Here is a 72089-nt window from a genome sequence, read left to right as displayed (position 1 = left end):
AATTATCATCATCATCCTTTGGCTGTAACAACAGAGATTAAACAGAAGCACTGCAGTAGCAGTAGTCCTTGTAAATGGAACTGAACGAAAATGGGGATGTAAGAAGTGGGTTTTCAGCAAAAAAAAATAAAAATGTTAGCGATGAACATACACTTGTGGTCTTTTGGCTGTAAAACGTAACAGGATTATCGGCAGTCAAGTAACAGTTTATATGGGGGTGGTTTGTGAGGTTTTCGAATAAAACAGGAATTAGAAATATAAATGTGTGATGAAGGTGATATAATGATTGTCTTGGTGATTCTCGGACAAGAGAGAGAGAGAGATAGAAAGAGAAAGAAGGAAGAGAGGGGTGGAGATGGGATTGTGGTGGCGGTGGCCGGCTGTTGAGATGATGGATGGTGGTGGCTCACGGTTTTGGTGATGGTGATGGAGTGAGTTGTTATCAATTGTATGTATATGTATATATCTATGCATATATATATATATATATATATATATATATATATATATATATATATATATATATATATATATATATATATATATATATATATATATATATATATATATATATATATATATATAAGGAATAATATAAATGGGTTTAGCGGTGGTTCTCCGGCTAAAGGTGATGGTGTTCGTGGTTCACTCTAATAGAAACGGAAAACATAAGAAGGTATTCACATACCATGAAACATAAAATACAAGTAGTGTAGAGGGAGGATTAAGGAGAAATGGGTTTAGGTTGTGTTGCACTAAAAGGGATTTTGGTGGATGTTGGTTCCTATTATTCTATATCTATATCTATGTGCATATGTAGTAGGTATAAATATATGCAATTAGATAGATGGAAAGGGAACGTGCACTAGCACTAATCAATCAATTTCACAGTAAAAACAAATAATAAATCTCAAATTTCAATTAGGTACAATACACACTTTAATAATTAGATTCATGGATCAAAATTCAACCAATTAAGAATAGAAACCTTATAATATAAATATATAATATTAGCCGTCGTTTACTATTTCATTTACGGACTAAAATACATGATCCGTTTGATAATTAGCGTCGGATAAAAGTCACCGGAAAAATCCCAAATTTTTATATTAATTATCTTTATTTATTTTAGTTATTATGGAATAAAATTCGATCATAAATTATTAAACAAAAATTAACTCACTGTCCACACCCGATCTTGGGTAAAATATAAAAAGTGTTAAAATTTAATAACTAGGTCCTAAATACATTTTTTTTAGTAAGCCTAAAATTTATAGAACTCATTTTTGGATCACCATTTATTTTAAGATCATATAAGTTTGAATTAAACTTCTCAAAATAATAATCTAAACGTCCAACGAGTATTACAATCATTAAATAATTATATTTAATATACTCTATACATATATTTATTTTTATATGTATACACATTTATTTGTAAATAATGGTTCGTGAATCGTCGAGTATGGTCGAAGGTCAATTGAATGTATGAAACAGTTCAAAATTTTTGAGACTCAACCTAACAGACTTTGCTTATAGTGTCAAAATCATATAAAGATTAAGTTTAAATTTTGTCGAAAATCTCCGGGTCGTCACAGTACCTACCCGTTAAAGAAATTTCGTCCCGAAATTTGATTGGGATGGTCATGGCTGACAATAAGTATGTTTTCATGGCGCATACGAGCTAGAATTTAGAGTTTTTATCATCAGTGAATAACATAGATCAAACAATTCATTTATGGGGAGAGTACGAGTGAAGTTATCACAAAAGTGTGAAAATGAGTAAATAAAGATTTGTCATATCTTTTGACGTAGATAGGATTTGATTTCCAGAGTCCAAGAGATTTGGAGAAAATCTTCGTAAAAAGATTTGATTCTTCGGTAATTAAGGAAATAGGATCTTCTTTGTTTAAATGCATTAATCTATTTTGATTTCTCTGTTGGATATTTTCACTATAAATTCACCTCTTCCGTTTGCTTTATTTTCACCACTCTTAAAACTTTCTTCCACAATTCCTACTTTTGTTTCCTCTTTTTGACTTTAAGTAGCAAATAATGGTCCAGAATTCGTAGATATGAACATAGTTAATATTATAAGAAAGAAATGGAAATAGCACGATTTGATTTGTCAAATTACCAGAATCACTGAGAATAGAACTATCAAGAATATATTTTCTTGATATGTTCAGAAGTTAATCAGAATGAAAGAGTTATGTAACATGACACATGTTGACGTTATAATCTATGAATCATCATGTTCCATTTAGAAACTCAGCATGACTTACTGTAATATAATCACGTTGATCAAGTGTCATTATATTATACTAACTCATGCATCAGTTCCCAACATTACTTCAATCACATTCATATTTTAAGCTCGAAAGTTTACAGAATATAGAAATTAACAGTTTCTATATGATGTAACACTGATAGCACGAAGAGATTAATGATTTAAGATAAGAATAGATATGAAAATATCTTCAGAAATATGGAGGATATTTATAATGAAAGATACGATGATATCTTGGAATTTCTAATATCGAAGGATGGTGAAGAAAATTTGTCCGCAAGAGTTTGGAGTCAGAAGCAAGGTATTCGCTAAAGATTTCATCAAAAATAGAATCATCAGGATTCTTAATGTACAAGTTTAGTCCTTGTGATTTGTTCAAAGACTCCTTCGTAGTTTGCTCAATCAGTTTTTCAGTTTCAAACTTTTTCTGAGCTTTACCAACATACTATTTTTTATCATCAAACTTCTGACGGTTAAGGTCGTTTACAGTTTTTGCTGCTTCATTCAGCTTTTTCAACATTACAAGTATTGATTCGCAGACTGAGTGCTTTTCAGAATGGAAGATCATAATTCTAAAAGATAAGGATTATATGTATACATATAACTGTTGATGTAGTAACGCTGCGAGATTCAAAATAGTGATTTCTAATTCTCATTAATTGATGTGGTAATTCTCGTTACAAGATACAGATTAGTATATGATAGGTTTTAACGAACAAATATAATGATTCTTCGGAGAGACTTAAGCCAATGAGTAAAGAAGTTGCTGGTAAATTTACTGCTAATGTGATGAGATATAAACGGTTCTCCGGTAACGATGACGAAAGGTAGACTTATATAACAAAGTTATAGTAAGACTTATTCGAATGAAAGGTCGATGTTAATTTGCTGAAGCTGTGACAAAATTGACTACTTTGGAAAGAGATTGCAATGTTAATTTCGGTAATAACAACATCCAAAGGAATTAGTGAAATGTCCCGTTCTTATTGATTAAAAACGTTCCATATTAATTGATTTCGTTGCGAGGTTTTGACCTCTATATGAGACGTTTTTCAAAGACTGCATTCATTTTTAAAACAAACCATAACCTTTATTTCATAGATAAAGGTTTTAAAAAGCTTTACGTAGATTATCAAATAATGATAATCTAAAATATCCTGTTTACACACGACCATTACATAATGGTTTACAATACAAATATGTTACAACAAAATAAGTTTCTTGAATGCAGTTTTTACACAATATCATACAAGCATGGACTCCAAATCTCGTCCTTATTTAAGTATGCTACAGCGGAAGCTCTTAATAATCACCTGAGAATAATCATGCTTAAAACGTCAACAAAAATGTTGGTGAGTTATAGGTTTAATCTATATATATCAAATCATAATAATAGACCACAAGATTTCATATTTCAATACACATCCCATACATAGAGATAAAAATCATTCATATGGTGAACACCTGGTAACCAACATTAACAAGATGCATATATAAGAATATCCCCATCATTCCGGGACACCCTTCGGATATGATATAAATTTCGAAGTACTAAAGCATCCGGTACTTTGGATGGGGCTTGTTGGGCCCGATAGATCTATCTTTAGGATTCGCGTCAATTAGGGTGTCTGTTCCCTAATTCTTAGATTACCAGACTTAATAAAAAGGGGCATATTCGATTTCGATAATTCAACCATAGAATGTAGTTTCACGTACTTGTGTCTATTTTGTAAATCATTTATAAAACCTGCATGTATTCTCATCCCAAAAATATTAGATTTTAAAAGTGGGACTATAACTCACTTTCACAGATTTTTACTTCGTCGGGAAGTAAGACTTGGCCACTGGTTGATTCACGAACCTATAACAATATATACATATATATCAAAGTATGTTCAAAATATATTTACAACACTTTTAATATATTTTGATGTTTTAAGTTTATTAAGTCAGCTGTCCTCGTTAGTAACCTACAACTAGTTGTCCACAGTTAGATGTACAGAAATAAATTGATAAATATTATCTTGAATCAATCCACGACCCAGTGTATACGTATCTCAGTATTGATCACAACTCAAACTATATATATTTTGGAATCAACCTCAACCCTGTATAGCTAACTCCAACATTCACATATAGAGTGTCTATGGTTGTTCCGAAATATATATAGATGTGTCGACATGATAGGTCGAAACATTGTATACGTGTCTATGGTATCTCAAGATTACATAATATACAATACAAGTTGATTAAGTTATGGTTGGAATAGATTTGTTACCAATTTTCACGTAGCTAAAATGAGAAAAATTATCCAATCTTGTTTTACCCATAACTTCTTCATTTTAAATCCGTTTTGAGTGAATCAAATTGCTATGGTTTCATATTGAACTCTATTTTATGAATCTAAACAGAAAAAGTATAGGTTTATAGTCGGAAAAATAAGTTACAAGTCATTTTTGTAAAGGTAGTCATTTCAGTCGAAAGAACGACGTCTAGATGACCATTTTAGAAAACATACTTCCACTTTGAGTTTAACCATAATTTTTGGATATAGTTTCATGTTCATAATAAAAATCATTTTCTCAGAATAATAACTTTTAAATCAAAGTTTATCATAGTTTTTAATTAACTAACCCAAAACAGCCCGCGGTGTTACTACGACGGCGTAAATCCGGTTTTACGGTGTTTTTCGTGTTTCCAGGTTTTAAATCATTAAGTTAGCATATCATATAGATATAGAACATGTGTTTATTTGATTTTAAAATTCAAGTTAGAAGGATTAACTTTTGTTTGCGAACAAGTTTAGAATTAACTAAACTATGTTCTAGTGATTACAAGTTTAAACCTTCGAATAAGATAGCTTTATATGTATGAATCGAATGATGTTATGAACATCATTACTACCTTAAGTTCCTTGGATAAACCTACTGGAAAAGAGAAAAATGGATCTAGCTTCAACGGATCCTTGGATGGCTCGAAGTTCTTGAAGAAGAATCATGACACGAAAACAAGTTCAAGTAAGATCATCACTTGAAATAAGATTGTTATAGTTATAGAAATTGAACCAAAGTTTGAATATGATTATTACCTTGTATTAGAATGATAACCTACTGTAAGAAACAAAGATTTCTTGAGGTTGGATGATCACCTTACAAGATTGGAAGTGAGCTAGCAAACTTGAAAGTATTCTTGATTTTATGAAACTAGAACTTTTGGAATTTATGAAGAACACTTAGAACTTGAAGATAGAACTTGAGAGAGATCAATTAGATGAAGAAAATTGAAGAATGAAAGTGTTTGTAGGTGTTTTTGGTCGTTGGTGTATGGATTAGATATAAAGGATATGTAATTTTGTTTTCATGTAAATAAGTCATGAATGATTACTCATATTTTTGTAATTTTATGAGATATTTCATGCTAGTTTCCAAATGATGGTTCCCACATGTGTTAGGTGACTCACATGGGCTTCTAAGAGCTGATCATTGGAGTGTATATACCAATAGTACATACATCTAAAAGCTGTGTATTGTACGAGTACGAATACGGGTGCATACGAGTAGAATTGTTGATGAAACTGAACGAGGATGTAATTGTAAGCATTTTTGTTAAGTAGAAGTATTTTGATAAGTGTATTGAAGTCTTTCAAAAGTGTATAAATACATATTAAAACACTACATGTATATACATTTTAACTGAGTCGTTAAGTCATCGTTAGTCGTTACATGTAAGTGTTGTTTTGAAACCTTTAGGTTAACGATCTTGTTAAATGTTGTTAAACCAATGTTTATAATATCAAATGAGATTTTAAATTATTATATTATTATGATATTATCATGTATGAATATCTCTTAATATGATATATATACATTAAATGTCTTTACAACGATAATCGTTACATATATGTCTCGTTTAAAAATCATTAAGTTAGTAGTCTTGTTTTTACATATGTAGTTCATTGTTAATATACTTAATGATATGTTTACTTATCATAGTATCATGTTAACTATATATATATCCATATATATGTCATCATATAGTTTTTACAAGTTTTAACGTTCGTGAATCACCGGTCAACTTGGGTGGTCAATTGTCTATATGAAACCTATTTCAATTAATCAAGTCTTAACAAGTTTGATTGCTTAACATGTTGGAAACATTTAATCATGTAAATATAAATCTCAATTAATATATATAAACATGGAAAAGTTCGGGTCACTACAGTACCTACCCGTTAAATAAATTTCGTCCCGAAATTTTAAGCTGTTGAAGGTGTTGACGAATCTTCTGGAAATAGATGCGGGTATTTCTTCTTCATCTGATCTTCACGCTCCCAGGTGAACTCGGGTCCTCTACGAGCATTCCATCGAACCTTAACAATTGGTATCTTGTTTTGCTTAAGTCTTTTAACCTCACGATCCATTATTTCGACGGGTTCTTCGATGAATTGAAGTTTTTCGTTGATTTGGATTTCATCTAACGGAATAGTGAGATCTTCTTTAGCAAAACATTTCTTCAAATTCGAGACGTGGAAAGTGTTATGTACAGCCGCGAGTTGTTGAGGTAACTCAAGTCGGTAAGCTACTGGTCCGACACGATCAATAATCTTGAATGGTCCAATATACCTTGGATTTAATTTCCCTCGTTTACCAAATCGAACAATGCCTTTCCAAGGTGCAACTTTAAGCATGACCATCTCTCCAATTTCAAATTCTATATCTTTTCTTTTAATGTCAGCGTAGCTCTTTTGTCGACTTTGGGCGGTTTTCAACCGTTGTTGAATTTGGATGATCTTCTCGGTAGTTTCTTGTATAATCTCCGGACCCGTAATCTGTCTATCCCCCACTTCACTCCAACAAATCGGAGACCTGCACTTTCTACCATAAAGTGCTTCAAACGGCGCCATCTCAATGCTTGAATGGTAGCTGTTGTTGTAGGAAAATTCTGCTAACGGTAGATGTCGATCCCAACTGTTTTCGAAATCAATAACACATGCTCGTAGCATGTCTTCAAGCGTTTGTATCGTCCTTTCGCTCTGCCCATCAGTTTGTGGATGATAGGCAGTACTCATGTCTAGACGAGTTCCTAATGCTTGCTGTAATGTCTGCCAGAATCTTGAAATAAATCTGCCATCCCTATCAGAGATAATAGAGATTGGTATTCCATGTCTGGAGATGACTTCCTTCAAATACAGTCGTGCTAACTTCTCCATCTTATCATCTTCTCTTATTGGCAGGAAGTGTGCTGATTTGGTGAGACGATCAACTATTACCCAAATAGTATCAAAACCACTTGCAGTCCTTGGCAATTTAGTGATGAAATCCATAGTAATGTTTTCCCATTTCCATTCCGGGATTTCGGGTTGTTGAAGTAGACCTGATGGTTTCTGATGCTCAGCTTTGACCTTAGAACACGTCAAACATTCTCCTACGTATTTAGCAACATCGGCTTTCATACCCGGCCACCAAAAATGTTTCTTGAGATCCTTGTACATCTTCCCCGTTCCAGGATGTATTGAGTATCTGGTTTTATGAGCTTCTCTAAGTACCATTTCTCTCATATCTCCAAATTTTGGTACCCAAATCCTTTCAGCCCTATACCGGGTTCCGTCTTCCCGAATATTAAGATGCTTCTCCAATCCTTTGGGTATTTCATCCTTTAAATTTCCCTCTTTTAAAACTCCTTGTTGCGCCTCCTTTATTTGAGTAGTAATGTTATTATGAATCATTATATTCATAGATTTTACTCGAATGGGTTCTCTGTCCTTCCTGCTCAAGGCATCGGCTACCACATTTGCCTTCCCCGGGTGGTAACGAATCTCAAAGTCATAATCATTCAATAATTCAATCCACATACGCTGCCTCATATTCAGTTGTTTCTGATTAAATATGTGTTGAAGACTTTTGTGGTCGGTATATATAATACTTTTGACCCCATATAAGTAGTGCCTCCAAGTCTTTAATGCAAAAACAACCGCGCCTAATTCCAAATCATGCGTCGTATAATTTTGTTCGTGAATCTTCAATTGTCTAGACGCATAAGCAATCACCTTCGTTCGTTGCATTAATACACAACCGAGACCTTGCTTTGATGCATCACAATAAATCACAAAATCATTATTCCCTTCAGGCAATGACAATATAGGTGCCGTAGTTAGCTTTTTCTTCAATAACTGAAACGCTTTCTCTTGTTCATCATTCCATTCAAATTTCTTCCATTTATGCGTTAATGCAGTCAAGGGTTTTGCTATTCTGGAAAAGTCTTGGATGAACCTTCTGTAGTAACCAGCTAGTCCTAAAAACTGTCGTATGTGTTTCGGAGTTTTCGGGGTTTCCCACTTTTCAACAGTTTCTATCTTTGCCGGATCCACCTTAATACCTTCTTTGTTCACTATGTGACCGAGGAATTGAACTTCTTCCAACCAAAATGCACACTTTGAAAACTTAGCGTACAATTCTTCCTTCCTCAATACTTCTAACACCTTTCTCAAATGTTCACCGTGTTCTTGGTCATTCTTTGAGTAAATAAGTATGTCATCAATGAAAACAATGACAAACTTGTCAAGGTATGGTCCACACACTCGGTTCATAAGGTCCATGAACACAGCTGGTGCATTAGTTAAACCAAACGGCATGACCATAAACTCGTAATGACCGTAACGTGTTCTGAAAGCAGTCTTTGGAATATCATCTTCTTTCACCCGCATTTGATGATACCCGGAACGTAAGTCAATCTTTGAATAAACAGACGAGCCTTGTAGTTGATCAAATAAGTCATCGATTCTCGGTAGTGGGTAGCGGTTCTTGATGGTAAGTTTGTTCAACTCTCGGTAGTCGATACACAACCTGAATGTACCATCTTTCTTCTTGACAAACAAAACAGGAGCTCCCCACGGTGATGTGCTTGGTCGAATGAAACCACGCTCTAAAAGTTCTTGTAATTGGCTTTGTAGTTCTTTCATCTCGCTGGGTGCGAGTCTGTAAGGAGCACGAGCTATTGGTGCAGCTCCTGGTACAAGATCTATTTGAAATTCAACGGATCGATGTGGGGGTAATCCCGATAATTCTTTCGGAAATACATCAGGAAATTCTTTTGCGACGGGAACATCATTGATGCTCTTTTCTTCAGTTTGTACTTTCTCAACGTGTGCTAGAACAGCATAGCAACCTTTTCTTATTAGTTTTTGTGCCTTCAAATTACTAATAAGATGTAGCTTCGTGTTGCCCTTTTCTCCGTACACCATTAAGGGTTTTCCTTTTTCTCGTATAATGCGAATTGCATTTTTGTAACAAACGATCTCCGCTTTCACTTCTTTCAACCAGTCCATACCGATTATCACATCAAAACTCCCTAACTCTACTGGTATCAAATCAATCTTAAATGTTTCGCTAACCAGTTTAATTTCTCGATTCCGACATATATTATCTGCTGAAATTAATTTACCATTTGCTAATTCGAGTAAAAATTTACTATCCAAAGGCGTCAATGGACAACTTAATTTAGCACAAAAATCCCTACTCATATAGCTTCTATCCGCACCCGAATCAAATAAAACGTAAGCAGATTTATTGTCAATAAGAAACGTACCCGTAACAAGCTCCGGGTCTTCCTGTGCCTCTGCCGCATTAATATTGAAAACTCTTCCGCGGCCTTGTCCATTCGTGTTCTCCTGGTTCGGGCAATTTCTAATAATGTGGCCCGGTTTTCCACATTTATAACAAACTACATTTGCATAACTTGCTCCGACACTACTTGCTCCGCCATTACTCGTTCCTACACCATTTGTTCCTTTCGTTCTATTAACCCCTGGTCCGTAAACCTCACACTTCGACGCGCTATGACCATTTCTTTTACACTTGTTGCAAAATTTGGTGCAGAACCCCGAGTGATTCTTTTCACACCTTTGGCATAGCTGCTTCTGATTGTTGTTGTTGTTGCGGTTATTATTATTGTTGGGATGATTGTTGTAGTTGCTATTGTTGTTGTTGTTGTTGTTGGGCCGTTTGTTGTAGTTGCGATTGATGTTGCGATTGTTGGGATAATTGTTGCGATTATTGTTGTAATTGATGTTGTTGTTGTATTGGTGATTCTTATCACCGTTTTCCTCCCACTTTCTTTTGACTTGCTTCACATTGGCCTCTTCAGCAGTCTGTTCTTTAATTCTTTCTTCAATCTGGTTCACTAGTTTGTGAGCCATTCTACATGCCTGTTGTATGGAGGCGGGATCGTGTGAACTTATATCTTCTTGGATTCTTTCCGGTAATCCTTTCACAAACGCGTCGATCTTCTCATCCTCATCTTCGAATGCTCCCGGACACAATAGGCACAATTCTGTGAATCGTCTTTCGTACGTGGTAATATCAAATCCTTGGGTTCGTAACCCTCTAAGTTCTGTCTTGAGCTTATTGACCTCGGTTCTGGGACGGTACTTCTCGTTCATCAAGTGCATGAATGCTGACCACGGTAGTGCGTACGCATCGTCTTGTCCCACTTGCTCTAGATAGGTATTCCACCATGTTAACGCAGAACCTGTGAAGGTATGCGTAGCGTACTTTACTTTGTCCTCTTCAGTACACTTACTTATGGCAAACACCGATTCGACCTTCTCGGTCCACCGTTTCAATACGATCGGTCCTTCGGTTCCATCAAATTCCAAAGGTTTGCAGGCAGTGAATTCTTTGTAGGTGCATCCTACACGATTTCCTGTACTGCTAGATCCAAGGTTATTGTTGGTATGTAGCGCAGCCTGTACTGCGGCTATGTTTGAAGCTAGAAAAGTACGGAATTCCTCTTCATTCATATTCACGGTGTGTCGAGTGGTCGGTGCCATTTCCTTCAAAATAGTCAAATGGAACAAGTTAATCATACAGAATATTAAGAGTAGTTAATAGTATTTCGTAGCATAATATGAACTCATTTATAAAAGCTTTTTCTTCATATTAGCGTTTTATAAGTTTAAATTCGGGTAGTACCTACCCGTTAAGTTCATACTTAGTAGCTAATATACAATTCAACTACTACAATTCTATATGAAAAAACTGATTATAATAATATTTCGCGTTCAAACTTTTACACAATATTTTACAAACTTACAATACCGCTTATTTTACATATAGCATGAAATATAGCACACAATAAATTTGATACAAGATGGTTGTGAAGATAATTCTAGCTAGTACACAAGTCGTTCAGCAAAGGCAATAAAGACACGTAATTCATACGTCCAGAAACAAGTCATGCATTCTGGTTTTACTAGAATTACTTCCCATCCTTGGTCTTGTGGAACATAACCGTTATGGCCGTTGATAAGATAGCGTGTTGTAATGTCGTCAAAGGGACGAGGGTTACGTAATGTCCAACAGTCCCGTAACAATCTAAAAACCTCATTTCTTACCCCAATTACCGACTCCGTCACTTGTGGGAATGTTTTGTTTAATAGTTGTAGCCCGATGTTCTTGTTCTCACTTTGGTGAGAAGCGAACATTACTAATCCGTAAGCATAACATGCTTCTTTATGTTGCATGTTAGCCGCTTTTTCTAAATCACGAAGTCCAATATTCGGATATATTGAGTCAAAATAATTTCTTAACCCATTGCGTAAAATAGCATTTGGGTTCCCCGCAATATATGCGTCAAAGTAAACACATCGTAACTTATGGATTTTCCAATGTGATATCCCCCATCTTCCGAACGAAAGCCTTTTATAAACCAAGGCATTCTTGGAACGTTCTTCGAATGTCTTACAAACTGATCTCGCCTTAAATAGTTGTACCGAAGAATTCTGACCGACTCTAGACAAGATTTCATCAATCATGTCTCCGGGTAGGTCTCTTAAAATATTGGGTTGTCTATCCATTTTGTGTTTTTATACTGTAAAATAGACAAGAGTTAGATTCATAAAAAAAATACTTATTAATACAAGCAATTTTTACATATATCATAAAGCATAAGCACACTATATTACATATATTACACCACACGAATACAACTATCTTATTCCGACTCACTTGTTTCTTCTTCTTCGGTTTTGGTTCGTTTTGCCAAGTTTCTAGGGATATATGATGTTCCCCTAATACGAGCCGTCGTGATCCACATTGGTTTAGAAAAACCTGGTGGTTTAGAGGTTCCCGGTTCATTGTTACAACTTAAGGACTTCGGGGGTTGACGATACATATAAAGTTCATCGGGGTTGGAATTAGATTTCTCTATTTTTATGCCCTTTCCCTTATTATTTTCTTTTGCCTTTTTAAATTCAGTTGGGGTAATTTCTATAACATCATCGGAATTCTCGTCGGAATCCGATTCATCGGAGAATTGGTAATCCTCCCAATATTTTGCTTCCTTGGCGGAAACACCATTGACCATGATTAACCTTGGTCGGTTGGTTGAGGATTTTCTTTTACTTAACCGTTTTATTATTTCCCCCACCGGTTCTACTTCTTCATCCGGTTCCGATTCTTCTTCCGGTTCCGATTCTTCTTCCGGTTCCGACTCTTCTTCCGGTTCCTCTTCAGGAACTTGTGAATCAGTCCATGAATCATTCCAATTTACATTTGACTCTTCATTATTATTAGTGAGTCAATGGGACTTGTTCTAGAGGTAGACATCTATCACATAATATCAAACGCGTTAAGAGATTAATATATAACATAATATTCACATGTTAAAAATATATAGTTTCCAACAAAATTTGTTAAGCAATCATTTTTCAAGTAAACACGGTCGAAGTCCAGACTCACTAATGCATCCTAACAAACTCGATAAGACACACTAATACAAAATTCTGGTTCTCTAAGACCAACGCTCGGATACCAACTGAAATGTCCCGTTCTTATTGATTAAAAACGTTCCATATTAATTGATTTCGTTGCGAGGTTTTGACCTCTATATGAGACGTTTTTCAAAGACTGCATTCATTTTTAAAACAAACCATAACCTTTATTTCATAGATAAAGGTTTTAAAAAGCTTTACGTAGATTATCAAATAATGATAATCTAAAATATCCTGTTTACACACGACCATTACATAATGGTTTACAATACAAATATGTTACAACAAAATAAGTTTCTTGAATGCAGTTTTTACACAATATCATACAAGCATGGACTCCAAATCTCGTCCTTATTTAAGTATGCTACAGCGGAAGCTCTTAATAATCACCTGATAATAAACATGCTTAAAACGTCAACAAAAATGTTGGTGAGTTATAGGTTTAATCTATATATATCAAATCATAATAATAGACCACAAGATTTCATATTTCAATACACATCCCATACATAGAGATAAAAATCATTCATATGGTGAACACCTGGTAACCGACATTAACAAGATGCATATATAAGAATATCCCCATCATTCCGGGACACCCTTCGGATATGATATAAATTTCGAAGTACTAAAGCATCCGGTACTTTGGATGGGGCTTGTTGGGCCCGATAGATCTATCTTTAGGATTCGCGTCAATTAGGGTGTCTGTTCCCTAATTCTTAGATTACCAGACTTAATAAAAAGGGGCATATTCGATTTCGATAATTCAACCATAGAATGTAGTTTCACGTACTTGTGTCTATTTTGTAAATCATTTATAAAACCTGCATGTATTCTCATCCCAAAAATATTAGATTTTAAAAGTGGGACTATAACTCACTTTCACAGATTTTTACTTCGTCGGGAAGTAAGACTTGGCCACTGGTTGATTCACGAACCTATAACAATATATACATATATATCAAAGTATGTTCAAAATATATTTACAACACTTTTAATATATTTTGATGTTTTAAGTTTATTAAGTCAGCTGTCCTCGTTAGTAACCTACAACTAGTTGTCCACAGTTAGATGTACAGAAATAAATTGATAAATATTATCTTGAATCAATCCACGACCCAGGGTATACGTATCTCAGTATTGATCACAACTCAAACTATATATATTTTGGAATCAACCTCAACCCTGTATAGCTAACTCCAACATTCACATATAGAGTGTCTATGGTTGTTCCGAAATATATATAGATGTGTCGACATGATAGGTCGAAACATTGTATACGTGTCTATGGTATCTCAAGATTACATAATATACAATACAAGTTGATTAAGTTATGGTTGGAATAGATTTGTTACCAATTTTCACGTAGCTAAAATGAGAAAAATTATCCAATCTTGTTTTACCCATAACTTCTTCATTTTAAATCCGTTTTGAGTGAATCAAATTGCTATGGTTTCATATTGAACTCTATTTTATGAATCTAAACAGAAAAAGTATAGGTTTATAGTCGGAAAAATAAGTTACAAGTCATTTTTGTAAAGGTAGTCATTTCAGTCGAAAGAACGACGTCTAGATGACCATTTTAGAAAACATACTTCCACTTTGAGTTTAACCATAATTTTTGGATATAGTTTCATGTTCATAATAAAAATCATTTTCTCAGAATAATAACTTTTAAATCAAAGTTTATCATAGTTTTTAATTAACTAACCCAAAACAACCCGCGGTGTTACTACGACGGCGTAAATCCGGTTTTACGGTGTTTTTCGTGTTTCCAGGTTTTAAATCATTAAGTTAGCATATCATATAGATATAGAACATGTGTTTATTTGATTTTAAAATTCAAGTTAGAAGGATTAACTTTTGTTTGCGAACAAGTTTAGAATTAACTAAACTATGTTCTAGTGATTACAAGTTTAAACCTTCGAATAAGATAGCTTTATATGTATGAATCGAATGATGTTATGAACATCATTACTACCTTAAGTTTCTTGGATAAACCTACTGGAAAAGAGAAAAATGGATCTAGCTTCAACGGATCCTTGGATGGCTCGAAGTTCTTGAAGAAGAATCATGACACGAAAACAAGTTCAAGTAAGATCATCACTTGAAATAAGATTGTTATAGTTATAGAAATTGAACCAAAGTTTGAATATGATTATTACCTTGTATTAGAATGATAACCTACTGTAAGAAACAAAGATTTCTTGAGGTTGGATGATCACCTTACAAGATTGGAAGTGAGCTAGCAAACTTGAAAGTATTCTTGATTTTATGAAACTAGAACTTTTGGAATTTATGAAGAACACTTAGAACTTGAAGATAGAACTTGAGAGAGATCAATTAGATGAAGAAAATTGAAGAATGAAAGTGTTTGTAGGTGTTTTTGGTCGTTGGTGTATGGATTAGATATAAAGGATATGTAATTTTGTTTTCATGTAAATAAGTCATGAATGATTACTCATATTTTTGTAATTTTATGAGATATTTCATGCTAGTTTCCAAATGATGGTTCCCACATGTGTTAGGTGACTCACATGGGCTTCTAAGAGCTGATCATTGGAGTGTATATACCAATAGTACATACATCTAAAAGCTGTGTATTGTACGAGTACGAATACGGGTGCATACGAGTAGAATTGTTGATGAAACTGAACGAGGATGTAATTGTAAGCATTTTTGTTAAGTAGAAGTATTTTGATAAGTGTATTAAAGTCTTTCAAAAGTGTATAAATACATATTAAAACACTACATGTATATACATTTTAACTGAGTCGTTAAGTCATCGTTAGTCGTTACATGTAAGTGTTGTTTTGAAACCTTTAGGTTAACGATCTTGTTAAATGTTGTTAACCCAATGTTTATAATATCAAATGAGATTTTACATTATTATATTATTATGATATTATCATGTATGAATATCTCTTAATATGATATATATACATTAAATGTCTTTACAACGATAATCGTTACATATATGTCTCGTTTAAAAATCATTAAGTTAGTAGTCTTGTTTTTACATATGTAGTTCATTGTTAATATACTTAATGATATGTTTACTTATCATAGTATCATGTTAACTATATATATATCCATATATATGTCATCATATAGTTTTTACAAGTTTTAACGTTCGTGAATCACCGGTCAACTTGGGTGGTCAATTGTCTATATGAAACCTATTTCAATTAATCAAGTCTTAACAAGTTTGATTGCTTAACATGTTGGAAACATTTAATCATGTAAATATCAATCTCAATTAATATATATAAACATGGAAAAGTTCGGGTCACTACAATTAGCACAGCTACGTCTTAAACGTTTACTCAGGTTCTGAGAGTTTTTCAGGTGCATAACTATATGCATCATTCTTTTCTTCCGTAGATGAAGTGCGGTTGGTTCATCCTCTCGATTGAGGTATTTTCAAGAATCATGAAAGGTTTGAACGCAGATTGTAATTGTCAAGACACAAATGAGGTTTAAGATGAAATTAAGTGGCAAACTTGAAGAATTGTTTAGTTTCATATGTTATAATCATTATTTTAATTCATTTTAATTAACCAATGTTATTAATCCACAGTTGATAGTCCACAGTTAACAATCCAATAATTCATATATAGTATAATTTATATTATTCGAATTAATTAATTCGTATCGTGACCCGTGTACATGTCTCAGACTCGATCACAACTCAAAGTATATATATTATTGTAGAATCAACCTCAACCCTGTATAGAGAACTCGATCATTACTGCATATAGAGTGTCTATGGTTATTCCAAATAATATATATATATATATATATATATATATATATATATATATATATATATATATATATATATATATATATATATATATATATATATATATATATATATATATATATATATATATATATATGCGTCGATATGATATGTCAAAACCTTGTATACGTGTCCCGATATTTAAAGTGCATAAAATAAATACAGAAATTAAATGACGATAAATAAAATGCGTAAAGTAAATAACAGAAATTAAATGACGATAAATAAAATTGCGATAATTAAATTGCGATAAATAAACTGCGATAAATAAACTGCGATAAATAAACTGCGATAAATAAAATGTAATCAGTTAGCTAGGAACAGTTAGCTAGGATTTTGTTAGCTTGGTTCTTAACAAAATTTCTCATAGTTAATTTGTTTGTTTCTAACAAATTTTATTTTGTCAACTGTTTTCTTCATTATGCCACTTGTTGGATTCTGATAGGTCAAAATCCAAATATGAAATTTGAATGAAAATGGTTATTCTGTGGTGAACGGATTCGTATATCTGTGGATGTAAGTAGGGTAGTAAACGACTATCGAATCAGATTCGAAGAACGTACAGTGCAACTAATTAATGTGGAATCTAAATATTCCTCGGGTATTACCTACCCGTTAAAATATTTTCACCATTAACAGTTTGTACAATAAAACTTTTAATTACAATCTTTATGAAAACATATATACATATATATTTTCTTCAGATGTAATCATGGATTTGATGAGTCATCAGATTTACGGTTGGAACTAGAGTACATAATCTCTAAAACATTAGAGATTACATAATCGCCATGAAGGACGAAGATAGTTTATGTAGAACGATTCGTAGAATGATGATTATGCTTGAGGTATAGATTGCGAGGTTAAGACGTGTGATGATGTTGTTGTTAGTACTGGTTATGCTGCTGGTGCTGCTGATGGTGGTACTGTTGCTGTCGGTGCTACAAGTGTTGTTGGTGCTGAGGTTGGTGATGATGTTGGTGTAGTAAGTATAGCTTGTAGATCACGCACCATCCTTGTCAGGGTTTCTATCCTACCCTCTATCATTTCTATCCATCCACTCATCTGAATCGATAGATCTTGATTATCAATTCGAAGTTCCCTAACTTCTTCTAATATTCCCCTTCTATTGGTATTCGGAAGTAGAAGTTGAATATTTTCTGAGATTGCAGTAATGCGACCTTCGAGGTGGAAAACTTTAACAAGAAGGGTGTATACAGTGTTGCGCATAGGTTCACCGGTGAGTACATCATTTTCTCCAATGTTAGGAGGTAAGTTTGGTTCGCGGTAGTGCTCGCCTTCTTCATTTCTCCATCGAGTGAGTAAGTCTCGGACCCACCCCCATCTCCTCCATAAAAAAATTAACTAAATAGTTGAGGCACTTCTGGTTCATTGACTTCGAAGTCTGCTTCAATATATATCTCGAAATCACTTCCGGAACTAATGGAATCCAAACTAGGTGTAGGATCCATCTCTCACGATCAGTTAAAGGGTTTTGATATGAAATGATTTTCAGAATATTGAATGATATTCTAATTATATATAGAATATCTATACATACTTCCAAAGATCCCGTGAATTACGGAGAAAATTAAAGAAACATGTCAGATAAAGTCTACAGTGACAGATACGCTAAGATATGGATTAGTAGATATGCTAAGATATGAATTTTGTCTATACGCTATTCATGCAATCAATGCAGTAAGATGTGTCTAGACTAAGAATGATAAGCAGATGATTTCCTAAGGATGATAAACAGATGATTTTCGACAAAAATGATAAGCAAAACTTTTGACATACAGACACGGTCGAAGTCCAGACTTTCTAATGCATCCTAACGACTATCAGTTAGACACACTAATGCAAGACCTGGTTCACTAAGACCACCGCTCTGATACCACCTGTAGTGACCCGTCCTAATCCACCTGGATGAAGTCTTCATCAGATGGTCCCATTGCAAGGTTCTGACCTCTATATGCCATGAACGACTCCATGTGATATCTTTAAAATGAGCAAATACACAACGGAAGATTTCTTTCATACCTGAGAATAAACATGCTTTCAAGGGTCAACCAAAAGGTTGGTGAGTTCATAGGTTTATCATAAAACAATAAAATTCATCATTTTGATAGACCACAAGATTTAAATGCTGCATGGTACAAATGGGCCCGAATCCTACACCCACCTGTAATGTACATGCGATATCTTTTAAATACAGTACACCTTTCTCGTGTACGAAACCATTTTTCATAAATCTTAGTAACCGTACACATATCTCGTGTACAAAAATATCATACACATAACCTGTGTATAAAATCATTCTCTCGATACATAACATTCACTTTTCATTGCTTTCATAGCTTGGCTTGGTAACTGACCTTAACATATAATGCGAATAATAATATCCCCAAAACAGAACATCTCGTCTGTATAATAATCATATAAACTTTGAAGTACTAAACACCACGCCCACTAGCCCTTCCGTCTAGTGAACATTCTGGGTGGGGGTGTTAAACCCGGTAGCTACCTTTAGGATCCGCGTCAATTAGGCGTGCACTAATTCTAAAAATTAGTGATGTTCCCTAATTCTTAGGTTACCAAGAAATAATAATCAGGGGGAAAATATTCATATCAATTGTGGCAATTATCGCGTCCTCATAATTCAATGGTGGCAATTATCACATCCACATAATTCATTCGAGGAATGTTTTGCTTGTGTCTATCTCGTCAAACATTTATAAAAGCATTTCATGTATTCGCAGTTCAAAATGTATTTCAAAAGCATTTAATAAAGCGGTTGTAAAAACAGCGCATGTATTCTCAGTTCCAAAAATGTAAAGAGTAAAAGGGAGCAAATGAACTCACTTAATGTATTTTGTAGTAAAAATACATATGACGACATTGAACAAGTGTAGGGTTGGCATCGGATTCACGGACCTATATCATTCATATATATATATATATATATATATATATATATATATATATTAACACATATACTGGTAATCGAACAAATTTATATATTCTTATTAGTTATTATTTTAGTAAATTATATGTTTCATTAATAATTTAAGTAACTATATTTGTTTTATATAATGTAGATAAATATTTAGTAAAATATTAATATAGTTACGTTGTTAAATATATTTTTTGTATAACTAATATTTATTTGATAAAATAATATCAATAATAATAAGTAAAAAGTTGTTTTTGATGATGATAATAATAATAATAATAATAATAATAATTAAAAATAATAATTAAAAATAATGATAATGTTAATAACAATGAAAATTCTTATAATACTAATTTTGATGATAATGATAATACTAATAATAAAGATGTTATATGTTAATAATAATAATAATAATAATAATAATAATAATAATAATAATAATAATAATAATAATAATAATAATAATAATAATAATAATAATAATAACAATAAGTATACTACCTTTAAAGGTTTTCCCAAAATAATGCCCCAGACTGGGCTCGAACCTGAGACCCCTCAGTTAAACCCAAAATTCCAACCCATCCGTCTGTCTAATACTTTCTGAAATACTTTACACCTTAAATATATTTAACCAATATTGTATCTGCTGCTAGCCTGTTACGGCCCAACTGTAACTTTGGCCCAACCGTAACAAATTAGAAGCCCAAAAGCAGTCCAGCAAAAGGATTAGAACAATAGCAGTAGCCCAATTCGGTTTTTAATTTTGGGAAAAAGTATTTGCAGTCGCCTAGATTCGAACTCATGACCTCTCGTTTAACAACCACGATACTAACCATTGCTCTGCTTCTAATTTTTATGTTTTAATACATAACTTAAATCTATTAATCCTTCATTCTATTTTCATCTTCTTTTTCTAAAAACAACACCCATAACTATTCATCATTATCTTCTTTCTACATTACTAACACCATCATCATCATCATCTTCAACCTATATCATTCTTCATCTTCATCGATCATCATCATTATCATAAACAAAAAAAAAAAAAAAAAATCATTAACACCTTCGTAAAAAAAAATATATAAAAATTATCATCATCAATTATTTATATCATCTAACATCTTTCATCATGCTTCATAACTATAATTCACCATCGTCATCTTCATAATTGTATCACTAGCATCATTACCATAATAGTGCATCATCATCATTATCTTCTTCAAGATTAACGGATCACCATCATTATCATTATAGTGCTACTGTTCCTCCCCATAATTATCATCATCATCCTTTGGCTGTAACAACAGAGATTAAACAGAAGCACTGCAGTAGCAGTAGTCCTTGTAAATGGAACTGAACGAAAATGGGGATGTAAGAAGTGGGTTTTCAGCAAAAAAAAAAAATGTTAGCGATGAACATACACTTGTGGTCTTTTGGCTGTAAAACGTAACAGGATTATCGACAGTCAAGTAACAGTTTATATGGGGGTGGTTTGTGAGGTTTTCTAATAAAACAGGAATTAGAAATATAGATGTGTGATGAAGGTGATATAATGATTGTCTTGGTAATTCTCGGACAAGAGAGAGAGAGAGAGATAGAAAGAGAAAGAAGGAAGAGAGGGGTGGAGATGGGATTGTGGTGGCGGTGGCCGGCTGTTGAGATGATGGATGGTGGTGGCTCACGGTTTTGGTGATGGTGATGGAGTGAGTTGTTATCAATTGTATGTATATGTATATATCTATGCATATATATATATATATATATATATATATATATATATATATATATATATATATATATATATATATATATATATATATATATATATATATATATATATAAGGAATAATATAAATGGGTTTAGCGGTGGTTCTCCGGCTAAAGGTGATGGTGTTCGTGGTTCACTCTAATAGAAACGGAAAACATAAGAAGGTATTCACATACCATGAAACAGAAAATACAAGTAGTGTAGAGGGAGGATTAAGGAGAAATGGGTTTAGGTTGTGTTGCACTAAAAGGGATTTTGGTGGATGTTGGTTCCTATTATTCTATATCTATATCTATGTGCATATGTAGTAGGTATAAATATATGCAATTAGATAGATGGAAAGGGAACGTGCACTAGCACTAATCAATCAATTTCACAGTAAAAACAAATAATAAATCTCAAATTTCAATTAGGTACAGTACACACTTTAATAATTAGATTCATGGATCAAAATTCAACCAATTAAGAATAGAAACCTTATAATATAAATATATAATATTAGCCGTCGTTTACTATTTCATTTACGGACTGAAATTCATGATCCGTTTGATAATTAGCGTCGGATAAAAGTCTTCGGAAAAATTCCAAATTTTTATATTAATTATCTTTATTTATTTTAGTTATTATGGAATAAAATTCGATCATAAATTATTAAACAAAAATTAACTCACTGTCCACACCCGATCTTGGGTAAAATATAAAAAGTGTTAAAATTTAATAACTAGGTCCTAAATACATTTTTTTTAGTAAGCCTAAAATTTATAGAACTCATTTTCGGATCACCGTTTATTTTAAGATCATATAAGTTTGAATTAAACTTCTCAAAATAATAATCGAAACGTCCAACGAGTATTACAATCATTAAATAATTATATTTAATATACTCTATACGTATATTTATTTTTATATGTATACACATTTATTTGTAAATAATGGTTCGTGAATCGTCGAGAATGGTCGAAGGTCAATTGAATATATGAAACAGTTCAAAATTTTTGAGACTCAACCTAACAGACTTTGCTTATCGTGTCAAAATCATATAAAGATTAAGTTTAAATTTTGTCGAAAATCTCCGGGTCGTCACAATTACCGAAAAGAATCCAAGAAGATATAAGTTCACACGAGCCCGCCTCCATACAGCAGGCATGTAGAATGGCTCACAAACTAGTGAACCAAATTGAGGGAAGAATTAAAGAACAGGCGGCCGAAGAGGCCAACGTGAAGCAAGTTAAAAGAAAGTGGGAGGAAAACGGTGATAAGAATCACCAATACAACAACAATAGCAATTACAACAATAATCGCAACAACTATCCCAACAATCGCAACATCAATCGCAACTACAACAAATGGCTCAACAACAACAACAACAACAACAACAACAACAACAACAACAACAACAACAACAACAACAACAACAACAACAGCAACTACAAAAATCATCCCAACAACAACAACAATCAGAAGCAGCTATACCAAAGGTGTGAAAAGTATCACTCGGGGTTCTGCACCAAATTTTGCAACAAGTGTAAAAGAAATGGTCATAGCGTGGCGAAGTGTGAGGTCTACGGTGTAGTGACCCGAACTTTTCGATGTTTATATATATTAATTGAGATTGATATTTACATGATTAAATGTTTCCAACATGTTAAGCAATCAAACTTGTTAAGACTTGATTAATTGAAATATGTTTCATATAGACAATTGACCACCCAAGTTGACCGGTGATTCACGAACGTTAAAACTTGTAAAAACTATATGATGACATATATATGGATATATATATATATATATATAGTTAACATGATACTATGATAAGTAAACATATCATTAAGTATATTAACAATGAACTACATATGTAAAAACAAGACTACTAACTTAATGATTTTTAAACGAGACATATATGTAACGATTATCGTCGTAAAGACATTTAATGTGTATATATATATATATATCATATTAAGAGATATTCATACATGATAATATCATGATAATATAATAATTTAAAATCTCATTTGATATTATAAACATTGGGTTAACAACATTTAACAAGATCGTTAACCTAAAGGTTTCAAAACAACACTTACATGTAACGACTAACGATGACTTAACGACTCAGTTAAAATGTATATACATGTAGTGTTTTAATATGTATTTATACACTTTTGAAAGACTTCAATACACTTATCAAAATACTTCTACTTAACAAAAATGCTTACAATTACATCCTCGTTCAGTTTCATCAACAATTCTACTCGTATCCACCCGTATTCGTACTTGTACAATTCACAGCTTTTAGATGTATGTATTATTGGTATATACACTCCAATGATCAGCTCTTAGCAGCCCATGTGAGTCACCTAACACATGTGGGAACCATCATTTGGCAACTAGCATGAAATATCTCATAAAATTACAAAAATATGAGTAATCATTCATGACTTATTTACATGAAAACAAAATTACATATCCTTTATATCTAATCCATACACCAACGACCAAAAACACCTGCAAACACTTTCATTATTCAATTTTCTTCATCTAATTGATCTCTCTCAAGTTCTATCTTCAAGTTCTAAGTGTTCTTCATCTAATTGATCTCTCTCAAGTTCTATCTTCAAGTTCTAAGTGTTCTTCATCTAATTGATCTCTCTCAATTTTCTTCATTTTTATCTCTATGTATGGGATGTGTATTGAAATATGAAATCTTGTGGTCTATTATTATGATTTGATATATATAGGTTAAACCTATAACTCACCAACATTTTTGTTGACGTTTTAAGCATGTTTATTCTCAGGTGATTATTAAGAGCTTCCGCTGTCGCATACTTAAATAAGGACGAGATTTGGAGTCCATGCTTGTATGATATTGTGTAAAAACTGCATTCAAGAAACTTATTTTGTTGTAACATATTTGTATTGTAAACCATTATGTAATGCTCGTGTGTAAACAGGATATTTTAGATTATCATTTTTTGATAATCTACGTAAAACTTTTTAAACCTTTATTGATGAAATAAAGGTTATGGTTTGTTTTAAAATGAATGCAGTCTTTGAAAAACGTCTCATATAGAGGTCAAAACCTCGCAACGAAATCAATTAATATGGAACGTTTTTAATCAATAAGAACGGGACATTTCAGTTGGTATCCAAGCGTTGGTCTTAGAGAATTAGAATTTTGCATTAGTGTGTCTTATCGAGTTTGTTAGGATGCATTAGTGAGTCTGGACTTCGACCGTGTTTACTTGAAAAAATGATTGCTTAACAAATTTTGTTGGAAACTATATATTTTTAACATGTGAATATTATGTGATATATTAATCTCTTAACGCGTTTGATATTATGTGATAGATGTCTACCTCTACAACAAGTCCCATTGACTCACCTAATAATAATGAAGAGTCAAATGTAAATTGGAATGATTCGTGGACTGATTCACAAGTTCCCGAAGAGGAACCGGAAGAAGAGTCGGAACCGGAAGAAGAATCGGAACCGGATGAAGAAATAGAACCGGTGGGGGAAATAATAAAACGGTTAAGTAAAAGAAAATCCTCAACCAACCGACCAAGGTTAATTATGGTCAATGGTGTTTCCGCCAAGGAAGCAAAATATTGGGAGGATTACCATTTCTCCGATGAATCGGATTCCGACGAGAATTCCGATGATGTTATAGAAATTACCCCAACTGAATTTAAAAAGGCAAAAGAAAATAATAAGGGAAAGGGCATAAAAATAGAGAAATCTAATTCCAACCCCGATGAACTTTATATGTATCGTCAACCCCCGAAGTCCTTAAGTTGTAACAATGACCCGGGAACCTCTAAACCACCAGGTTTTTCTAAACCAATGTGGAAAACGACGGCTCGTATTAGGGGAACATCATATATCCCTAGAAACTTGGCAAAACGAACCAAAACCGAAGAAGAAGAAACAAGCGTGCCTTGGTGTGGTGTAATATATGTAATATAGTGTGCTTATGCTTTATGATATATGTAAAAATTGTTTGTATTAATAAGTATTTTTTTTATGAATCTAACTCTTGTCTATTTTACAGTATAAAAACACAAAATGGATAGACAACCCAATATTTTAAGAGACCTACCCGGAGACATGATTGATGAAATCTTGTCTAGAGTCGGTCAGAATTCTTCGGCACAACTATTTAAGGCGAGATCAGTTTGTAAGACATTCGAAGAACGTTCCAAGAATGCCTTGGTTTATAAAAGGCTTTCGTTCGAAAGATGGGGGATATCACATTGGGAAATCCATAAGTTACGATGTGTTTACTTTGACGCATATATTGAGGGGAACCCAAATGCTATTTTACGCAATGGGTTAAGAAATTATTTTGACTCAATATATCCGAATATTGGACTTCGTGATTTAGAAAAAGCGGCTAACATGCAACATAAAGAAGCATGTTATGCTTACGGATTAGTAATGTTCGCTTCTCACCAAAGTGAGAACTAGAACATCGGGCTACAACTATTAAACAAAACGTTCCCACAAGTGACGGAGTCGGTAATTGGGGTAATAAATGAGGTTTTTAGATTGTTACGGGACTGTTGGACATTACGTAACCCTCGTCCCTTTGACGACGTTACAACACGCTGTCTTATCAACGGCCATAACGGTTATGTTCCACAAGACCAAGGATGGGAAGTAATCCTAGTAAAACCAGAATGCATGACTTGTTTCTGGACGTATGAATTACGTGTCTTTATTGCCTTTGCTGAACGACTTGTGTACTAGCTAGAATTATCTTCACAACCATCTTGTATCAAATTTATTGTGTGCTATATTTCATGCTATATGTAAAATAAGCGGTATTGTAAGTTTGTAAAATATTGTGTAAAAGTTTGAACGCGAAATATTATTATAATCAGTTTTTCATATAGAATTGTAGTAGTTGAATTGTATATTAGCTACTAAGTATGAACTTAATGGGTAGGTACTACCCGAATTTAAACTTATAAAACGCTAATATGAAGAAAAAGCTTTTATAAATGAGTTCATATTATGCTACGAAATACTATTAACTACTCTTAATATTCTGTATGATTAACTTGTTCCATTTGACTATTTTGAAGGAAATGGTACCGACTACTCGACACACCGTGAATATGAATGAAGAGGAATTCCGTACTTTTCTAGCTTCAAACATAGCCGCAGTACAGGTTGCGCTACATACCAACAATAACCTTGGATCTAGCAGTACAGGAAATCGTGTAGGATGCACCTACAAAGAATTCACTGCCTGCAAACCTTTGTAATTTGATGGAACCGAAGGACCGATCGGATTGAAACGGTGGACCGAGAAGGTCGAATCGGTGTTTGCCATAAGTAAGTGTACTGAAGAGGACAAAGTGAAGTACGCTACGCATACCTTCACAGGTTCTGCGTTAACATGGTGGAATACCTATCTAGAGCAAGTGGGACAAGACGATGCGTACGCACTACCGTGGTCAGCATTCAAGTACTTGATGAACGAGAAGTACCGTCCCAGAACCGAGGTCAATAAGCTCAAGACAGAACTTAGAGGGTTACGAACCCAAGGATTTGATATTACCACGTACGAAAGACGATTCACAGAATTGTGCCTATTGTGTCCGGGAGCATTCGAAGATGAGGAAGAGAATATCGACGCGTTTGTGAAAGGATTACCGGAAAGAATCCAAGAAGATATAAGTTCACACGAGCCCGCCTCCATACAACAGGCATGTAGAATGGCTCACAAACTAGTGAACCAGATTGAAGAAAGAATTAAAGAACAGACTGCTGAAGAGGCCAATGTGAAGCAAGTCAAAAGAAAGTGGGAGGAAAACGGTGATAAGAATCACCAATACAACAACAACAACAGCAATTACAACAATAATCGCAATAATTGTCCCAACAATCGCAACATCAATCGCAACTACAACAAACGGCCCAACAACAACAACAACAGCAACTACAACAATCATCCCAACAACAATAATAACCGCAACAACAACAACAATCAGAAGCAGCTATGCCAAAGGTGTGAAAAGTATCACTCGGGGTTCTGCACCAAATTTTGCAACAAGTGTAAAAGAAATGGTCATAGCGCGGTGAAGTGTGAGGTCTACGGACCAGGGGTTAATAGAACGAAAGGAACAAATGGTGTCGGAACGAGTAATGGCGGAGCAAGTAGTGTCGGAGCAAGTTATGCCAATGTAGTTTGTTATAAATGTGGAAAACCGGGCCACATTATTAGAAATTGCCCGAACCAGGAGAACACGAATGGACAAGGCCGCGGAAGAGTTTTCAATATTAATGCGGCAGAGGCACAGGAAGACCCGGAGCTTGTTACGGGTACGTTTCTTATTGACAATAAATCTGCTTACGTTTTATTTGATTCGGGTGCGGATAGAAGCTATATGAGTAGAGATTTTTGTGCTAAATTAAGTTGTCCATTGACGCCTTTGGATAGTAAATTTTTACTCGAATTAGCAAATGGTAAATTAATTTCAGCAGATAATATATGTCGGAATCGAGAAATTAAACTGGTTAGCGAAACATTTAAGATTGATTTGATACCAGTAGAGTTAGGGAGTTTTGATGTGATAATCGGTATGGACTGGTTGAAAGAAGTGAAAGCAGAGATCGTTTGTTACAAAAATGCAATTCGCATTATACGAGAAAAAGGAAAACCCTTAATGGTGTACGGAGAAAAGGGCAACACGAAGCTACATCTTATTAGTAATTTGAAGGCACAAAAACTAATAAGAAAATGTTGCTATGCTGTTCTAGCACACGTCGAGAAAGTACAAACTGAAGAAAAGAGCATCAATGATGTTCCCATTGCAAAAGAATTTCCCGATGTATTTCCGAAAGAATTACCGGGATTACCCCCACATCGATCCGTTGAATTTCAAATAGATCTTGTACCAGGAGCTGCACCAATAGCTCGTGCTCCTTACAGACTCGCACCCAGCGAGATGAAAGAACTTCAAAGCCAATTACAAGAATTTTTAGAGCGTGGTTTCATTCGACCAAGCACATCACCGTGGGGAGCTCCTGTTTTGTTTGTCAAGAAGAAAGATGGTACATTCAGGTTGTGTATCGACTACCGAGAGTTGAACAAACTTACCATCAAGAACCGCTACCCACTACCGAGAATCGACGACTTATTTGATCAACTACAAGGCTCGTCTGTTTATTCAAAGATTGACTTACGTTCTGGGTATCATCAAATGCGGGTGAAAGAAGATGATATTCCAAAGACTGCTTTCAGAACACGTTACGGTCATTACGAGTTTATGGTCATGCCGTTTGGTTTAACTAATGCACCAGCTGTGTTCATGGACCTTATGAACCGAGTGTGTGGACCATACCTTGACAAGTTTGTCATTGTTTTCCTTGATGACATACTTATTTACTCAAAGAATGACCAAGAACACGGTGAACATTTGAGAAAGGTGTTAGAAGTATTGAGGAGGGAAGAATTGTACGCTAAGTTTTCAAAGTGTGCATTTTGGTTGGAAGAAGTTCAATTCCTCGGTCACATAGTGAACAAAGAAGGTATTAAGGTGGATTCGGCAAAGATAGAAACTGTTGAAAAGTGGGAAACCTCGAAAACTCTGAAACACATACGCCAGTTTTTAGGACTAGCTGGTTACTACAGAAGGTTCATCCAAGACTTTTCCAGAATAGCAAAACCCTTGACTGCATTAACGCATAAAGAGAAGAAATTTGAATAGAATGATGAACAAGAGAAATCGTTTCATTTATTGAAGAAAAAGCTAACTACGGCACCTATATTATCATTGCCTAAAGGGAATGTTGATTTTATGATTTATTGTGACGCATCAAAGCAAGGTCTCGGTTGTGTAACGAACGAAGGTGATTGCTTATGCGTTTAGACAATTGAAGATTCACGAACAAAATTATACGACGCATGATTTGGAATTAGGCGCGGTTGTTTTTGCATTAAAGACTTGGAGGCACTACTTATATGGGGTCAAAAGTATTATATATACCGACCACAAAAGTCTTCAACACATATTTAATCAGAAACAACTGAATATGAGGCAGCGTAGGTGGATTGAATTATTGAATGATTACGACTTTGAGATTCGTTACCACCCGGAAAAGGCAAATGTGGTAGCCGATGCCTTGAGCAGGAAGGACAGAGAACCTATTCGAGTAAAATCTATGAATATAATGATTCATAATAACCTTACTACTCAAATAAAGGAGGCGCAACAAGGAGTTTTAAAAGAGGGAAATTTAAAGGATGAAATGCCCAAAGGATCGGAGAAGCATCTTAATATTCGGGAAGACCGAACCCGGTATAGGGCTGAAAGGATTTGGGTACCAAAATTTGGAGATATGAGAAAATTGGTACTTAGAGAAGCTCATAAAACCAGATACTCAATACATCTTGGAACGGGAAAGATGTACAAGGATCTCAAGAAACATTTTTGGTGGCCAGGTATGAAAGCCGATGTTGCTAAATACGTAGGAGAATGTTTGACGTGTTCTAAGGTCAAAGCTGAGCATCAGAAACCATCAGGTCTACTTCAACAACCCGAAATCCCGGAATGGAAATGGGAAAACATTACCATGGATTTCATCACTAAATTGCCAAGGACTGCAAGTGGTTTTGATACTATTTGGGTAATAGTTGATCGTCTCACCAAATCAGCACACTTCCTACCAATAAGAGAACATGACAAGATGGAGAAGTTAGCACGACTGTATTTGAAGGAAGTCGTCTCCAGACATGGAATACCAATCTCTATTATCTCTGATAGGGATGGCAGATTTATTTCAAGATTCTGGCAGACATTACAGCAAGCATTAGGAACTCGTCTAGACATGAGTACTGCCTATCATCCACAAACTGATGGGCAGATTGAAAGGATGATACAAACGCTTGAAGACATGCTACGAGCATGTGTTATTGATTTCGGAAATAGTTGGGATCGACATCTACCGTTAGCAGAATTTTCCTACAACAACAGCTACCATTCAAGCATTGAGATGGCGCCGTTTGAAGCACTTTATGGTTGAAAGTGCAGGTCTCCAATTTGTTAGAGTGAAGTGGGGGATAGACAGATTACGGGTCCGGAGATTATACAAGAAACTACCGAGAAGATCATCCAAATTCAACAACGGTTGAAAACCGCCCAAAATTGACAAAAGAGCTACGCTGGCATTAAAAGAAAAGATATAGAATTTGAAATTGGAGAGATGGTCATGCTTAAAGTTGCACCTTGGAAAGGCGTTGTTCGATTTGGTAAACGAGGGAAATTAAATCCAAGGTATATTGGACCATTCAAGATTATTGATCGTGTCGGACCAGTAGCTTACCGACTTGAGTTACCTAAACAACTAGCGGCTGTACATAACACTTTTCACGTCTTGAATTTGAAGAAATGTTTTACTAAAGAAGATCTCACTATTCCGTTAGATGAAATCCAAATCAACGAAAAACTTCAATTCATCGAAGAACCCGTCGAAATAATGGATCGTGAGGTTAAAAGACTTAAGCAAAACAAGATACCAATTGTTAAGGTTCGATGGAATGCTCGTAGAGATGAAGAAGAAATACCCGCATCTATTTCCAGAATATTCGTCAACACCTTCAACAGCTTAAAATTTCGGGACGAAATTTATTTAACGGGTAGGTACTGTAGTGACCCGAACTTTTCCATGTTTATATATATTAATTGAGATTGATATTTACATGATTAAATGTTTCCAACATGTTAAGCAATCAAACTTGTTAAGACTTGATTAATTGAAATATGTTTCATATAGACAATTGACCACCCAAGTTGACCGATGATTCACGAACGTTAAAGCTTGTAAAAACTATATGATGACATATATATATGGATATATATATATATATATATATATATATATATATATTTAACATGATACTATGATAAGTAAACATATCATTAAGTATATTAACAATGAACTACATATGTAAAAACAAGACTACTAACTTAATGATTTTTAAACGAGACATATATGTAACGATTATCGTTGTAAAGACATTTAATGTGTATATATATCATATTAAGAGATATTCATACATGATAATATCATGATAATATAATAATTTAAAATCTCATTTGATATTATAAACATTGGGTTAACAACATTTAACAAGATCGTTAACCTAAAGGTTTCAAAACAACATTTACATGTAACGACTAACGATGACTTAACGACTCAGTTAAAATGTATATATATGTAGTGTTTTAATATGTATTTATACACTTTTGAAAGACTTCAATACACTTATCAAAATACTTCTACTTAACAAAAATGCTTACAATTACATCCTCGTTCAGTTTCATCAACAATTCTACTCGTATGCACCCGTATTCGTACTCGTACAATACACAGCTTTTAGATGTATGTACTATTGGTATATACACTCCAATGATCAGCTCTTAGCAGCCCATGTGAGTCACCTAACACATGTGGGAACCATCATTTGGCAACTAGCATGAAATATCTCATAAAATTACAAAAATATGAGTAATCATTCATGACTTATTTACATGAAAACAAAATTACATATCCTTTATATCTAATCCATACACCAACTACCAAAAACACATACAAACACTTTCATTCTTCAATTTTCTTCATCTAATTGATCTCTCTCAAGTTCTATCTTCAAGTTCTAAGTGTTCTTCATATATTCTACAAGTTCTAGTTACATAAAATCAAGAATACTTTCAAGTTTGCTAGCTCACTTCCAATCTTGTAAGGTGATCATCCAACCTCAAGAAATCTTTGTTTCTTACAGTAGGTTATCATTCTAATACAAGGTAATAATCATATTCAAACTTTAGTTCAATTTCTATAACTATAACAATCTTATTTCAAGTGATGATCTTACTTGAACTTGTTTTCGTGTCATGATTCTGCTTCAAGAACTTCGAGCCATCCAAGGATCCGTTGAAGCTAAATCCATTTTTCTCTTTTCCAGTAGGTTTATCCAAGGAACTTAAGGTAGTAATGATGTTCATAACATCATTCGGTTCATACATATAAAGCTATCTTATTCGAAGGTTTAAACTTGTAATCACTAGAACATAGTTTAGTTAATTCTAAACTTGTTCGCAAACAAAAGTTAATCCTTCTAACTTGACTTTTAAAATCAACTAAACACATGTTCTATATCTATATGATATGCTAACTTAATTATTTAAAACCTGAAAACACGAAACGCCGTAAAACCGGATTTACGCCGTCGTAGTAACACCGCGGGCTGTTTTGGGTTAGTTAATTAAAAACTATGATAAACTTTGATTTAAAAGTTGTTATTCTGAGAAAATGATTTTTATTATGAACATGAAACTATATCCATAAATTATGGTTAAACTCAAAGTGGAAGTATGTTTTCTAAAATGGTCATCTAGACGTCGTTCTTTTGACAGAAATGACTACCTTTACAAAAATGACTTGTAACTTATTTTTCCGACTATAAACCTATACTTTTTCTTTTTAGATTCATAAAATAGAGTTCAATATGAAACCATAGCAATTTGATTCACTCAAAACGGATTTAAAATGAAGAAGTTATGGGTAAAACAAGATTGGATAATTTTTCTCATTTTAGCTACGTGAAAATTGGTAACAAATCTATTCCAACCATAACTTAATCAACTTGTATTGTATATTATGTAATCTTGAGATACCATAGACACGTATACAATATTTCGACCTATAATGTCGACACATCTATATATATTTCGGAACAACCATAGACACTCTATATGTGAATGATGGAGTTAGCTATACAGGGTTGAGGTTGATTCCAAAATATATATAGTTTGAGTTGTGATCAATACTGAGATACGTATACACTGGGTCGTGGATTTATTCAAGATAATATTTATCGATTTATTTCTGTACATCTAACTGTGGACAACTAGTTGTAGGTTACTAACGAGGACAGCTGACTTAATAAACTTAAAACATCAAAATATATTAAAAGTGTTGTAAATATATTTTGAACATACTTTGATATATATGTATATATTGTTATAGGTTCGTGAATCAACCAGTGGCCAAGTCTTACTTCCCGACGAAGTAAAAAATCTGTGAAAGTGAGTTATAGTCCCACTTTTAAAATCTAATATTTTTGGGATGAGAATACATGCAGGTTTTATAAATGATTTACAAAATAGACACAAGTACGTGAAACTCCATTCTATGGTTGAATTATCGAAATCGAATATGCCCCTTTTTATTAAGTCTGGTAATTTAAGAATTAGGGAACAGACACCTTAATTGACGCGAATCCTAAAGATAGATCTATTGGGCCTAACAAACCCCATCCAAAGTACCGGATGCTTTAGTACTTCGAAATTTATATCATATCCGAAGGGTGTCCCGGAATGATGGGGATATTCTTATATATGCATCTTGTTAATGTCGATTACCAGGTGTTCACCATATGAATGATTTTTATCTCTATGTATGGGATGTGTATTGAAATATGAAATCTTGTGGTCTATTATTATGATTTGATATATATAGGTTAAACCTATAACTCACCAACATTTTTGTTGACGTTTTAAGCATGTTTATTCTCAGGTGATTATTAAGAGCTTCCGCTGTCGCATACTTAATTAAGGACGAGATTTGGAGTCCATGCTTGTATGATATTGTGTAAAAACTGCATTCAAGAAACTTATTTTGTTGTAACATATTTGTATTGTAAACCATTATGTAATGGTCGTGTGTAAACAGGATATTTTAGATTATCATTATTTGATAATCTACGTAAAGCTTTTTAAACCTTTATTGATGAAATAAAGGTTATGGTTTGTTTTAAAATGAATGCAGTCTTTGAAAAACGTCTCATATAGAGGTCAAAACCTCGCAATGAAATCAATTAATATGGAACGTTTTTAATCAATAAGAACGGGACATTTCGTACGGATCAGGGGTTAACAGAACAAAAGGAACAAATTGTGTCGGAACAAGTAATGGCGGAGCAAGTAGTGTCGGGGCAAGTAATGCCGATGTAATTTGTTATAAATGTGGAAAACCGGGCCACATTATTAGAAATTGCCCGAACCAGGAGAACACGAATGGACAAGGCCGCGGAAGAGTTTTCAATATTAATGCGGCAGAGGCATAGGAAGACCCGGAGCTTGTTACGGGTACGTTTCTTATTGACAATAAATATACTTACGTTTTATTTGATTCGGGTGCGGATAGAAGCTATATGAGTAGAGATTTTTGTGCTAAATTAAGTTGTCCATTGACGCCGTTGGATAGTAAATTTTTACTCGAATTAGCAAACGGTAAATTAATTTCAGCAGATTATATATGCCGGAATCGAGAAATTAAACTGGGTAGCGAAATATTTAACATTGATTTGATATCAGTAGAGTTAGGGAGTTTTGATGTAATAGTTGGCATGGACTGGCTGAAGAAGATGAAAGCAGAGATTGTATGTTACAAAAATGCAATTCGCATTGTACGAGAAGAAGGAGAACCCTTAATGGTGTACGGAGAAAAGGGCAACACGAAGCTATTAGTAATTTGAAGGCACAAAAACTAATAAGAAAACGTTGCTATGCTGTTCTAGAACATGTCGAGAAAGTGCAAACTGAAGAAAAGAGCATCAATGATGTTTTTGTCGCAAAAGAATTTCCCGATGTATTTCCGAAAGAGATACCGGGACTACCTCCACATCGATCTGTTGAATTTCAAATAGATCTTGTACCAGGAGCTGCACCAATAGCTCGTGCTCCTTACAGACTCGCACCCAGCGAGATGAAAGAACTGCAAAGCCAACTGCAAGAACTATTAGAACGTGGTTTCATTCGATCAAGCACGTCACCATGGGGAGCTCCTGTTTTGTTTGTCAAGAAAAAGGATGGTACATTTAGGTTGTGTATTGACTACAGAGAGTTGAACAAACTTACCATCAAAAACTGTTATCCACTGCCGAGAATTGTTGACTTATTTGATCAACTACAAGGCTCGTCGGTTTATTCGAAGATCGATTTACTTTCTGGATATCATCAAATGCGAGTAAAGGAGGATGATATTCCAAAAGCTACTTTTAGGACGCGTTATGGTCATTACGAGTTTATGGTTATGCCGTTTGGATTGACTAACGCACCAGCTGTGTTCATGGACCTTATGAACCGAGTGTGTGGGCCATATCTTGACAAGTTTGTCATTGTTTTCATCGATGACATACTTATTTACTCAAAGAATGATCAAGAGCACGAAAAACATTTGAGAAAAGTGCTAGAAGTATTGAGGAAAGAAAAACTGTACGCTAAGTTTTCAAAGTGTGCATTTTGGTTGGAAGAAGTTCAATTCCTCAGTCACATAGTGAACAAAGAAGGTATCCAGGTGGACCCGGCAAAGATCGAAACCATTGAAAAGTGGGATACCCCAAAAACTCCGAAGCATATACGTCAATTTTTAGGATTGGCTGGTTACTACAAAAGATTCATCCAAGATTTCTCCAAAATAGCAAAACCCTTGACTGCATTAACGCATAAAGGGAAGAAATTTGAATGGAAGGATGAACAAGAGGAGGCATTTCAGTTATTGAAGAAAAAGCTAACTACGGCGCCTATATTGTCATTACCTGAAGGGAATGATGATTTTGTGATATATTGTGACGCCTCAAAGCAAGGTCTCGGTTGTGTATTAATGCAACGAACGAAGGTAATTGCTTATGCGTCTAGACAATTGAAGATTCACGAGCAAAATTATACGATGCATGATTTGGAATTAGGCGCGGTTGTTTTTGCATTAAAGACTTGGAGGCACTACTTATATGGGGTCAAAAGTATTATATATACCGACCACAAAAGTCTTCAACACATATTTAATAAGAAACAACTGAATATGAGGCAGCGTAGGTGGATTGAATTGTTGAATGATTACGACTTTGAGATTCGTTACCACCTGGGAAGGCAAATGTGGTAGCCGACGCCTTGAGCAGAAAGGACAGAGAACCCATTCGAGTAAAATCTATGAATATAATGAGTCACAATAACCTTACTACTCAAATAAAGGAGGCGCAACAAGGAGTTTTAAAAGAGGGAAATTTAAAGGATGAAATACCCAAAGGATCGGAGAAGCATCTTAATATTCGGGAAGACGGAACCCGGTATAGGGCTGAAAGGATTTGGGTACCAAAATTTGGAGATATGAGAGAAATGGTACTTAGAGAAGCTCATAAAACCAGATACTCAATACATCCTGGAATGGGGAAGATGTACAAGGATCTCAAGAAATATTTTTGGTGGCCGGATATGAAAGCCGATGTTGCTAAATACGTAGGGGAATGTTTGACGTGTTCTAAGGTCAAAGCTGAGCATCAGAAACCATCAGGTCTACTTCAACAACCCAAAATCCCGGAATGGAAATGGGAAAACATTACCATGGATTTCATCACTAAATTGCCAAGGACTGCAAGTGGTTTTGATACTATTTGGGTAATAGTTGATCGTCTCACCAAATTAGCACACTTCCTGCCAATAAGAGAAGATGACAAAATGGAGAAGTTAGCATTACTGTATTTGAAGGAAGTCGTCTCCAGACATGGAATACCAATCTCTATTATCTCTGATAGGGATGGCAGATTTATTTCAAGATTCTGGCAGACATTACAGCAAGCATTAGGAACTCGTCTAGACATGAGTACTGCCTATCATCCACAAACTGATGGGAGGAGCAAAAGGACGATACAAACGCTTGAAGACATGCTACGAGCATGTGTTATTGATTTTGGAAACAGTTGGGATCGACATCTACCGTTAGCAGAATTTTTCTACAACAACAGCTACCATTCATGCATTGAGATGGCGTCGTTTGAAGCACTTTATGGTAGAAAGTACAGGTCTCCAATTTGTTGGAGTGAAGTGGGGGATAGACAGATTACGGGTCCGGAAATAATATAAGAAACTACAGAGAAGATCATCCAAATTCAACAACGGTTGAAAACCGCACAAAGTCGACAAAAGAGCTACGCTGACATTAAAAGAAAAGATATAGAATTTGAAATTGGAGAGATGGTCATGCTTAAAGTTGTACCTTGGAAAGGTGTTGTTCGATTTGGTAAACGAGGGAAATTAAATCCAAGGTATATTGGACCATTCAAGATTATTGATTGTATCGGACCAGTAGCTTACCGACTTGAGTTACCTCAACAACTCGCGGCTGTACATAACACTTTCCAGGTCTCAAATTTGAAGAAATTTTTTGCTAAAGAAGATCTCACTATTCCGTTGGACGAAATCCAAATAAACGAAAAACTTCAATTTATCGAAGAACCCGTCGAAATAATGGATCGTGAGGGTAAATGACTTAAGCAAAACAAGATACCAATTGTTAAGGTTCGATGGAATGCTCGTAGAGGACCCGAGTTGAAATGTCCCGTTCTTATTGATTAAAAACGTTCCATATTAATTGATTTCGTTGCGAGGTTTTGACCTCTATATGAGACGTTTTTCAAAGACTGCATTCATTTTAAAACAAACCATAACCTTTATTTCATCAATAAAGGTTTAAAAAGCTTTACGTAGATTATCAAATAATGATAATCTAAAATATCCTGTTTACACACGACCATTACATAATGGTTTACAATACAAATATGTTACAACAAAATAAGTTTCTTGAATGCAGTTTTTACACAATATCATACAAGCATGGACTCCAAATCTCGTCCTTATTTAAGTATGCGACAGCGGAAGCTCTTAATAATCACCTGAGAATAAACATGCTTAAAACGTCAACAAAAATGTTGGTGAGTTATAGGTTTAACCTATATATATCAAATCGTAACAATAGACCACAAGATTTCATATTTCAATATACATCCCATACATAGAGATAAAAATCATTCATATGGTGAACACCTGGTAACCGACATTAACAAGATGCATATATGAGAATATCCCCATCATTCCGGGACACCCTTCGGATATGATATAAATTTCGAAGTACTAAAGCATCCGGTACTTTGGATGGGGCTTGTTGGGCCCGATAGATCTATCTTTAGGATTCGCGTCAATTAGGGTGTCTGTTCCCTAATTCTTAGATTACCAGACTTAATAAAAAGGGGCATATTCGATTTCGATAATTCAACCATAGAATGTAGTTTCACATACTTGTGTCTATTTTGTAAATCATTTATAAAACCTGCATGTATTCTCATCCCAAAAATATTAGATTTTAAAAGTGGGACTATAACTCACTTTCACAGATTTTTACTTCGTCGGGAAGTAAGACTTGGCCACTGGTTGATTCACGAACCTATAACAATATATACATATATATCAAAGTATGTTCAAAATATATTTACAACACTTTTAATATATTTTGATGTTTTAAGTTTATTAAGTCAGCTGTCCTCGTTAGTAACCTACAACTAGTTGTCCACAGTTAGATGTACAGAAATAAATCGATAAATATTATCTTGAATCAATCCACGACCCAGTGTATACGTATCTCAGTATTGATCACAACTCAAACTATATATATTTTGGAATCAACCTCAACCCTGTATAGCTAACTCCAACATTCACATATAGAGTGTCTATGGTTGTTCCGAAATATATATAGATGTGTCGACATGATAGGTCGAAACATTGTATACGTGTCTATGGTATCTCAAGATTACATAATATACAATACAAGTTGATTAAGTTATAGTTGGAATAGATTTGTTACCAATTTTCACGTAGCTAAAATGAGAAAAATTATCCAATCTTGTTTTACCCATAACTTCTTCATTTTAAATCCGTTTTGAGTGAATCAAATTGCTATGGTTTCATATTGAACTCTATTTTATGAATCTAAACAGAAAAAGTATAGGTTTATAGTCAGAAAAATAAGTTACAAGTTGTTTTTGTAAAGGTAGTCATTTCAGTCGAAAGAACGACGTCTAGATGACCATTTTAGAAAACATACTTCCACTTTGAGTTTAACCATAATTTTTGGATATAGTTTCATGTTCATAATAAAAATCATTTTCTCAGAATAACAACTTTTAAATCAAAGTTTATCATAGTTTTTAATTAACTAACCCAAAACAGCCCGCGGTGTTACTACGACGGCGTAAATCCGGTTTTACGGTGTTTTTCGTGTTTCCAGGTTTTAAATCATTAAGTTAGCATATCATATAGATATAGAACATGTGTTTAGTTGATTTTAAAAGTCAAGTTAGAAGGATTAACTTTTGTTTGCGAACAAGTTTAGAATTAACTAAACTATGTTCTAGTGATTACAAGTTTAAACCTTCGAATAAGATAGCTTTATATGTATGAATCGAATGATGTTATGAACATCATTACTACCTTAAGTTCCTTGGATGAACCTACTGGAAAAGAGAAAAATGGATCTAGCTTCAATGGATCCTTGGATGGCTCAAAGTTCTTGAAGCAAAATCATGACACGAAAACAAGTTCAAGTAAGATCATCACTTGAAATAAGATTGTTATAGTTATAGAAATTGAACCAAAGTTTGAATATGATTATTACCTTGTATTAGAATGATAACCTACTGTAAGAAACAAAGATTTCTTGAGGTTGGATGATCACCTTACAAGATTGGAAGTGAGCTAGCAAACTTGAAAGTATTCTTGATTTTATGAAACTAGAACTTTTGGAATTTATGAAGAACACTTAGAACTTGAAGATAGAACTTGAGAGAGTTCAATTAGATGAAGAAAATTGAAGAATGAAAGTGTTTGTAGGTGTTTTTGGTCGTTGGTGTATGGATTAGATATAAAGGATATGTAATTTTGTTTTCATGTAAATAAGTCATGAATGATTACTCATATTTTTGTAATCTTATGAGATATTTCATGCTAGTTGCCAAATGATGGTTCCCACATGTGTTAGGTGACTCACATGGGCTGCTAAGAGCTGATCATTGGAGTGTATATACCAATAGTACATACATCTAAAAGCTGTGTATTGTACGAGTACGAATACGGGTGCATACGAGTAGAATTGTTGATGAAACTGAACGAGAATGTAATTGTAAGCATTTTTGTTAAGTAGAAGTATTTTGATAAGTGTATTGAAGTCTTTCAAAAGTGTATAAATACATATTAAAACACTACATGTATATACATTTTAACTGAGTCGTTAAGTCATCGTTAGTCGTTACATGTAAGTGTTGTTTTGAAACCTTTAGGTTAACGATCTTGTTAAATGTTGTTAACCCAATGTTTATAATATCAAAAGAGATTTTAAATTATTATATTATCATGATATTATGATGTACGAATATCTCTTAATATGATATATATACATTAAATGTCGTTACAACGATAAACGTTACATATATGTCTCGTTTCAAAATCATTAAGTTAGTAGTCTTGTTTTTACATATGTAGTTCATTGTTAATATAATTAATGATATGTTTACTTATCATAATATCATGTTAACTATATATATAACCATATATATGTCATCATATAGTTTTTTACAAGTTTTAACGTTCGTGAATCACCGGTCAACTTGGGTGGTCAATTGTCTATATGAAACCTATTTCAATTAATCAAGTCTTAACAAGTTTGATTGCTTAACATGTTGGAAACATTTAATCATGTAAACATCAATCTCAATTAATATATATAAACATGGAAAAGTTCGGGTCACTACAGTACCTACCCGTTAAATAAATTTCGTCCCGAAATTTTAAGCTGTTGAAGGTGTTGACGAATCTTCTGGAAATAGATGCGGGTATTTCTTCTTCATCTGATCTTCACGCTCCCAGGTGAACTCGGGTCCTCTACGAGCATTCCATCGAACCTTAACAATTGGTATCTTGTTTTGCTTAAGTCTTTTAACCTCACGATCCATTATTTCGACGGGTTCTTCGATGAATTGGAGTTTTTCGTTGATTTGGATTTCATCTAACGGAATAGTGAGATCTTCTTTAGCAAAACATTTCTTCAAATTCGAGACGTGGAAAGTGTTATGTACAGCCGCGAGTTGTTGAGGTAACTCAAGTCGGTAAGCTACTGGTCCGACACGATCAATAATCTTGAATGGTCCAATATACCTTGGATTTAATTTCCCTCGTTTACCAAATCGAACAACGCCTTTCCAAGGTGAAACTTTAAGCATGACCATCTCTCCAATTTCAAATTCTATATCTTTTCTTTTAATGTCAGCGTAGCTCTTTTGTCGACTTTGGGCGGTTTTCAACCGTTGTTGAATTTGAATGATCTTCTCGGTAGTTTCTTGTATAATCTCCGGACCCGTAATCTGTCTATCCCCCACTTCACTCCAACAAATCGGAGACCTGCACTTTCTACCATAAAGTGCTTCAAACGGCGCCATCTCAATGCTTGAATGGTAGCTGTTGTTGTAGGAAAATTCTGCTAACGGTAGATGTCGATCCCAACTGTTTCCGAAATCAATAACACATGCTCGTAGCATGTCTTCAAGCGTTTGTATCGTCCTTTCGCTCTGCCCATCAGTTTGTGGATGATAGGCAGTACTCATGTCTAGACGAGTTCCTAATGCTTGCTGTAATGTCTGCCAGAATCTTGAAATAAATCTGCCATCCCTATCAGAGATAATAGAGATTGGTATTCCATGTCTGGAGACGACTTCCTTCAAATACAGTCGTGCTAACTTCTCCATCTTGTCATCTTCTCTTATTGGTAGGAAGTGTGCTGATTTGGTGAGACGATCAACTATTACCCAAATAGTATCAAAACCACTTGCAGTCCTTGGCAATTTAGTGATGAAATCCATGGTAATGTTTTCCCATTTCCATTCCGGGATTTCAGGTTGTTGAAGTAGACCTGATGGTTTTTGATGCTCAGCTTTGACCTTAGAACACGTCAAACATTCTCCTACGTATTTAGCAACATCGGCTTTCATACCCGGCCACCAAAAATGTTTCTTGAGATCCTTGTACATCTTCCCCGTTCCAGGATGTATTGAGTATCTGGTTTTATGAGCTTCTCTAAGTACCATTTCTCTCATATCTCCAAATTTTGGTACCCAAATCCTTTCAGCCCTATACCGGGTTCCGTCTTCCCGAATATTAAGATGCTTCTCCGATCCTTTGGGTATTTCATCCTTTAAATTTCCCTCTTTTAAAACTCCTTGTTGCGCCTCCTTTATTTGAGTAGTAATGTTATTATGAATCATTATATTCATAGATTTTACCCGAATGGGTTCTCTGTCCTTCCTGCTCAAGGCATCGGCTACCACATTTGCCTTCCCCGGGTGGTAACGAATCTCAAAGTCGTAATCATTCAATAATTCAATCCACCTACGCTGCCTCATATTCAGTTGTTTCTGATTAAATATGTGTTGAAGACTTTTGTGGTCGGTATATATAATACTTTTGACCCCATATAAGTAGTGCCTCCAAGTCTTTAATGCAAAAACAACCGCGCCTAATTCCAAATCATGCGTCGTATAATTTTGTTCGTGAATCTTCAATTGTCTAGACGCATAAGCAATCACCTTCGTTCGTTGCATTAATACACAACCGAGACCTTGCTTTGATGCATCACAATAAATCACAAAATCATCATTCCCTTCAGGCAATGACAATATAGGTGCCGTAGTTAGCTTTTTCTTCAATAACTGAAACGCTTTCTCTTGTTCATCATTCCATTCAAATTTCTTCCCTTTATGCGTTAATGCAGTCAAGGGTTTTGCTATTCTGGAAAAGTCTTGGATGAACCTTCTGTAGTAACCAGCTAGTCCTAAAAACTGGCGTATGTGTTTCGGAGTTTTCGGGGTTTCCCACTTTTCAACAGTTTCTATCTTTGCCGGATCCACCTTAATACCTTCTTTGTTCACTATGTGACCGAGGAATTGAACTTCTTCCAACCAAAATGCACACTTTGAAAACTTAGCGTATAATTCTTCCTTCCTCAATACTTCTAACACCTTTCTCAAATGTTCACCGTGTTCTTGGTCATTCTTTGAGTAAATAAGTATGTCATCAATGAAAACAATGACAAACTTGTCAAGGTATGGTCCACACACTCGGTTCATAAGGTCCATGAACACAGCTGGTGCATTAGTTAAACCAAACGGCATGACCATAAACTCGTAATGACCGTAACGTGTTCTGAAAGCAGTCTTTGGAATATCATCTTCTTTCACCCGCATTTGATGATACCCGGAACGTAAGTCAATCTTTGAATAAACAGACGAGCCTTGTAGTTGATCAAATAAGTCGTCGATTCTCGGTAGTGGGTAGCGGTTCTTGATGGTAAGTTTGTTCAACTCTCGGTAGTCGATACACAACCTGAATGTACCATCTTTCTTCTTGACAAACAAAACAGGAGCTCCCCACGGTGATGTGCTTGGTCGAATGAAACCACGCTCTAAAAGTTCTTGTAATTGGCTTTGCAGTTCTTTCATCTCGCTGGGTGCGAGTCTGTAAGGAGCACGAGCTATTGGTGCAGCTCCTGGTACAAGATCTATTTGAAATTCAACGGATCGATGTGGGGGTAATCCCGGTAATTCTTTCGGAAATACATCGGGAAATTCTTTTGCAATGGGAACATCATTGATGCTCTTTTCTTCAGTTTGTACTTTCTCGACGTGTGCTAGAACAGCATAGCAACCTTTTCTTATTAGTTTTTCTGCCTTCAAATTACTAATAAGATGTAGCTTCGTGTTGCCCTTTTCTCCGTACACCATTAAGGGTTTTCCTTTTTCTCGTATAATGCGAATTGCATTTTTGTAACAAACGATCTCCGCTTTCACTTCTTTCAACCAGTCCATACCGATTATCACATCAAAACTCCCTAACTCTACTGGTATCAAATCAATCTTAAATGTTTCGCTAACCAGTTTAATTTCTCGATTCCGACATATATTATCTGCTGAAATTAATTTACCATTTGCTAATTCGAGTAAAAATTTACTATCCAAAGGCGTCAATGGACAACTTAATTTAGCACAAAAATCTCTACTCATATAGCTTCTATCCGCACCCGAATCAAATAAAACGTAAGCAGATTTATTGTCAATAAGAAACGTACCCGTAACAAGCTCCGGGTCTTCCTGTGCCTCTACCGCATTAATATTGAAAACTCTTCCACGGCCTTGTCCATTCGTGTTCTCCTGGTTCGGGCAATTTCTAATAATGTGGCCTGGTTTTCCACATTTATAACAAACTACATTGGCATAACTTGCTCCGACACTACTTGCTCCGCCATTACTCGTTCCGACACCATTTGTTCCTTTCGTTCTATTAACCCCTGGTCCGTAGACCTCACACTTCGCCGCGCTATGACCATTTCTTTTACACTTGTTGCAAAATTTGGTGCAGAACCCCGAGTGATTCTTTTCACACCTTTGGCATAGCTGCTTCTGATTGTTGTTGTTGTTGCGGTTATTATTGTTGTTGGGATGATTGTTGTAGTTGCTGTTGTTGTTGTTGTTGTTGTTGGGCCGTTTGTTGTAGTTGCGATTGATGTTGCGATTGTTGGGATAATTGTTGCGATTATTGTTGTAATTGCTGTTGTTGTTGTATTGGTGATTCTTATCACCGTTTTCCTCCCACTTTCTTTTGACTTGCTTCACATTGGCCTCTTCAGCAGTCTGTTCTTTAATTCTTTCTTCAATCTGGTTCACTAGTTTGTGAGCCATTCTACATGCCTGTTGTATGGAGGCGGGCTCGTGTGAACTTATATCTTCTTGGATTCTTTCCGGTAATCCTTTCACAAACGCGTCGATCTTCTCTTCCTCATCTTCGAATGCTCCCGGACACAATAGGCACAATTCTGTGAATCGTCTTTCGTACGTGGTAATATCAAATCCTTGGGTTCGTAACCCTCTAAGTTCTGTCTTGAGCTTATTAACCTCGGTTCTGGGACGGTACTTCTCGTTCATCAAGTGCTTGAATGCTGACCACGGTAGTGCGTACGCATCATCTTGTCCCACTTGCTCTAGATAGGTATTCCACCATGTTAACGCAGAACCTGTGAAGGTATGCGTAGCGTACTTCACTTTGTCCTCTTCAGTACACTTACTTATGGCAAACACCGATTCAACCTTCTCTGTCCACCGTTTCAATCCGATCGGTCCTTCGGTTCCATCAAATTCCAAAGGTTTGCAGGCAGTGAATTCTTTGTAGGTGCATCCTACACGATTTCCTGTACTGCTAGATCCAAGGTTATTGTTGGTATGTAGCGCAGCCTGTACTGCGGCTATGTTTGAAGCTAGAAAAGTACGGAATTCCTCTTCATTCATATTCACGGTGTGTCGAGTAGTCGGTGCCATTTCCTTCAAAATAGTTAAATGGAACAAGTTAATCATACAGAATATTAAGAGTAGTTAATAGTATTTCGTAGCATAATATGAACTCATTTATAAAAGCTTTTTCTTCATATTAGCGTTTTATAAGTTTAAATTCGGGTAGTACCTACCCGTTAAGTTCATACTTAGTAGCTAATATACAATTCAACTACTACAATTCTATATGAAAAACTGATTATAATAATATTTCGCGTTCAAACTTTTATACAATATTTTACAAACTTACAATACCGCTTATTTTACATAAAGCATGAAATATAGCACACAATAACTTTGATACAAGATAGTTGTGAAGACAATTCTAGCTAGTATACAAGTCGTTCAGCAAAGGCAATAAAGACACGTAATTCATACGTCCAGAAACAAGTCATGCATTCTGGTTTTACTAGGACTACTTCCCATCCTTGGTCTTGTGCAACATAACCGTTATGGCCGTTGATAAGACAGCGTGTTGTAACGTCATCAAAGGGACGAGGGTTACGTAATGTCCAACAGTCCCATAATAATCTAAAAACCTCATTTCTTACCCCAATTACCGACTCCGTCACTTGTGGAAACGTTTTGTTTAATAGTTGTAGCCCGATGTTCTTGTTCTCACTTTGGTGAGAAGCGAACATTACTAATCCGTAAGCATAACATGCTTCTTTATGTTGCATGTTAGCCGCTTTTTCTAAATCACGAAGTCCAATATTCGGATATATTGAGTCAAAATAATTTCTTAACCCGTTGCGTAAAATAGCATTTGGGTTCCCCGCAATATATGCGTCAAAGTAAACACATCGTAACTTATGGGTTTCCCAATGTGATATCCCCCATCTTTCAAACGAAAGTCTCTTATAAACCAAGACATTCTTGGAACGTTCTTCGAATGTCTTACAAACTGATCTCGCCTTAAATAGTTGTGCCGAAGAATTCTGGCCGACTCTAGACAAGATTTCATCAATCATGTCTCCGGGTAGGTCTCTTAAAATATTGGGTTGTCTATCCATTTTGTGTTTTTAAACTGTAAAATAGACAAGAGTTAGTTTCATAAAAAAATACTTATTAATACAAGCAATTTTTACATATATCATAAAGCATAAGAACACTATATTACATATATTACACCACACGAATACAACTATCTTATTCCGACTCGCTCGTTTCTTCTTCTTCGGTTTTGGTTCGTTTTGCCAAGTTTCTAGGGATATATGATGTTCCCCTAATACGAGCCGTCGTTGTCCACATTGGTTTAGAAAAACCTGGTGGTTTAGAGGTTCCCGGGTCATTGTTACAACTTAAGGACTTCGGGGGTTGACGATACATATAAAGTTCATCGGGGTTGGAATTAGATTTCTCTATTTTTATGCCCTTTCCCTTATTATTTTCTTTTGCCTTTTTAAATTCAGTTGGGGTAATTTCTATAACATCATCGGAATTCTCGTCGGAATCCGATTCATCGGAGAATTGGTAATCCTCCCAATATTTTGCTTCCTTGGCGGAAACACCATTGACCATAATTAACTTTGGTCGGTTGGTTGAGGATTTTCTTTTACTTAACCGTTTTATTATTTCCCCCACCGGTTCTATTTCTTCATCCGGTTCCGATTCTTCTTCCGGTTCCGATTCTTCTTCCGGTTCCGACTCTTCTTCCGGTTCCTCTTCGGGAACTTGTGAATCAGTCCACAAATCATTCCAATTTACATTTGACTCTTCATTATTATTAGGTGAGTCAATGAGACTTGTTCTAGAGGTAGACATCTATCACATAATATCAAACACGTTAAGAGATTAATATATAATATTCATATGTTAAAAATATATAGTTTCCAACAAAAATGTTAAGCAATCATTTTTAAAGAAAACACGGTCGAAGTCCAGACTCACTAATGCATCCTAACAAACTCAATAAGACACACTAATGCAAATTTTCTGGTTCTCTAAGACCAACGCTCGGATACCAACTGAAATGTCCCGTTCTTATTGATTAAAAACGTTCCATATTAATTGATTTCGTTGCGAGGTTTTGACCTCTATATGAGACGTTTTTCAAAGACTGCATTCATTTTAAAACAAACCATAACCTTTATTTCATCAATAAAGGTTTAAAAAGCTTTACGTAGATTATCAAATAATGATAATCTAAAATATCCTGTTTACACACGACCATTACATAATGGTTTACAATACAAATATGTTACAACAAAATAAGTTTCTTGAATGCAGTTTTTACACAATATCATACAAGCATGGACTCCAAATCTCGTCCTTATTTAAGTATGCGACAGCGGAAGCTCTTAATAATCACCTGAGAATAAACATGCTTAAAACGTCAACAAAAATGTTGGTGAGTTATAGGTTTAACCTATATATATCAAATCGTAACAATAGACCACAAGATTTCATATTTCAATATACATCCCATACATAGAGATAAAAATCATTCATATGGTGAACACCTGGTAACCGACATTAACAAGATGCATATATGAGAATATCCCCATCATTCCGGGACACCCTTCGGATATGATATAAATTTCGAAGTACTAAAGCATCCGGTACTTTGGATGGGGCTTGTTGGGCCCGATAGATCTATCTTTAGGATTCGCGTCAATTAGGGTGTCTGTTCCCTAATTCTTAGATTACCAGACTTAATAAAAAGGGGCATATTCGATTTCGATAATTCAACCATAGAATGTAGTTTCACATACTTGTGTCTATTTTGTAAATCATTTATAAAACCTGCATGTATTCTCATCCCAAAAATATTAGATTTTAAAAGTGGGACTATAACTCACTTTCACAGATTTTTACTTCGTCGGGAAGTAAGACTTGGCCACTGGTTGATTCACGAACCTATAACAATATATACATATATATCAAAGTATGTTCAAAATATATTTACAACACTTTTAATATATTTTGATGTTTTAAGTTTATTAAGTCAGCTGTCCTCGTTAGTAACCTACAACTAGTTGTCCACAGTTAGATGTACAGAAATAAATCGATAAATATTATCTTGAATCAATCCACGACCCAGTGTATACGTATCTCAGTATTTATCACAACTCAAACTATATATATTTTGGAATCAACCTCAACCCTGTATAGCTAACTCCAACATTCACATATAGAGTGTCTATGGTTGTTCCGAAATATATATAGATGTGTCGACATGATAGGTCGAAACATTGTATACGTGTCTATGGTATCTCAAGATTACATAATATACAATACAAGTTGATTAAGTTATAGTTGGAATAGATTTGTTACCAATTTTCACGTAGCTAAAATGAGAAAAATTATCCAATCTTGTTTTACCCATAACTTCTTCATTTTAAATCCGTTTTGAGTGAATCAAATTGCTATGGTTTCATATTGAACTCTATTTTATGAATCTAAACAGAAAAAGTATAGGTTTATAGTCAGAAAAATAAGTTACAAGTTGTTTTTGTAAAGGTAGTCATTTCAGTCGAAAGAACGACGTCTAGATGACCATTTTAGAAAACATACTTCCACTTTGAGTTTAACCATAATTTTTGGATATAGTTTCATGTTCATAATAAAAATCATTTTCTCAGAATAACAACTTTTAAATCAAAGTTTATCATAGTTTTTAATTAACTAACCCAAAACAGCCCGCGGTGTTACTACGACGGCGTAAATCCGGTTTTACGGTGTTTTTCGTGTTTCCAGGTTTTAAATCATTAAGTTAGCATATCATATAGATATAGAACATGTGTTTAGTTGATTTTAAAAGTCAAGTTAGAAGGATTAACTTTTGTTTGCGAACAAGTTTAGAATTAACTAAACTATGTTCTAGTGATTACAAGTTTAAACCTTCGAATAAGATAGCTTTATATGTATGAATCGAATGATGTTATGAACATCATTACTACCTTAAGTTCCTTGGATGAACCTACTGGAAAAGAGAAAAATGGATCTAGCTTCAATGGATCCTTGGATGGCTCAAAGTTCTTGAAGCAAAATCATGACACGAAAACAAGTTCAAGTAAGATCATCACTTGAAATAAGATTGTTATAGTTATAGAAATTGAACCAAAGTTTGAATATGATTATTACCTTGTATTAGAATGATAACCTACTGTAAGAAACAAAGATTTCTTGAGGTTGGATGATCACCTTACAAGATTGGAAGTGAGCTAGCAAACTTGAAAGTATTCTTGATTTTATGAAACTAGAACTTTTGGAATTTATGAAGAACACTTAGAACTTGAAGATAGAACTTGAGAGAGTTCAATTAGATGAAGAAAATTGAAGAATGAAAGTGTTTGTAGGTGTTTTTGGTCGTTGGTGTATGGATTAGATATAAAGGATATGTAATTTTGTTTTCATGTAAATAAGTCATGAATGATTACTCATATTTTTGTAATCTTATGAGATATTTCATGCTAGTTGCCAAATGATGGTTCCCACATGTGTTAGGTGACTCACATGGGCTGCTAAGAGCTGATCATTGGAGTGTATATACCAATAGTACATACATCTAAAAGCTGTGTATTGTACGAGTACGAATACGGGTGCATACGAGTAGAATTGTTGATGAAACTGAACGAGAATGTAATTGTAAGCATTTTTGTTAAGTAGAAGTATTTTGATAAGTGTATTGAAGTCTTTCAAAAGTGTATAAATACATATTAAAACACTACATGTATATACATTTTAACTGAGTCGTTAAGTCATCGTTAGTCGTTACATGTAAGTGTTGTTTTGAAACCTTTAGGTTAACGATCTTGTTAAATGTTGTTAACCCAATGTTTATAATATCAAAAGAGATTTTAAATTATTATATTATCATGATATTATGATGTACGAATATCTCTTAATATGATATATATACATTAAATGTCGTTACAACGATAAACGTTACATATATGTCTCGTTTCAAAATCATTAAGTTAGTAGTCTTGTTTTTACATATGTAGTTCATTGTTAATATAATTAATGATATGTTTACTTATCATAATATCATGTTAACTATATATATAACCATATATATGTCATCATATAGTTTTTTACAAGTTTTAACGTTCGTGAATCACCGGTCAACTTGGGTGGTCAATTGTCTATATGAAACCTATTTCAATTAATCAAGTCTTAACAAGTTTGATTGCTTAACATGTTGGAAACATTTAATCATGTAAACATCAATCTCAATTAATATATATAAACATGGAAAAGTTCGGGTCACTACACGAGTTCACCTGGGAGTGTGAAGATCAAATGAAGAAGAAATACCCGCATCTATTTCCAGAAGATTCGTCAACACCTTCAACAGCTTAAAATTTCGGGACAAAATTTATTTAACGGGTAGGTACTGTAGTGACCCAAACTTTTCCATGTTTATATATATATTAAATGAAATTGTTATTTACATGATTAAGTGTTTCCAACATGTTAAGCAATCAACTTGTTAAGACTTGATTAAATGAAATAAGTTTCATATAGACAATTGATCACCCAAGTTGACCGGCGATTCACGAACGTTACAAATTTGTAAAAACTACATGTTGTGGTATATATACACATATATATATATGGTTGACATGAGATTATGATGAGTAATTATCTCACTAAGTATATTAACAATGTGTGATATACATAAGAAATGAGATTACTAAGTTAAGAAACTCGAAATGATTTATATAACGATTATCGTTATGATAACGTATACTAAATACATATGTATCATATTAAGATATTGATACACTATATTTAACATGATAAAATGATATTTAAATATATCATTAAGTGTGTTAACAATGAACTACATATGTAAAAACAAGACTACTAACTCAAGAATTACGAAACGAGACTTATATGTAACGATTATCGTTGTAACGATATTTTAATGTATATATCATATTAAGAGATATTCATACATCATAATATCATGATAATATAATAATTTAACATCTCATTTGATTTAATAAACAATGGGTTAACAACATTTAACAAGACCGTTAACCTAAAGGTTTCAAAACAACACTTACATGTAACAACTAACGATGACTTAACGACTCAGTTAAAATGTATATACATGTAGTGTTTTAATATGTATTCATACACTTTTGAAAGACTTCAAGACACTTATCAAAATACTTCTACTTAACAAAAATGCTTACAGTTACATCCTCGTTCAGTTTCATCAACAATTCTACTTGTATGCACTCGTATTCGTACTCGTACAATACACAACTTTTAGATGTATGTACTATTGGTATATACACTCCAATGATCAGCTCTTAGCAGCCCATGTGAGTCACCTAACACATGTGGGAACCATCATTTGGCAACTAGCATGAAATATCTCATAAAATTACAAAAATATGAGTAATCATTCATGACTTATTTACATGAAAACAAAATTACATATCCTTTATATCTAATCCATACACCAACGACCAAAAACACCTACAAACACTTTCATTCTTCAATTTTCTTCATCTAATTGATCTCTCTCAAGTTCTATCTTCAAGTTCTAAGTGTTCTTCATAAATTCCAAAAGTTCTAGTTTCATAAAATCAAGAATACTTCCAAGATTGCAAGTTTACTTCCAAGTTTTCTAAATCCATTCCAAGTAATCATCCAAGATCAAGAAACATTTGTTACTTACAGTAGGCTATCTTTCTAATACAAGGTAATAATCATATTCTAACTTTAATTCAATTTCTATAACTATAACAATCTTATTTCGAGTGGAAATCTTACTTGAAATTGTTTTCGTGTCATGATTCTGCTTCAAGAACTTTCAAGCCATCCAAGGATCCTTTGAAACTAGATCCATTTTTCTCATTTCCAGTAGGTTTATCCAAGGAACTTGAGGTAGTAATGATATTCATAACATCATTCGATTCATACATAAAAAGCTGTCTTATTCAACGTTATAAACTTGTAATCACTAGAACATAGTTTAGTTAATTCTAAACTTGTTCGCAAACAAAAGTTAATCCTTCTAACTTGACTTTTAAAATCAACTAAACACATGTTCTATATCTATATGATATGCTAACTTAATGATTTAAAACGCGGAAACACGATAAACACCATAAAACTGGATATAAGCCGTCGTAGTAAAACCGGGGGCTGTTTTGGTTGGGATAATTAAAAGCTAAGAAGAACTTTGATTTAAAAGCTATACTTCTGGAAAAATGATTTTTATTATGAACATGAAACTATATCCAAAAATCATGGTTAAACTCAAAGTGAAAGTATGTTTTTCAAAATGGTCATCAAGATGTCGTTTTTTCGACGAAAATGACTACCTCTTTAGTAATTGACATTTAACTTAAATTTCCGACTATAAACCTATACATTTTCTATTTATATTTTTAAAATAGAGTTCAATATGAAACCATAGCAATTTGATTCACTCAAAACAGATTTGAAACGAAGAAATGACGAGTAAAACAAGATTGATAAAAACTACTCATTTTACCTACGTGAAAGTTAGTAATAAATCTATTCCAACCATAACCTAATCAACTTATATTGTATATTATGTAATCTTGAGATACCATAGACACGTATACAATATTTCGACCTATCATGTCGACACATCTATATATATTTCGGAACAACCATAGACACTCTATATGTGAATGTTAAGGTCAAAACGTGTAAGTTGGCAGGGACACGCTAACCCTGTGTGCCGTAGCACCCACCAATCCCACCCCGAAAGAGACCTGTGCCAGCAAAGTACCTCCTCCCAGGTACCACAGTGGCGGCAAGGCGATTTTTACCCCAGCTAGCTAGACCCCCGAAACACTTCACAAATTTCCCCCCGGAGGGAGAAATAATTCCATGCGGGGCGCCCAGACTGAGAATCGAACTTGCGCCTTTCTTAAGGTCAAAGCTTCCCCCACTGTGGGCCCAGGGATCAAAGGCATCGGGTACCACTGAGCTATAAGCTCGTTGGTTGGAGTTAGCTATACAGGGTTGAGGTTGATTCCAAAATATATATAGTTTGAGTTGTGATCAATACTGAGATATGTATACACTGGGTCGTGGATTGATTCAAGATAATATATATCGATTTATTTCTGTACATCTAACTGTGGACAACTAGTTGTAGGTTACTAACGAGGACAGCTGACTTAATAAACTTAAAACATCAAAATGTATTAAAAGTGTTGTAAATATATTTTGAACATACTTTGATATATATGTACATATTTGTTATAGGTTCGTGAATCGATCCGTGGCCAAGTCTTATTTCCGAGGAAGGAAATATCTGTGAAAGTGAGTTATATTCCCACTTTTAAAATCTAATATTTTTGGGATGACAATACATGCAGGTTTTATAAATGATTTAAAAAATAGACACAAGTACGTGAAACTACATTCTATGGTTGAATTATCGAAATCGAATATGCCCCTTTTTATTAAGTCTGGTAATCTAAGAATTAGGGAACAGACACCCTAATTGACGCGAATCCTAAAGATAGATCTATTGGGCCTAACAAACCCCATCCAAAGTACCGGATGCTTTAGTACTTCGAAATTTATATCATATCCGAAGGGTGTCCCGGAATGATGGGGATATTCTTATATACGCATCTTGTTAATGTCGGTTACCAGGTGTTCACCATATGAATGATTTTTATCTCTATGTATGGGATGTGTATTGAAATATGAAATCTTGTGGTCTATTATTTTGATTTGATAATATATAGGTTAAACCTATAACTCACCAACATTTTTGTTGACGTTTTAAGCATGTTTATTCTCAGGTGATTATTAAGAGCTTCCGCTGTCGCATACTTAAATAAGGACGAGATTTGGAGTCCATGCTTGTATGATATTGTGTAAAAACTGCATTCAAGAAACTTATTTCGTTGTAACATATTTGTATTGTAAACCATTATGTAATGGTCGTGTGTAAACAGGATATTTTAAATTGTGATTATTTGATAATCTACGTAAAGCTTTTTAAACCTTTATTGATGAAATAAAGGTTATGGTTTGTTTTAAAAATGAATGCAGTCTTTGAAAAACGTCTCATATAGAGGTCAAAACCTCGCAACGAAATCAATTAATATGGAACGTTTTTAATCAATAAGAACGGGACATTTCAACTGCTTTGTTGAAGAGCTCTTGAAGTTCAGGTTTCAGGTTTCAGTGTATCTTTGATACCACCTTTACCTTTGCCAATAAAGTACTGCAGTATCTTCATCCATTCACTGAACCCTAAGGTTCTCAGTTCAGTGTAGTCAATTCTTTCTTGAACATACCTTCTCTGCTGACAGAGAAAGCCCTTTTTGTGCCTTTGCGCACCTTGATGATCTTGCTTGGATTTGATATTCTGGTTAGCACATCACCATATCTGCTCCTATTGTAATGATCAGATAATTCTATTGTTCGTTCAGTTTCTATAGGAGCATCAGCAGGTGCTTTCTTAGCAGCTTCCAGTTCATCGAATGCCTTGTCATGTTCTTTAACAATAGCTTTGGCTAACTTGAGGGACTCAGCCTCTTGCTTTCTATCAGTAGCCAACTTAGCTTCTTCTTCCTGAAGCCTTAGCCTCTCAGCAAGTTCAGCATCAGCATCCTCCATTCTTTGCCTTTCAACTTGTAGACCTAAAAGATAGTAATTGACAGTGATGTTCAAGGATTTAGCTATTTCAATCATCTTCCTGCCCTCAACGGTTTTAAGGGCATCACGATATTGCCTTAGATCCATATCCAGTTGCCGAGCCTCATGAAATTGAGCTTTCTCTTCATCAGTATGTAGCCTCTGACCACTGTTATTTAGATACACACCAATTTCAATGCCATAAGTCAAGACAGTGATATAGAATGGCTGATCAAGTGGATGATGCAGCAATCTAACTTGGCGTATCCTTTCAGAAATAGTTGCTTGTCTTTGCTCAAGCAATTCAGGTACAGTGATCTCCAGCCTGTAAGCTTCTCTTTCATCTGGATTCATCCTTCTTAGATCTGGCTCACCTCATGAAACTGAATCATCTTCCCAAGTTGTGTGTTTATCATGACATTTTGGGGAAGATGAATGACATTTTGGGGAAGATGAAGGACATTTTGGGGAAGATGAAGGATACATGATTGATTCTGCTATGCCAGAAGAACTTACTGAGCACTGATTAATTCGTTCATCCTGTGTTCTGTCAAAATAAGCAAGAGTCCAGGCAGAGATAGGTGATTGAATAAATAGATGATCTCCTCTGCCCCAGACTGTGAAATCAGCAGGATCAACAGTATCAGCATCTTGATTAACACCCAGCTCATTCACTTTAGCTGGGTCTTCACCACTTGTTACACCTAGCAGCACACTTCTGGCTGGGTCTTCAATCTCAACACTCCTTGTTGTGTCTTCGGTACCAGCTGACTGATTAGTATCAGCTGGCACAACTGCCACAGTATCTTCATCAGCTACCTCAAATAAGGGTCCTTTCCTTAGGGGCTGGTTGTCCCTAAGAGCAGATTTTACCCTTTGTTTATTAATTGGCATGGGTTCAGCTGATGGTTTTTGTGAAGGCAGATAAGGAACAATTGCTAAGTGCTCCCCCTCAGCTGATTCATCCTCATCAAGGTTGATGATGTCTGCTGGCTGTTGTTGTGCAGCTGGCTGAGCAGAAGATGCTGGTCGAGAGGATTGGCTGGTTTCTAACATTGCATCTAGCCATTTCATGAAAACATCAGCTCTAACCCTTCCTGACTCAGTAGAAGCTAAGTAATCTTTCATCTCTTCAAGAGTCATCTTCTTAATTCTCTCTGCTCGCTCAGGATACAACTTTGCTATCTTTCTATCATGTTTTACCATGCACTTAGCATTTCTTTTCAAAGCAGCCCTTTTGTGTTCAGCAATTCTGAGAAGTTTATCATGAATTTCACGCTTTTCAGGATCGAGGTATCGTGCATGCTCAATTTTATGTCATTTTAGAGCAGCATATGCCTCAAATTTAGCGTTGAAAGCAGCATCCAGTTCCTGCTGTCTCTTCTGATGCCTCTCTTGTTTTCTTTTCATTTTTCGTTCAATAGTTTGAGAGACAGCAAAAGATTCAGTTATAGCCAGTTCAGACACATCACTGGGCTTACTGTCAGAACCAATATCATCCACAGATGTGGTAGACACACTGGGTTGAGATTCACCAGCTGCCTAGACACCTGCTTCAGTATGAGCGTTGCTGGGCTTAGTATCAGAATCTTGACCAGTACCATCACCACCATCATCACCATCCCTCCTTTGCTGTTTTGGAGCCTTTTCATGCTCATGCTCCCCCTCAGATTATTTTCTCTTTTTAGACTTCTTTTTAGACTTCTTTTTAGACTTCTTCTCCCCCTTTTTGTCATCAGCAGGTGCAGAAGGATGAGCAGGGGAGACCTGTGCATCAAGGTCACTATCTGATTCAGGAACTGAGTAAGCAAAGCTGTTCCAGTTAGCATCAGCAGGAGATATATGGGCACCAGGATCTATGCCATATTGCCTGAAATAGATGGGCACCATGATTCTACTTCAAGAACTTTCAAGCCATCCAAGATCCTTTGAAGCTAGATCAATTTTTGTCACTTCCAGTAGGTTTACCTACTAAACTTAAGGTAGTAATGATGTTCATAACATCATTTGATTCATATATATGTATATATATATATATATATATATATATATATATATATATATATATATATATATATATATATATATTATATATATATATATATATATATATATATATATATATATATATAACTATCTTATTTGAAGATTTAAACTTGTAATCACTAGAACATAGTTTAGTTAATTCTAAACTTGTTCGCAAACAAAGTTAATCCTTCTAACTTGACTTTTAAAATTAACTAAACACATGTTCTATATCTATGTGATATGCTAACTTAATGATTTAAAGCCTGGAAACACGAAGAACACCGTAAAACCGGACATACGCCGTCGTAGTGAAACCGGGGGCTATTTTGGGTTAGATAATTAAAAACTATGATAAACTTTGATTTAAAAGTTGATCTTCTGGGAAAATGATTTTTCTTATGAACATGAAACTATATCCAAAAATCATGGTTAAACTTAACGTGAAAGTATGTTTTTCAAAATGGTCATCAAGACGTCGTTCTTTCGACTGAAATGATTACCTCTTACAAAATTGAATTGTAACATGTATTTCTGACTATAAACTTATACTTATTCTGTTTAGTTTCATAAATTTCAGTTCATTATGAAATCATAGAAACTTGAATCACTCAAAACGGATTTAAAACCAAGAAGTTATGGGTAAAACAAAATTGGATAATTTTTCTTGTTGTAGCTACGTGAAATTTGTAACAAATCTATACTAACCATAACTTAACTAACTTATATTGTATTATACATGTACTCTAACATATTATGTAACCTTGATAGACCATAGACATGTATGCAATGTTTTGACATATCATATTGACGTCATCTATATATATTATTTGGAACAACCATAGACACTCTATATGCAGTAATGATCGAGTTAGCTATACAGGGTTGAGGTTGATTCCAAAATAATATATATACTTTGATTTGTGATCGAGTCTGAGACTTGTATGCAATGGGTCATGGATTGATTCGAGATAATATATATTGATTTATTTTCGTACTACTAACTGTGGACAATTATTTGTGGACTACAAACGTTGGACTATCAACTTAACAAACTTAAATCATTAAAACATAATAAAATATGGTATAATTATATTTCGATCATACTTTGATATATATATACATATTTTTTATAGGTTCGTGAATCGACCAGTGGCCAAGTGTTATTTTCCGACGAAGTGATAATCTGTGAAAGTGAGTTATAGTCCCATTTTTACTATATAATATTTTGGGATGAGAATACATGCAGTTTTGTAAATGTTTTATAAAATAGACACAAGTACTTGAAATTACATTCTATGTTGGATTATGAATACCGAATATCACCCTTTTAGCTTGGTAACCTAAGAATTAGGGAACAGACACCCTAATTGACGTGAATCCTAAAGGTAGATCTACGGGCACTAACTCCCCCCATACTGGAAACTGGTATGCTTTAGTACTTCGAGTTATTAATATAGATGAATTTCTGTTTTGGGGATATTCTATATGCATTTTGTTAATGTCGGTTACCAGGTGTTCAACATATGAATTGTGATGTCCCGTACAAAATTAACGTGTACGGATCATCAACAACAGGATCATTACAAGGTCAAACACTATATGTTGTTTTAAAATAAGTTTGCATTCATAAGAAAAGGTGACGTCATAACCAACGTCAAATGTTTAACATATGATAGTGTGCTTCTACGAATAGAAGGCAATAATAATAGTACGTGACCCAATGGTCATTACAAATTCATTGTTTCAAAAGTAACATAGTTTGAATGCAAAATAAATGTTTCATGCGGAGACATCTCAAACAGAAGCAGCGGGTGTCTACACAGCAATACTACAACAACAAGACAACTACAGCGGAAGCAATCAAACCTCTAAGCACCTGAGAAAACATGCTTAAAAATGTCAACACGAATGTTGGTGAGCTATAGTTTAATATAATAGTAATGTAAGGTAGGCCACGAGATTTCGGTATTTTGAAACAGTATGAAAAGTATATGTTCAATCGTGGGCACTTGGTAACTAACTTAACGTAATATCACCCCCTAAAAGTACACTTGGTGTGTGCGTAAGTTTACAAAGTATTAAACACCCATTAAATGCTAGTGCTACTAGCCCGAGTGGGGATGTCAAACCCTATGAATCCATATTTAAGATTCGCGTTCATCGGTTCAAAGACCAATGACTAAACGTTATCGAGCTAAGGGGAAAGTTTATGCCATTGTATAACCCACACATATATAAAGTTTAAGTACTCGTGCCTAGTATGTAAAACGTAAAACGCGCAAGTATTCTCAATCCCAAAATAGTTAAAGTAAAAAGGGATGCTATAACTCACAGTGAAAAGTAGTAAAGTCGGTACGAGATAAGTAAGCAAGTAGTTGGTCCGAAAGGTCCTCAACCTAAGTCAAAAGTTACTAAGTCAGTAAATCATTCCCAAAAGTTTAAAAGTAATGTAAATTAGGTCTTAAGTATCATCATCATTCATCATAAGTCAAAAAGGGTAAAGTAAGTTTCAATCAAGAATAGAGTTCGAAACAAAGGCTGACTTCGTTCAGTCGCCACGACCTCTATACAAACTGAAATGAGGTGAGACCAGTGGCCATGGCTCCGTATATGAGTCCCCTAGTTGCTGACCAATTTCCAGAACCAAAATCGTTTTTTTTTACCGTGGCGACGGTTTAAGTGCGAGTAGGTCAGAAATTTCAGCACAACGTTAAAAGGGCGTAGTGATTTTCGGAAGGCTATAAATCCTAAACCGTAAATCGGATTAAGATGAGGCCTAAACAGAAAATCATATACTCGAACCGAACTAACTAGAAATCAACTTTCCAGTAGCCCAGGTAGCCTGATCAGATCCAGAAAACAGTAAACAATTTGCTTCAGTGGGTTCTTGGTGCTTGATGCTCATCACGGTTCTCATCCTTGATGCCTATAGCTTCAAGTGTACAACTCGTTGATGTGTTTGCATCATCTTAACCAAGTTTTGACCATCATAACACTAGTGTATGTCTAAGATATGTAACACAACTCATTTAAGGGTTGTAAGTAGGTTGATGAACCAAAGTTACACCAAGATCTTAGATCTGACACATACATGAGTTCTAATAGTACTATTAAACTACAAACTTGAAAGTAAACTAAATAAACAAGATCTTAGGTTGTAGAACTTAGATCTTAGTTAGATCTTGAAGATCCTAGACTAGAAAGTCTAGATTTAGTGTTCTTAAGTTAAACTCTAAGTTACGGAACTTGGATCTTTACTTTAATAAAACCATAAGTTATTAAACTTAGATTTTTGTCTTGTAAAATGTATTTAAGCTTATAAGCTTTTGTTTTAGACAAAATTGGAAGACCATAAGCTATAGAAACTTAGATCCAACATAAGTGTATGAAGTTATAACTAGAAAGTTTAACTTCCATGTTCTTGAACTTACAAAGTTTAACTTTAGTTATAAGAAAAATGAGATCAAGTTTAACTAGTAATACTTGACCAACATATATAAATCATGAATTTAAAAGAAAGAAAAGATGAACTTCAAGTGTAGAACCATAAGCTAACAAGCTTAGATTCTTGTTCTTGACTTCTCATCAAACTAAGTATGGAAGAAACAAGATCCATGAAGATACAAACTAGAAAGTTTGATCTTTAACAACAAACAACCAACTAGTAAATTGATGATGATACTTGGTGATTTTTAAAGGAAAAAGAAGAAAGAAAGTAAAGTTCTTCACTTACAAATTAGAGAGAAAAGTTGAGAGAAAATAACGTGTAAGTAAGATGTGTGTGAAATGAAATGAAAACTAGCTTATAAGTAACAAAAAAAAAAAAATTGAACTCCCTCCCATGCGCTACTAGGCCGACGGTTTGGAGGCTCAAAGGGGAAGTCAAATTGATGCTTTCATGTGTAGGAAGATGGTGAATGCTAGAATGAGGTATAAGGTTAAATGTATGGGAAAGAGGTCATGCATGCTTGCAACAACTTTGTCTCCTAACTTAACTTAATTAACCTTGTTTAAGCTTAATGTATCATTAGCATAATAGTGGGCTTACTAGTTAGTCCATCAAGTAAATGTAGGGTGGGCTTCCAAGTTCAAGTCCATTAATATAAGCCCATGTAAGTGTGCAACAATTTAGTAAAAGCCCAAGTAATTAACTACTAACATTAGTTAATTAGAAATAAGTAATAATAATTAATTATGAACGTAAATAATATTCGAAATATTATTCGAGAAAAACACGTGTCAAAAAAACGAATCGGGACTTGTAAAGTCAAATACGGTAACAAGTAAAATGTATAAGAATACATTTATTAAAGCGCAAGTATAAATAATAAATATTAATAAATATAAGTTGGAAAATCCAGGGTCATTACATTACTCACCTGTTAAATAAAATTTCATCCCGAAATTTTAAGCTAAGGTAGATGGAGGAGTTGGGAAAAGGTGAGGATACTTTTGCATCATTTGATCCTCTCGTTCCCAGGTAAACTCGGTTCCTCGTTTGGAATTCCATCGGACTCGGACGATCGGAATTTTGTTGCATTTCAAAGTTTTGACCTCACGGTCCATAATTTCGACAGGTTCTTCTACGAAGTGGAGTTTATCATCAATCGTAAGTTCTTCCAGTGGTATGACAAGTTCCGGTTCAGCAAGACACTTCTTCAAATTCGATACATGAAAGGTAGGATGAACTGAGCTCAATTGAGTCGGAAGATCCAGTCGGTAAGCAACGGGTCCAACACGCTCCAAGATTTCGAAAGGACCAATGTATCGCGGGTTTAACTTTCCACGTTTTCCAAAACGAATCACACCTTTCCAAGGTGCGACCTTCAACATTACACGGTCACCCACGTTAAATTCGAAGTCTTTACGTTTAAGGTCGGCATAACTCTTTTGGCGATCACTGGCCGTCTTGAGTCTCGCTTGAATTTGGACAATCTTCTCGATTGTTTCATGGACTAGCTCGGGTCCGGTGATTTGCTTTTCGCCTAATTCGGCCCAACAAATAGGAGAACGGAATTTGCAGCCATACAACGCTTCGAAAGGTGCGGCATTAATACTTGAATGATAACTGTTGTTGTAAGAGAATTCGGCTAGCGGCAAATGCCTTTCCCAAGCCTTTCTGAAATCAATAACACAAGCACGCAACATGTCCTCCAAAGTCTGAATTGTGCGTTCGCTTTGTCCGTCGGTCTGTAGGTGATACGCAGTACTCATGTCGAGATGAGTCCCCAAGGCTTGCAAAGAACGCCAAAATCTGGAAGCAAAACGTGCATCTCGGTCTGAAATAATCGATAAGGGCACGCCATGATGAGATACAATTTCCTTTATGTATAATTGAGCGAGTTTTTCCATCGTGACCGTTTCTTTCATGGCTAAGAAGTGTGCAGATTTGGTAAGACAGTCAACGATAACCTAGATGGTATCGTATCCGCCCACCGTCTTTGGTAGTTTCGTAATGAAGTCCATCGTTATCCTTTCCCACTTCCATTGCGGGATTTCCGGTTGCTGAAGTAACCCAGAGGGCCTCTGATGTTCGGCCTTAACCTTTGAGCAAGTCAAACACTTTCCAACATAAGTTGCAACATCCTTCTTAAGATTAGGCCACCAATACTGTTCCTTAAGATCGTGGTACATTTTACCGGCTCCTGGATGAATCGAATATCTTGACTTATGGGCTTCGTCTAGAATGAGGCTTCGCAAATCCCCATAACTAGGCACCCAAATTCTTCCGGCGAAGTATCGGAGTCCTGTCTCCTTAACCTCGAATCGAGAGACGAGAACGTTCAAGTGTTCGTGAGATATATTCACCTCTTTGAGAGCTTCATCTTGGGCTACTCAGATCTGGCTATTGAGATTTGAATGAATGGTGATGTTCAGGGCCCGAACACGAAGAGGTGTCATCCTATCCTTTCGGCTCAAAGCGTCGGCTACAACATTGGCCTTGCCAGGATGGTAACAAAGTTCACAATCATAGTCATTCAGCGTCTCGATCCATCATCACTGTCTGATGTTCAGTTGTTTCTGATCGAAAATGTGTTGGAGGCTTTTGTGGTCGGTGAAGATAGTACTTTTAGTTCCATAAATATAGTGTCTCCACAATTTGAGCACAAAAACAACGGCTCCAAGTTCGAGATCGTGAGTAGTGTAGTTTTGCTCGTGAATCTTTAGTTGACGAGAAGTATAAGCAATGACCTTCGTTCTTTGTATCAATACGCAACTAAAACCATTTTTCGAGGCATCACAATATACGACGAAATCGTCACTGCCTTCAGGAAGTGATAAGATAGGCGCGGTGGTTAACTTCTGCTTCAAGGTTTGAAATGCTGATTCGTGATCGATTTCCCAAACGAACTTCTTCCCTTTGTGAGTCAGCGCGGTCAAAGGACGCGCAATCAGAGAGAAACCTCCAATAAATCTTCGGTAGTAACCTGCGAGACCTAAAAATTGGAGGATATGAGTCGGAGTAGTGGGGGTTTACCACTTACTGATAGCTTTGATCTTTGTGGGATCAACCTTGATACCATGATCGCTCACAATATGACCCAGGAATTGGACTTCCTTCAACCAAAACTCACACCTGGAGAATTTGGCATAAAGTTGCTCTTGTCTCAAGAGTTCAAGCACTAGTCGAAGATGTTGCTCATGTTCTTCTTCACTTTTGGAGTAGATGAGGATATCATCTATGAAGACGATAACGAACTTATCCAGGTATGGCTTGCATACACGATTCATGAGATCCATAAACACGGCAGGTGCGTTGGTTAAATCAAATGGCATCACGAGAAACTCATAGTGACCATAACGGGTTCTGAACGCAGTTTTCATCACATCACTCTCCTTCACCCTCAGCTAGTGATAACCTGATCACAAATCGATCTTAGAGTAAATGCTTAATCCTTGCAGCTGATCGAAAAGATCGTCAATTCGGGGAAGGGGATACCGATTCTTGATTGTCAACTTGTTCAGCTCACGATAATCGATACACATGCAGAAAGATCCGTCCTTCTTCTTCACAAATAAAACAGGTGCGCCCCAAGGCGATGAACTTGGTTGGATAAATCCACGGTCTAGCAGTTCTTGTAGTTGACTCTGCAACTCTTGCATTTCGGAAGGTGCGAGTCGATAAGGTGCGCGAGCTATAGGTGCAGCTCCTGGCACTAAATCGATCAGAAACTCCACTGCCCTCGTTGGCGGTAATCAGGAAATTCTTATGGGAAGACATCGGGAAATTCGTTCACAATTCGTACATCATCCACGCTCTTCACCTCGGTTTTCATTGTTTTCACATGTTCTAAAATGGCAAGACGTCCTTTCTTCATGATCTTTTGTGCTTTCATGCAACTAATGAGGTTCAGCTTCGAGTTACATCTCTCTCCGTAAATAATCAGTGGCTCACCATCTCCGTGTGGTATACGAATAGCTTTATCTTCACAGAAAATGTCGGCCCTTACCTTGGTCAACCAGTCCATACCGACAATCACATCAAAACTTCCCAATTTGATGGGTATCAAGTCAATCTTGAAATCCACACCAGCTATGTTGATAATACCTCCTCGGCTAATTTGGTCAACTTTCTCAAGTTTTCCATTGGCTACCTTAACAAGCATACTCTCCTTTAAAGGAACTAACGACCAATTTATCTTAGAGCAAAAGTGTCTACATACATAACTCCTATCGGCACCAGTATCAAATAGGACAGAAGCTAATAGATTGTTGATAGTGAATATATCTGTGACCAAGTCAGGGTTCTCACGGGCATCCCTTGCGTTTACATTGAAAGCTCTTCCACGCGCTGGCCCACTGTCCTTTCTCTTATTGGGACATTCATTCCTGAAGAGGCCCTGTTTTCCACACTCATAGCACTTCCTTGGTCCAGTAGGGTTTGTCTTCACAGTTGGGATGGTGATCTTGCAGTCTTTGCCAATATGCCCAGTCCTTTTACACTTTTCACAGACCATGTTGCAGTATCCGGTATGATGCTTGTAGCATCTCTTGTACTACGGGAGACTACCCTTGTAGTTAGGGTTCGAGCTAAGGTTCGGGTTGGAGTTGTTTCCCTTGAAACTTTCATGCCACTTAGATGGGTTTTGATCAAAGACCCCCCCCCCCCTTGTTGTTATCCCACTTACGTTTCTCATTACTAGCTCCCGATTCGGATTTCCCCTTTTCTGGTTCTTTGCTGGTAATTTGGTTCATCAGGGTGTGCGCCATGCGCATAGCTTCCGGGACATCAGCTGGTTTTGAAGAGGTGACATTTCCATGGATGGACTTGGGAAGTCCCCACAAATACCGTTCCATTCGCTTAAATTCCGGGGTAACCATCGTGGGACACATCAAAGCTAGTTCCAAGTACCTCCGGTTATAACCGTCAAGATCGGTTCCCACAACCTTCAACTCCCAAAACTCAGCTTCCATTTTCTGAATCTCTGATCTGGGGCAGTACTCCTCGATCATAGCCCCCTTAAATTCTTCCCACGGTGTAGCGTAAGCCTCGTCAATACCCTTAGCCTGAGCAAGTGTGTTCCACCAGGTTAAAGCGCCGTCCGACAGTGTACAGGAGGCATACTTAGTTTTGTTCATTTCTGAGCAGTTGCTCATACGGAACACAGCTTCTAATTTCTCAAACCACCTCGTCAGTCCAACCGTCCCCTCAGTACCACTAAAATTGTGGGGCTTGCAGCTTTGAAATTCCTTATAGGTACACCCGTTATGATTGTTCTGGTTAAGAGGTGGAGCTTAGGGATTGACATTCGCAATTGCTGCGGCTATTCGTTCAGTTATCATTTCCTCAATCTGTGCTGCTGTAGGTGTTGATCTTCCATTTGCCATTGATCTTCGAAACAGAAATTTTGACTTAAGTCAAAATCCAGCATTCAATAAATAATAATACGGTATATGGTAATCAACATGGAATCAACGCATCACATATTAATTAAGTAATGCAACTAGATACAGATATCACAAAATCATCATATAGTTATGTAAATAGAACACCGTACAGAAATTAAACAACACCAAGTTCCATTCATTAAATAAGAAAGTTACATACATCCGCATAAGGTTCGTACAATACATGAGTAAAACATGAAACTACAAACGGGATTACATAATGAAATCTAATACAACAGCCCTATGGTGACGGTGGGTAAAGGATGTCCATCATGTGGGACACCTGGTCCTCGAGCTCAGTTACCCGAGCAAGGAGGATATGCACTTCCCTCATCAGTTCCTCGATGACGGGGGATGCTGGTGGGGCAGGCGGTGCAGATGGTACAGGTGGAGCTGGTGGTGCAGATAATGCTGGTGGAGCTGGTGGTGCAGACAGTCCAGCACCAGAAGTAGACGGTGCGTAACGGGAAGCCTTACGCACGAATGGATCGGCAGGGTAAGGCACAACCCGGTTACGGGCGGTAACCCTAACCAACTGTCCGCGTGTGTCCACGAACGGTCTACCTCCTTTAACCCCTGGAATAACAGTACCATCGAAATGATACCGCTTCTTCGGCGGGGTAGAGGGCGGATGCACGGGCGTCTCCTCAGGGTCCTCGTCGGAATCCTCCTTGCTGAAGTCATCGGATGATGAGTCGTCTGAATCATCTGAAGGTGGATGTGCCTGACCGGTAGTCATAAGTCGGTATCTGCCGGGAGGGATCGGCACGACACGTCCATCAGGAAGGCGTCTAGCCCAATTTCCCTTCTCATTGTAGAAAGGAACGTCCCCATTTTCCCCAGGAATCACAGCACCACCAGAATGGTGTTGTGGCTCCGGGAGTCCTGGGTTAGGTGGAGCTGGAATCTCCTCTGGGTCCTCATCTCCGTTGGAGATGATCATCAGGTCAGGTGCGTGGCTACTGTCCCCAGAGGATGAATCGCCAGAGTCACTAGAGGGTAGCGATGACGGGATCTGTGAGTCGGCAGTAGCTGCAGGCAAGGTGGCAGACGAATCTGAGTCGCTATTCAAGTCAATGATGATGGGCGGGATATCCGACATCTGAACTAGGAAAAATAACTTTTTCCATGTCAGTAAGTCATATAGCAAGCACGTATTAGGCAAAGTAACTGCGACAGTCTAGATCATCTATAGCAGTAAGTAGCATGGCAATAATGACAAGTATCATGTAATCGAAAGCAAATAGTAGCATGCAGTAGTGAAAACAAGTAGCAGTATATGACATATAGCAGTAAAAGTAAGCAGCAGCATGCAGCAAGTTCCGCAGAAACAAGTAAACTAGCAAGTTATAGATTAGTCCTATTAGTGAATCCTACTCGGTCCGGTCTAGACTCACTAACGTAACCTAATTCCCTACAACCAATGCTCTGATACCAAATGTGATGCCCCGTACAAAATTAACGTGTATGGATCATTAACAACAGGATCATTACAAGGTCAAACACTATATGATGTTTTAAAATAAGTTTGCATTCATAAGAAAAGGTGACGTCATAACCAACATCAAATGTTTAATATACGATAGTGTGCTTCTACGAATAGAAGGCAATAATAATAGTACGTGACCCAATGGTCATTACAAATTCATTGTTTCAAAAGTAACATAGTTTGAATGCAAAATAAATGTTTCATTCGGAGACATCTCTAACAGAAGCATCGAGTGTCTACACAGCAATACTACAACAGCAAGACAACTACAGCGGAAGCAATCAAACCTCTAAGCACCTGAGAAAACATGCTTAATAATGTCAACACAAATGTTGGTGAGCTAGAGTTTAATATAACAGTAATGTAAGGTAGGCCACAAGATTTCGGTATTTTAAAACATTATGAAAAGTATATGTTCAACCGTGGGCACTTGGTAACTAACATAACGTAATATCACCCCCTAAAAGTACACTTGGCGAGTGCGTAAGTTTACGAAGTATTAAACACCCATTAAATGCTAGTACTACTAGCCCGAGTGGGGATGTCAAACCCTATGAATCCATATCTAAGATTCGCGTTCACCGGTTCAAAGACCAATGACTAAATGTTACCGAGCTAAGGGGAAAGTTTATGCCGTTGTATAACCCACACATATATAAAGTTTAAGTACTCGTGCCTAGTATGTAAAATGTAAAACGCGCAAGTATTCTCAGTCCCAAAATAGTTAAAGTAAAAAGGGATGCTATAACTCACAGTGAAAAGTAGTAAAGTCGGTACGAGATAAGTAAGCAAGTAGTTGGTCCGAAAGGTCCTCAACCTAAGTCAAAAGTTACTAAGTCAGTAAATCGTTCTCAAAGGTTTAAAAGTAATGTAAATTAGGTCTTAAGTATCATCATCATTCATCATAAGTCAAAAAGGGTAAAGTAAATTTCAATCAAGAATAGAGTTTGATGTTATGCGAGGGGTATATGAAATAGTATTAATATTTGCTACAAAATACTATTAAATACGATACAATTTTACATAAGTGATTTATTTATTTATAGAGTGGATATACATAAACCTTGCTACAATACTTATAGGCAGTGTACCTAATCGTACAGTAGTGTAGTTTTTAGTAAGTCCGATTCGTTCCACAGGGAGACTTAGCCAAGTTTAACGCTATATTTTTTAACTTATAATTGTAAAAATACAAAAATATATATAAGTAGTATTATTATTATAAAGGGAGTTTTTACCATTTAATGACCGGTTTGTCGATTTTAAAACTTTAGTCGCAGTTAAAACCTAATGTAAAATATTAAAAATAAATATAACTTAATTTAAAGCGTAAAGTAAATAACGATAATGAAATTGCGATAAATAAAAATGCGATAAAAACAAAAGTACGACAATTAAAGAGTACGATAATTAAAAGTACAATTAAATATAATGATAATAAATAAAAGTGCGATAATTAAAAGTGCAATTAAATATGAAATAAAGGAAATTAAATATGAAATAAAGGAATTATGCTTATTTAAACTTCCGTAATCATGATGTTTGACGTGTTGTTTTTAGTTTATTCCCATGGGTTAATTGTCCTTTGTCCTGGATTATTCGATAAGTCCATACGAATTTGTCCATAATAGTCCATCAACCATAATCATAAAGTGCAAAAGTCTTCGTCAAATTATTCTTATTCCCGAAGTCAAATATTCCAACTAATTGGGGATTCGAATTGTAACAAGGTCTTAATACTTTGTTTAATGAATACACCAGGTTATCGACTGCGTGTAGTCCAAGGTTTTACTACTTTGTTAACAATTACACCAATTACCCTTGAATGTAATCCACCCCTGTTTCAACAAGTCTATTAATTATTAATCCAGTTCCGTATCCAGTAAAATGAACAATTATTGGTATTTATAGATATCCCGCCCACCGTACCCAGTCAAGCTTATGTGGTTATATATAAATACGTCAAATTATAAGTCTATATATTAAATCAATGAGGTATCATTTAGTGAATATATAACCCATTAATAGCCCATAGTCTAATTTCTACAAGTGTCGTTCTTTTGTCCAAACCCCAATTATGGTCCAAAGCCCAATTACCCAATTTTAATATTTAGCCCAACATCACGATTACTTCGGCATTAAATAAGTATAATAATAACTTAGCTACGAGACATTAATTTAAAAATAAGATTAACCATAACTTACAGTGATTAAAAATAGCGTAGCGTTACACGGACAGAATTTCGACTTACACCCTTACAACATTCACTAACATACCCTTATTATTAGAATTTAAAATAAAATTAAAATTAAAGTATAATATATATATATATATATATATATATATATATATATATATATATATATATATATATATATATATATATATATATATATATATATATATATATGTGTGTGTGTGTGTGTGTGTGTGTGTGTGTGTGTGTGAGTGAGAGATAGATAGATGGTTATATATTTGCTCAAAACCGCAAAATTTATAGGCATGTGGCCTGGAACTATTCACCATGCGATCGCATGGCTTTTGTGCCTCCAGGCCATGCGATCGCATGGAGGTAGGTACCAGCTCACATAAGTTTGTTTTCTTGTTTTGCCGACGATTTATAATAATAATATAATATAAAAATAATTTATAGAATTATTTAAAAATTATATTATATTTGTGTGCATAATTGACTTGTAATTTTTAGTCCGTTGCGTCGAGCGTTTAGAGTTGACTTTGATCCCGGTTCCGGATTTTCGAACGTCCTTGCGTATAATTTAATATCTTGTACTTTGCGTTTCGCGTCTTGTACTCTTGTAATTTTGAGACGTTTCTTATCAATAATTGGAACCACTTTGATTGTATTTTGTACTTTTGATTTTTTTGGTCGTTTGCGTCTTCAATTCGTCGAATCAGTCTTTTGTCTTCACCTTTTATTATTTAAACGAATATCACTTGTAAATAGAACAATTGCAACTAAAAGCTTGTCTTTCTTAAGGCATAATGCTATGAAATATATGTTCATTTTTAGCATTATCAAATATTCCCACACTTGAGCGTTGCTTGTCCTCAAGCAATATAGTCTTGAAATAAAATGTAGTGACCCGAACTTTTCCATGTTTATATATATTAATTGAGATTGATATTTACATGATTAAATGTTTCCAACATGTTAAGCAATCAAACTTGTTAAGACTTGATTAATTGAAATATGTTTCATATAGACAATTGACCACCCAAGTTGATCGGTGATTCACGAACGTTAAAACTTGTAAAAACTATATGATGACATATATATGGATATATATATATATATAGTTAACATGATACTATGATAAGTAAACATATCATTAAGTATATTAATAATGAACTACATATGTAAAAACAAGACTACTAACTTAATGATTTTTAAAAGAGACATATATGTAACGATTATCGTTGTAAAGACATTTAATGTATATATATCATATTAAGAGATATTCATACATGATAATATCATGATAATATAATAATTTAAAATCTCATTTGATATTTGATATTGCTCTAAACATACATATTATTCGACGCAATATCACTCATATTGCATAGGTTTTTATCTTCTACAAAGAAATTCAATGCGCATTTCACGAGAAAAAACGACAAAAGTGGATAAGAGATTGCTATTTGAAGATTCAACGATAAAACGATAGTTTTAACCAGATTTATATCAAGAAACGTTTATTCGAATGAAAGTACAAGATAGATGAAGAAAAGAGTTCAAATAAGAATTGCCAAATCAGTACACGTTAACACGAGATCAACAAAGAACAACTGAAGAAGAAAAATGAAGAAATCTGACATTTACTCTTACACGAATCGTGTGGTGTTACACGAATCGTGTAATATAACTGGTCTTACACGAATCGTGTGACCATACACGATTCGTGTAATGTTAGGCCAAAAGCACTGTTCGGTTATCCAGAAGGTCGGCTGACTTTATGATTTTTAAAACACTTCTTTTCTCAAATGGAGAGATAGCAGGATTTCAACAAAGTTGCAGACTTCACCAACTACTTCAAACTTCAATTATAAAAGGAGTACGTTCAGAGAGTTACAAAGGGAGAGATATATTACAACACATTTACAACACAAGTTTATTATAGTTAAATTATTGTCAATTTTATTACGCTGTAAAAATAGTTTCAACTATTAAGGGGGTATTGTTCGTGATAAAAGGGTGTTATTGTACGC

Source organism: Rutidosis leptorrhynchoides, chromosome 10 (assembly GCF_046630445.1).
Source record: "Rutidosis leptorrhynchoides isolate AG116_Rl617_1_P2 chromosome 10, CSIRO_AGI_Rlap_v1, whole genome shotgun sequence".
Taxonomy (NCBI): domain Eukaryota; kingdom Viridiplantae; phylum Streptophyta; class Magnoliopsida; order Asterales; family Asteraceae; genus Rutidosis; species Rutidosis leptorrhynchoides.
The sequence above is the reverse complement of the archived record's forward strand: the minus strand, read 5'-3'. Positions refer to the sequence as shown.